Source organism: Thunnus thynnus, chromosome 12, assembly GCF_963924715.1.
Source record: "Thunnus thynnus chromosome 12, fThuThy2.1, whole genome shotgun sequence".
Taxonomy (NCBI): domain Eukaryota; kingdom Metazoa; phylum Chordata; class Actinopteri; order Scombriformes; family Scombridae; genus Thunnus; species Thunnus thynnus.
Window position 1 is genome coordinate 22,565,039 of NC_089528.1, and position 60,948 is coordinate 22,625,986.

A 60,948-nucleotide genomic window follows, 5' to 3' on the forward strand; every position below is an offset into this window, starting at 1 on the left:
TTGGTCAGGCTAGGCTTTTAACTGCAGTTAATGCACAGCACAATTTGTCTAAGCATATGCTGGAGTCGAAGTATAGTCACTGACTCAAGGGAGAAGTTAGGTTGCTTCAGTCATGGACAGTGAAGATTCTCCCTGAAAACAACTGCTAATAGCTTCTTTACTTTAGGGATTTTTCATGCTTGCTCCAACTACATTGCCAGAGGTGATAAAAAACCAGAACATTGAAGATTGTTTGGGGATTAAAAAGTTTGGTGTGTTTTCGGTATAACTAGAGGTCAAAAATAACATAATCTTTGAGTTGTTTAACCCTGAAATGAGAAACGAATCTCAAACATCTTTTTTCAAATCAATGCCTAATACAGCAAGATATATTCTAGCAACTCAGATTAGTGAAATGTGATAATGGGAATCAATGAGTGCAGCCCTGGAGAGCATTTTTTTGCTATCATGTAGAAAAACACAGCAAATAAATAATAGATGGTGTCATGTATAAAAGATTATTTGTGCATTATTCACTACTAATAATAGTTTATTCCAGAGGTCCAATGTTTGTCGAATGCAAATAACTAATGTAGCTGATAAATTTCTATTAATATTTTATGAGAGCTGAGCTGCGTCAATTATTCATGTTTATTGTAATGACATCTTGACATGAAGGCCTGGACAGAGTGTGTGGAGTTCTTCCAAGTTTCATGACGTTCAAATCCAAATCCTTATATAACTCATTCCTTTGTGCCGAAAACCTCGATTTTTGTGTAACAACAATTAAATTAAGCCCCCCCGTTGCACTGGATTTAGGGCTGCAACCAACTATTATTTTCATTATCAATTAATCCGCCCATTATTTTATCAATTCACCGTGTTGTCTATAAAATGCCAGAAGATGATTTTAAAAAATGTCAATCACTGTTTCCAAAAGCCAGTTTACTATCACAGAGGACTAAAGAAACCAGAAAATATTCACATTTACGAAGCTGGAACAAGAGAATTTTAGTACTTTTTCTTGAAAAATTACTCAAACACTCAAAATTAATTTTCTGTCTATCAACTAATTGATTAATCGGCTGATCGGCACAGCTCTAACATTCCTTTATTACAATAAACATGGGCACTGCAGTTTATTTTGAGTCAATCCTATATGCACTGTGCCATAAATAAAATACCTGGACATGTATACCAAGTATGAGTACAGCAGTGTACCGAAAGGATACTGAACTAGAAAACTGCCTAGTCTTAAAAAAAGAAAATGTAACTATATGTATGTGAACTGAAGGTTTACATCTTCAGTAGGAATGAGAATTGACATGGGGCTAAGTGTCACAAACAGGGTAGGTAGACGGACTAATGAATGGTTGGTTTTGGTCTTTTCATGGAAATTGTTGGCAACAACAAAAAGATATAATAATGCAAACCTTCTACATCTACTCCTAAACCCAAATGTCCAGGACAACATCCTCTGAGAATGAAAGACTAAAAATGCAAATACCGACAATAGCGGAGGCTGTGAAAAACAAATTAGATTCATGACACTCTTATTTTCACTTTTTAGTCCAGAATACTGGTTCAATCCTCCCCGTGCTACATGGAAAACTAAAGCACAGTTTAGCCACAGAGGACCAGCTGAAAAAACACTGGCAAACCAAGGACATCCTGACATGCTGCCTTAGTTGGAAGTTGATGAAATGGTTATACGATATAGTGAAACATCATCCACACATAAGCTAAAACACATTTCCATATTCCATTCCTGGAGACAAAACACATTTGAATGAAGGAGGGACACGTGGTGAATAAGATGTAGAGCAGGGAATGGAATAATCTATAAGCTCAGTGACCATACAACCTTTCGAAAATAATAAGGTGACTGGAGTTGTAGGTATGCAGGGAGGGAGATTGGCAAGATTTTATCACATGAGAGCAAAGGCATATTAATCATAGTCTGGGCACACATGAGCACAACGGTAAGGAAAGAACTCGGGAAAGGTTAATGTGTGGAAACGGGTGTAATAATGTGCTGCGCTGGAATACTAAAATGGTACGCTCAATATGCAGCACAGCAATCACTGCACTTTGTCACATGTCATTGTACATATGGCAATGCTACGCATATACTGTTGGCAAAAAATGGTGGAAAAATGTGCACCATCTGCCAAACAGCATGAATTTAACAATAAAAACAGAATTGTTTGTGTGTGGGAAGCTCAGCTGTTTAAGGCTGTCACTTTAAATCCGATTCAGCCTTTACTGCATGTCATTCCCTTTCTCTCATATTTCCTGCATCTCTGTATACACAAATAATCTCAAACATCATCTTAATCATAATCAACAACGTACACTTTAGGCAAATAATCCTTGACAAAACCTCTTGGGAAGCAGAGAGAACACAAAGTGATAATTATTTTCAGTTCTATTTCTGACTCATTTATGACCTTGATAATGACAATAAAGAGCCACTGTGGATGGAACAAAAGCAAAGCTGGCACAAAATAAATCCAGACTTGAGTGATTCAGCCTGGCTTCTTTTTGACAGTCCAGCGGGCTACAAGCTTTACATCTCTGTTTCAAATGCAAAATCAAAGAGACTGTGTACTCATCAGCAGGCTACAGAGCCGGCGATCTCTCTCATTGTCTCGAGGCATGGATGTCTTGGCAGCTGGCCCTGGTACTCATGGTGCCATTGCTTCCCACTAATGAATGCAGACAAGAATTCAAAGGCCATATTGAAAAGTAGCGACATAACTCAAGCGTTCACTTTCCAAGATATGCAATTTTGCTGACACAGACAGCACCAAAGAGACTGAAAACACTGATGGGAGCAGGAAGAGAGATCACATCGAAAAAGTATGTTTTCATCAGGGAAACCATATCAGTGTCTAATCTCATAAACTGCACCGACAAAAATAGAAAACACAGCCTCTCATTTTAATAGCATCTACTATGTCGTATTTATGTGATCAAGGGCATTTAACACAGACATTGAAATTTTGATTCTCTTTGATCAGTGGGCTTTCAGGTTACCAGTATTCATTTCATTAGAAAAAAGAAAATCCATCTACTTTTATGTTGCACATAGCTCTTAAGTGGAATCATACAGTAAATGGACTGGACCTTGACTGTCACAGCTCCCCAAACAACCACTTAAATCCTTCCAATCAAGCAGGTTTGCAGCATTTGAACTGACACACCCGCCGGATTGTAACCACTTAGCAGCTCTGAATCATCTGAATCAGGGGAGCTTGTACAGTCTGTCAGTTAGGGTTCAGAACCATTCCACATGAAAGAACCTATTCTTCAAATTCATTCAAGAAACACCCTATTATCTAAACAGCCCTGTTTTCTAAAACATTATTCTTACTCCCAGACACAGAACATTTGCAAACAAACACCTGAAAAGCAAATAATTTTAGACCTTTTGTGAGCTCACCATCAATGCAAATCTGTGCCTCACAACATCGGCATAGCAATTTCCCTTTTCTGCAGTGTAAAGGTGTTGTAATAAGCATGTCGCTGGTTCAGAACAACAATCCAAGCCTTCCAACACAGTATTGTGCAACATCAATCAGGACTGTGGGTACTAATGGAGCTTCAGTGGCCATCCGAGAAGGGCAGCCTACTGATAGATGAGGGAACACGGCACCAACAACCCCATGCACACGCACAAATACACAAATACACTCCCATCAGTCTGCATGCAAGTAATGATAATGTCTTATGAGACACATTTGAAGATCCACCCACAACATTGAGATTCGCAGATATGGACAACATAGGAGTAACAAAATGTGAGAAAGAATAAACAATATGCTTATTTTTTTTATTATACTGAAAACATTACAGCCAATGTTTGGGAGGGAGGCTATTTAATTAGACCTCTATTAATCACGGTAATTGGTCATTCTGCATCCCAGGAGTGTAACTGGCCAATAGCTGTTAACCTTCTGTCTCTATTGCTGATGTTGTCCCACTAACTATTAATATACTGGTGGGCATCATTTCCAAATGACTCCTGGGAAGAATTTTCATTGGTTCTCAATAAGGGGTTGATTATCTCCAACTGTTTATTCATGCAAGGTGGATTATTCCTCATGAGTATTTTGAATTGGTATCACATACAAACACACAGGTTTTGTTTTTCAAGCAAATATCTCATGGATTACACTTTTCCTGCCAAACAAAGCCACAACCAATATTAGAGAAAGAAATGTCACCGAATAATTAGGTTGGTCTGTGTTTTTACATCCTTGCTTTGTCAGATTACTGCACTATTGTGTAAACTATTTAGATGGAAAAACCACCAGCATGGCATTTGTCAGGTACTATGCCTGGTGAAATTGGTTTTCATATCATAGTGCAATGCAAGACTTTACATGATTTGCAACTAAATATAGTATGAATGTTGAATGAGAAGTAGATCATGGGTATTCTGTGTGTGCCAAATTTGTACATAAATCTGGTGCCCCCACACAGACTAGGAAATGTCAGATGGCCAAGTGTACCACAGGCTGGTACACTAGGCCATCTGTCAGGAAGCGACGAAGAGACTCAGACCCAAAAGGCCACTAAGGCCAAAAGGGTCAGCAGTAGAGAGGAAAAATGTGGCCAGAGACTTTGTCCTTGTGGTATTAATATGAACCCAATCTACTGCTTGGCCATGTTTGTGTGGTTTTAAGTTGAGCCCCAATGAGGTAAAAGTCACACTGTTCAGTTGACATCGCAATAAGGTATTGGCACTGAGTTACAGGTTCTCAGTACTCCAACAATTGTATTGTACCTGCTATTTCTGCAGGTTACTGGAATTAATGTGTTTGGTTAAGCAGAATAAACACCTTGGACAGGTCACTTATGAGTTGGACCGTGTTAAGGATATTTTTGACAAGTCCTCCAAAATGAAATGACAAAAAAATGTTGTTTGTGTTTGCCCTCCAGAACAACAGAACAATAGACTTTTTCTGATCTGACAACCTTATTGGCAGGAGGACATCATTTGTGGATGTATTCCAGAACTTCAGTTTTCTGATCATTAAGGTTTGGTTGGGTTTAGGCAAAGAAACAGCTTTGTAAGGGTTGGGGAAAGAACATGGTTTGGGTTAAAATGACTACTTGGACAAAGTTAGGGAAAGGTTGTGGTCATGGTTCAAAGAAACCAACATATTATGTCAGTGGAAGAAGGGTTTAGAGAACAGCCTTACAGTCTCACCACCCTGACCTCTTCCCTAAAAATGTCACACAGTTTCCTCCTTTTTTCCCAGCAGACAACAGACATACATCCTACAGCCACTAGAGGGTTTTGTCACTTGAATGTAAACATACTGCATGTGAATATCTCAACATCAAAACCATGGATTGCCCTGAAGAAATTGAAACTGGTTGCATACAGAGCTGCTAGTATGCCTGTAGAATCTTAATATTGTTCCATTTATGTCTTTTTATAATGTCTTGCGTTTCTTTTACTTCTTGTCTTAACCTTTTTTGTTTTACGTAAAGCACTATGAATTGCCTTGTTGTTGAAAGATGCTAAACTTGCCTCGCATTGTCTTGGAAGACGTTCTTGACATGTTAAACTTAACAATTACAAAACGTATTACTTTGAAAGATCAAAAACTGTGACACAACTGCCATAACAATTCAGATATTTTCAAATCACTGTCCTTATTTGTCATCAAGTGGCTGAACCGTTTGTGTCACTGATTCCTGTCTCCATCCACTTCATTATTCATTTCTTTTAATTGTGTCAATATTCATGCAAGATCATAGCAAGAGTAATCTTCTGATATAGCTGATGCATTATGAGTCAGATGTTTAGTACCCAGTGAGTAAAGGGTACTAAAACAGCTTAATCAAGTGCTCTTGCTAAGGGCCATAATTGGCCCTTAGCAAGGGCCAATTATGTTTATGTGCCAGGGTGCCCCCCCCTCTGAGTTCCTGTTATGTGGAGTATTTACACTGCAGTATCACTATGTGAATGATTAATTAAAACGCTGTCGCTTTTTGCCCAAAACAACACAGCCATCTAAACGACTCAGAGCTCTGCTTTTGATGCTATACTTTTATGCGTTGCTCTATGAGCTGTGATATATATTATTATACAGAGACACTTCACTTGTCACTGATGAAAGTAAATCTCAAAGTGTGCCTCTCAAGATTATTTACACAATTAGCAAATATTAACTAATTATTATTGAATTTATTGATGTAAACAAACAGCATCATCAAACATTAGAAACGTGTCCAGTGTCTGTGTATTACAAAGCCTTCCAATCAATTTGAGAGTGAAATTTAGTTTCCCATCTTGAATTTTAGTTTTGATAGGAGTCTGACATTTTGTTTACTGCAGATTGTGGCTATAAAAAAACAAGGATATACAAGGATTTACAGATTTGGCATCGAATGACATAGTCACTTCTTGCAAGCTTATGGCAGAGACCAGGGAGTGACAATAAACCTCTCCTCCACAAATTAGATGCTGACCCCAATACCAACTAATGGGAGGAATCTATGTGTGGACTGTCTCGTACCTATTGCGGAAACTGATTGCTTTTAGTTGAATACTTTCTTAATGCTCGACTAAATATAGTGTGTAGAGAAAGTATGAACTTGACTACCTCCATCCATCCATCCATCCATCCATCCATCCATTCATCCATCCATTTTCCACCGTTTATCTGGGGCCAGGTCACGATGGAATCAGACTAAGTCAGGAAACCCAGACATCCTTTTCCCTGGCAACGCCCTCCAGCTTCTCCTGGGGGATCCCAAGGCATTCCCATTCCAGGACAGATATGTAATCCGTCCAGCGTGTTCTGGTTCTGCCCCGGGGTCTCCTCCCTGTTGTACCTGGAACACCTCCAGAGGAAGGCATCCTAACCAGGTGCTCAAACCATCTAAGCTGGCCCCTTTTGATGCTAAGGAGCAGAGGCTCTACTCCGAGCTCCTCCTGGATGTCCGAGCTCCTTACCCTATCTCAAAGGCTGAGCCCAGACATTCTCTGGGGGAAACTCATTTCAGCCACTTGTAACCACAATCTCATTCTTTCAGTCACTAACCAAAGCTTATGACCATAGGTGAAGGTTGGAACATAGACTGACTGGTAAATTAAGAGCTTTGCCTTCTGGCTCAGCTCTTCCTTTATCACAATGATCTGGTACAACGCCCGCATTACTACTGATGCTGCACTGATCTACTTGTCAACCTCACACTCCATCTTACCCTTACTCGTGAATAAGACTCCAAGATACTTGAACTCCTTTACTTGGGGCAGCAACTCACTCCCAACCCAGCATGAGCAGTCCACATTTATCCAGCAAAACACCATGGCCTCAGATTTGGAAGCTGCTGACTCTCATCCCGGCCACTTCACATTTGGCTGCAAATTGTCCCAGTCCCTGCTGGAGGTCACAGTGTGTTGAAGCCAACAAAACCACATCATCTGCAAAAAGCAGAGAAGCAATTCTCAGGTCGCCAAACCGCACACTCTCCTCCCCTTGGCTGCGCCTTGAGATTCTGTTTGTCACCTATTCTGTTTGTGACTATTTCTCACATATAATAAAAAACATGTTGAGCTTCCCTTATTAAAGAGAATTTATCATATGAATGGGCTGTGTGAAGCCAACAGTCACATTTAAAGCCAACAGTACAATATCACCCTCAACTAGTGACCTGGTTTAAAGTGGTCAGATAGGAAACCTTCCCAAGAGAACATCAACAATCTCAGTCTCAACCCAGAAAACCACCTGATATGCAACAATAGCCTAAGACACATCCGTTATGTACCAGATAATTAATAATAGAAGAATAATAAAATGACAAAAATTATGTTTGGAAGCAGGCAATCTCTATGAAATTTTATAGTGTGAATAAATGGCGGGGGACAATTATCATGACCAGTGCATGGATAAGTTTGAGGTTTAAGAAGACTGTGACCACAAACATGCAATTATGAATGAGGAATGGTTAACCAAGCTACTACATAACCCATTGCCATTATTATTAGAAAATGGCCATAAAGTGTGTGAAGAAAATGTGCAACAATTAGCCATGCCGAGCTTCACATGAAGCCAGTTATTAAAAGGAAATTATTATGTGAATAGGCTGTGTGTGCAAGTCATGTTTACACCCCTACAAAAACATAATATTACCACCTACTAGAGACCCCGGTGGACAAAACCAGAGCAATAACTTAGGAGAAAATAACAAGCACAACTAGATTAAGTATTCTTCACTGCCACATACAACAGCAGTATAACCTCATAATACAGCAACACCCATGAGAAATACAAGCTTATACTACAAGAGGGTACTTCACAATTGACTGTAGGTATATGGTAGAAACATGAGAGCAGAAATTTGCAACCAGGAAACACTATTATGTCGTACAAAACCAAATAAGTGGGATGCAAGAAAGGCAGCTAATAGTGTTGCTTGCCTGACACCAGAAAAATCACACCCTCGTTCACTCATTCACTACTCCCTATTAGGGTTGGGCGATATGGACAACATCAAATATCACAATATTTTTGACTAAATACCTCAATATCGATATTGCAACAATATTATATATCGAGTGAGTGTGGCATCAAACCTTGACTTGTCCATTTCAACTAGCTAACAAGTTTCTCTCAATTTCTTTCTTCTTGAAGGACCAGTGGGTAGGCAGTTTGCAACCAACTCAGTATCCCTCCCCCTCCCCTTCAAAGCATATAGGAGAACGTATGGTGGCTGCGAAACTCATGGAAAACGTGAAAGGCGCTCTCTAGAGCCAGTGTTTGATTTGTCCGTTCTGGGCTACTAAAGAAACACGGTGGTACAACAGGGAGGGGTCAGCAGAAGAGGACTCGCTCCCTATGTAGATATGAAGGGCTCACTCTCAGGTAACAAAAACACAATTCTTATTTTCAGGTGATTATACAGTAGTTAAAACATACTTATGAATATTATATTCCATTTCTGCCAAGTCCACTCTACTAGATTCCATTAAATTCTACTCCACACCTTGAAATCATGTTGACCACCATGGTATGGAGCCCCAAAATTGACAAGCAAGTTTCTCATTTTATCTTTCAACTCCTTTGTTGAAAAATGAAACATAAAAAACTATTAATAGATAAATAGTGGAGTCAAATAAATAAAGTTTCAATTTTATTTTATCAACTGATATGCCTTTTTCAGGCAGGCATTTTGACATGACATAGCAGAAAAACCAAAGGTGTAATTTATATCAATAAAGGTTGTGTTCCATTTAGCTTTACTAGTATCAGAGCCCTGCCACTGTGTGCGGTGGCCTGTTATATCAATTACACCTGTGCTTTACCTGCAGATTTTGACACCTTTAGGGGTTCAAGTCCCACATATCGTTAGGTTTAAGTAACAATACCATTTGGGATATGTTTAGGGAGAGACTGTGGTTTAGAAATCACTGTCAACCTTTATAGTATCATGACCATGATCTTTCTCTAATTTTATTGCTTATGCATAAACATAATCATAAAAAACAATATCATGCTTTAGCTTCAGCAAGTTAATATTGTATGGCAAAAAGGGATATTGTGTGGAAAACAAATGAAATATGTTGTCAGTGAACTTTTTTGAATATACATTCAGTACTGTATCAACATTTGGCACCTTTGCAGATATGTTCATTAACAATTTTTACCAATTATGTTTGTGTACAAAAATTGTAATTGAGAGAGATGGCCTTATATTTTTTTCTAAACATGTTGCAAATTAGTAGTATAGACATAATTTAAGACTGGGTTTCCTGGTTGGCCTATATATGTTTTTACACTCCATTTTAATTATTTTACAGTGTTATTTACTGATGTAATCAGTAATATTTATGATTCAACTGATAATCTTTTCTTGTCAGCATTTGGGTCTCCATACCATCTAGGTCATCAGTTGGAAAAATGATTTTGCATAGATGTACTGTATATTAATTTAATTGCAGATTTATTGTATTGTACTGTGCTGTAGGTTCAATGAAATTCATGCCTCGCATGTGGATGTTAGTTGTGCATATTTGTAGCAGTTATAATGATTTTTAAGTGAATATTTCCAAACACCAATCTTTGGTACAATTTAGCTTTGCAGCTATGACAACCAATTAGTTTTATATCCAGTATGTTTTATAGGAAAGATTATTTTTTACAGTTCAAAGCTTTTAGAGGAAAAACAAGTTAAAATCAAAACAACTAAGTCTCTGAGCTCAGCCTCTGAGCTCTGACTTTACAGTTTTACATTGTTTCTGTGGTCATTTTCTGTGATACTTTTGGTTCATCTTCACTCAATGTACAATTAAATGTGTATAAGAAAACCAACCATTAACATAGCAAATACTAAGTGAGGGTAGTAGAAGTAGCAGTAGCCAAGGAAAGTTGGTCCTTTCTCCTTTCTGTTAACCTGAATAATAGCTTTCATTGCCCTCATAAATAGAGGGAGGCTTAGCTCATTATGGTCCATAATCCGATCTGTGAGCTCCCTGAATTGGCAGAGCAATGACATATCAATATTGTCCTTGATAGAGAGAGAAGGTGGAAATGTAACAAAGTGGAAAGAGAAAATGTTAACAAAACACTGCAAGGGAGAAAAAACTAAATTTCTGGCTGTAAGTGAGCACCAGCTTGGAATACATGGCACAAGGTTGTAGCAATGTTTCCTCTATACTCATTCAGATTAGTGGCTCCACAACTGCACCGAGATTGCCATCATTGCTATATAACTTTGATTAATGTTAACTTTAAATGTCATGAAGTAAAGCTCTGTTAGGTAATGAGCTTTTAGTGCATTTTACACTCAAAAACTGCTGAAAAAATTATTAATGACACTCTGGGTTATAATGTCCGTCTGCTCAACTTATAACATGAGCTGATTCAGGGTTAAACTTAGGCTCCTTCTGCTGAAATATACAATGCATTGAAAAATATAAAAAAAACAAATCATGCAAACCATGACACAGATATACTAGGAAATGACATGGGGATGTTCTGCCAAGCTGCAGGCTGTGTCAGAAACATTAACTTTTTATTGTCCTTTGACATATATGCTTATATATTCATCTTATTTACCCCTGACTGTCAGGAACTGTAGAGAACATTCATCAGAGGCAGTTACCAACAGTCCATACGTACCCTTAGCAGAATCTAATCTGTCTTGACGCTGATATTTGTGTGTATTTGGAAATTTTTAAATAAAACGTAATCTGCTTACAAAACATTTTTTTTCACATTATCATCATCAGCCTTCTTGTTATTTTGATCAAAAGATGCCAGATGCCATAGCTGTCAAATGCCCCCACCCACAACAACACACACAGTAGGACCCAGCACACACATATAGACATTCCTCTCTCCTGCCAACCAGCTGAATCTCATCCACTTCTGATTCAGGGTTTTAATAATGGATTATTTATACTTCTGAATATAACCACTCATTTTATGTATTCTTGGACCAATATAATTCAATTAAGTTCAAAGAGATATCCCAGGTCAAAAGGCTGCTATTTGTTTGACTGAGGTTCCCCTTTATTCAGCTGGAATTTTCCAGTAGTTTCCAACCTTATTTGTTTTTTCAGTATTTACTCGCTAATAGGTGATTTAATTGCTCTGAACCAACGATATCTTTCTGAAACACATTTCAGCACTGCCCAGTACCCACATCCTTGAACAATGACAAGCTTTCCGAGAGGACAGAATTAAAATTCGAAGGCAAGGTGGTTCATTTTAGTTTCAGGAAACGCTGTGTGAAAAACACTTGACTGATTTTAATCACATTCTTATTTATTTCAGCTTAGAGCTCGGCATGACTTTTTAAAAACCAGTGGTGATTTTCACTGAGTTTTCATAGTGCAACAGCACCATCTAGCAGGTCTCTTTAGGTAGTAGCTTTGCTCACTCAACCCATTAGATATTCACTCTAAAAGCTCGGCCTTCACAGCACTGCTGGAATAGCAAACATTTATTTGCAGAATAGGCTTTTACTAAGAGTACTTTATCTTCCTGTCTGTTACACACTCCATTGAGTCAGGATCAGAGATTGTACATAAAAATGGATTTAACAAGGTGTGATGTCACCCATTGGTTTGCATTGGAGCTGGTTTGAAACCCAGAGTTGGTGCTAACGGTCAGAGCCAGGACCTTCCAAATAAGGAGTGCAGGGTGTTGCCTTTCACGCTCTGGAAACACGCCCCACTACCTTGGACCAAAGCTAATGCCAACTTACTATACAGAGTATTACACACCTGTTATCAAACGGCGTTTGCCGAAATATTGCGACAATAGTCCAACTCAGTGCTACTCCCGGAGCTGGGGAGAGCAGCAGGTGACCCCACTGTCGATCACAGCTGTCAGTTAACACCCACACGGCAGACATCAAAGCTACTGTAAATCTTCAAATCTTATTAACGGAGCAATAACTTCCAAAATGACCACCAGTACACTTATTACTGCCGCTGGACTGCAGCTCTCTATGTGCTCTACCAACAGGATTGGTATTTTGTTTAAGTTGGGTATGTGGTCAAATTGAAGATGTTTGTATTTGCATTTGGGGAAATATTTTATTATTATTATTATTAATATTTTATTATATTTCAGACTGGCTGGAGTTGTGTGCGTTCTTTTAGAAAGAACAGCTCTGTCTCGACTCTGTCTTCCTTGCACAGCTGGCAGAACTGCTCCTCTTTGGGAAGCCATGATTTTTTGTATCGGCCTGTCTCGATGGCCAGACTGTGCTCATTGAGTCGATACTTTGTCAAGGTAGTTCTTTGTTTAGTGTCAGTCACTGTGGTCAGGTAATCTGCCAAACTGTACTGTCTTTTTAGGGCCAGATAGCACTGCTTTGTTTTGTGCTTGTGTTTGTGTGTTCCGGTTGGTTATGAAGTTTCTCTTGCGTTATAATTGATTGACCCTCACTGATTTCTTCTCAGACTGGTCCTGAGGCAAACAGGGTTAGAAAATGAACTAATCATCAGGATCAGCTGAGTGAGGGGACTCTTTTCTCTCTTTTTTGGCATTGCAGGGCTTTGTAGTGATGGGAGTGGGAGTCACTGTTTATTAGATGAAGCCATTATGTGACTGCTCTTTTCTGAATGTTGATATATGATGGGAATAGCTATAATAGTTAGCTATTGTGTTAATTACATGTGTTGCATGTCCATGACACTTTACGTTTTTTTCTGCCCCCAATGTTGACAGTAAGGCAGCACTGCTTCCAAGTCTAATGGTTATGGTTAGGGTGAGGGTTACGAGGCAACTTTAAGGGCAAAAAACACAGAAAAGCTGTCCATGACTCTTGATTTATTTTGTCTTACTGAAACCTGGCTGTGTCATGAAGAATATATTAGCTTAAATGAATCCACTCCCCCAAGTCATTTTAATACTCACATTCCTTGAGACACCAGCCAAGGAGGTGGAGTTGCAGCCATTTTCAACTCAAGCTTATTAATCAACCCTAGTCCTAAACTTAATTATAACTCAATCGAAAGCCTTGCTCTCAGTCTTTCACACCCAACCTGGAAAACTTTACAGCCAATTCTATTTGTTATAGTGTACCGTCCTCCTGGCCTGAGTTTTTATCAAGTTTAGTCCTTAGTATGTTTATCTCATTATTAGACTCAATTGGCTTCTCTCGAAATGTAAAATACTTTTAACCTACTTTTAAAAACACTCGCAACCTCGTTTTGGCATATGGCATTGAAATTGAACATTTAATAGTTTTTCCACAAAACCCAATTTTATCAGACCATTACTTAATAACTTTTGAATTCCTCTTACTGGACTACATGCCATTAGACAAAACTGTCTTCACTAGATGTCTGTCTGATAGTGCTGTAGCTAAATTTAAGGAAGTGATTCCATCAGCATTGAATTCAATGCTATGTCTCAATACAACAGAGGACTCTTATGCTAACGCTTTCCAAAATTGATCATCTGTTGTTAGTGCCGCAGGCTCACTGTGAATGACACTCAACTCCATCGCCCCTTTATAATAAATCTTATGATAAATTATAAGATAATAAGATGATAAAACAAAAGAGGTTAGCTCCATGGTATAACTCCCAAACTCCCAAACCTGCAAATTAACACAACATTGCAAAAATTTGAAAGGATATGGCGTTCCACCAAACTGGAAGAATCTCGCTTAGTCTGGCAAGATAGTCTTAAAACTTATAGGAAGGCCCTCTGTAATGCCAGAGCTGCCTATTACTCATCATTAATAGGAAAATAAAATAGGAAAATAAAAACAGCCGAAGGTTCCTTCAGCACTGACTGACAAAGAGTCATAACTCTATTGATCCGTGTATTCCTATTGCTCTTAGTAGTAATGACTTAATGAGCTTCTTTAATGATAAAATTCTTACTATTAGAGAAAAAAAAATCACCTCCTGCCTTCAAGTGGCTCCGATTTATCCTCAAACACAGGTACCCTAGAAACAGCTGTAAAACTTGATATATATTTAGACTGTTTCTCTCCAATCAACCTTCCTGAACTAACTTAAACGACTTCTTCATCTAACCATCAACCTGTCTCTTCAACCCCATCCCAACTAAGCTGCTTAAGGAAGTTTTACCCTTAGTTTGCACTTCTTTACTACATATGATCAATCTGTCTTTAGTGACCAATTATGAACCGCAGTCCATTAAAGTAGCTGTAATTAAAAAAGCCTATTCTTGATCCAAGTGTTTTAGCCAACTATAGACCTGTATCTAACCTTCCCTTTCTCTCTAAGATACTTGAGAAAGCAGTCGCCAATCAGCTGTGTCACTTTCTACATAACAATAGTTTATCTGAGGATTTTCAGTCAGGATTTAGAGTGCACCATAGCACAGAGACAGCACTAGTGAAAGTTACAAATGACCTCCTAATTGCATCGGACAAAGGACTTCTCTCTGCACTTGACTTGTTAGATCTTAGTGCTGCATTTGACACCATTGACCATCACATCCTATTACAGAGACTGGAACATTAAAACTGCATTAAAGCAACTGCATTAAGCTTGCATTAAGCCAGATGAATCCGGTCAGTTAATTAAACTTCAAGCATGCCTTTAGGTCATAAATATCTGGATGACCTGCAATTTTCTGCTACTAAACCCATATAAAACTGAAGTTATTGTGCTTAGCCCTAAAAACCTTATAGTGCCTTTACACCTTACATTAAAATGTATCTCATATCCATATTGTATCTAGATATGATTTGACCTGATTACATGTACACCCAGTACTTATATGTCTCCAGTGTCCACATTGAGATCTGATTGAGATCCAATTGCACTGTCCAGCTCAAACAACCAAACGTCACATCCTCCATCCTCCACACAACAAAAAAGATGGTAACTATCCATGAAGCTGCGCTGTTGTGTGGACTTTTGCCTGCTTTTCAAAGTGGGGGAAAAAGCCAACACTTGGATCTTGACTCCATCCACAAGCGTCTTAAATATCCATAGCTTTCATGCTGCTTTCTTGCTCGCAGCTTAGCTCACTAACTGGCTAATGGCTGCTACCTCGCTGGTTTGGAACAGTCACACACAATATTGTATTTCCACCCATGTAGTTGTGTATGTGAATTGACAATGAAATTGCATTCACACTTGTGTTCAATGTGGTTCCAATGTGTCCCTGACCACCTCAAGAGGTGGTTTGGCCAATCAGATCATGATCTGTCCGCAATGCATCTAGGGTGCATTTACTTTCATGTGGTCAAGCACTATCCGATCCAATTCCTCATAATCAGGCTGCCCAAACAAGACTCTAAAAACTTTCCAGCTGGTCCAGAATGCAGCTCTCTTTTGTGCTGACAAAAACTAGAAAACAAGATCATATTTCTCCCATTTTAGCTTCTCTGCACTGGCTCCCTGTAAAATGCAGAATAGATTTTAAAATCCTTCTCCTCACCTACAAAGCCCTTAATGGTCAGGCGCCATCATATCTTAAAGAGCTCATAGTACCCTATTACCGGACTAGAAAACAGCGTTCCCAGAATGCAGGCTTACCTGTGGTTTCTAGAATCTCCAAAAGTAGAACGGGAGGCAGAGCCTCCAGCTATCAGACTCCTCTCCTGTGGAACCATCTTCCAGTTACAGTTACAGTTACAGGAGGCAGAAGCCATTAAAGAGTAGGCTTAAAACTTTCCTTTTTCATAAAGCTTATAGTTAGGGCTGGCTCAGCCTTGCCTTGGACCAGCTCCTAGTTATGCAGCTATAGACCTAGACTGCCAAGGGATTTCCCATGATGCAATGAGCTCCTCTCTCCTCCTCCGTCTCTCCATCTGTACGCATTCATGTACCATTAATGCGTGTTACTAACTTGGCATCTTTCTTGTCTCACAGGTGACCTTCGACTGCGGACTGACTGCTGCCCAGCTTGACGCTGATCGCTAGTAGTCATTTTTGCCCACTGCTACCGCCATTATTATTTTCCGTACTGCTGTCGCCAAGTGATTGCTCAAGGGAGAATGTTGGGTCTGTGTAAATTAAATGGTCTAGACCTGCTCTATGTCAAAAGTTCCCTGAGATAACTTCTTCTGTGATTTGATGCTATGTAAATAAAATTGACTTGACATGACTGGTATTTCTGTTCTCAAACAAGTACTGGATAAGTGTGATCCACTCCCAGCATGTGTCACAGAGCACCCTGGCTTTGAAGCTCTGTGCCTCAACCCCTGGGTCCTTCAGCTGGAGGATATCCCAATGCTGCAATATTATGGTGCAGTTGCAGAATCTCAAGAAGAAGAAGAGGCCTAAGGATTTCTTGTTAATAGCAGTTTATTAGGAAGGAACAAGATCAAAATTTAATACAATGCAATGCTAACAAAGTGTAATAATGTACATTGTGGGGGAGAAATATTAAATGTGATATTAGATACATTTTGCCATGCTGTTGAAATCAGTTGAGACGGCTCACTCATCGCAATTTCACAAGCTGTTCCTTGACATTATATAATCACATTTTTTAATGACATTTCTAACTATCAAGTCAATGCCATTGTTAGACTTGTGGTGTCAGCATGAAGTCATATTTTTGCTGTAATTTACAGTTGTTAAATTATATCCTCGTTTTATCAAATCAGACATCTCTTATTGCATGTCAAATTGTATTGTAAGATAAGCATATCATTCCAAGCCCAGTAAATCATTTAAATAAAAAAAGACTGTAGTATTGGCACACAGCTTACCGGACCATTATGCGTTAGTGTTGGGGTTATCTGGGAAGAGGTGAGGGTGGTTATTCCATCCTATGTGGTAACCAAGATGAAGATTCAGGAGTCTATGTTAGCTTCACGTTCCCCCCTTTAAGAGCTCAGTAGCTTTTTTAAAAAAATATATAAATCTGACTCCGATTTTATAGTTAATTATTTTATGTAATTGGAAGCAAAATTAAAAATTAACTTTATATAGGGTTCTTATGTTTGTCCATTTACAGTGATTATGTATTTACAATGATTATTTATTCACAATGTTTTACAATGATTATTCAGATGCAAACCATGGCCAGAGACATGCCAGTGCTCCCTGAAGATCAGGCCCCTCAAAATCTGCACAAAGGGCCTCTGGCATTTGAACACACTCTCTCTCCTCCTGATAGGGACTTGGATTGACAGCCACTTCCTCCAGGAGCCATTATGACGTGTCCACATAGTCTAAGGCAAAAGAAGACACACAGAACAGAGAACTTGCTGTACAAGTTAAGGCAACAAATTGTTTGCATACTATTCTCAGATGTGATTCTGTGTCTTTCTATGTAAGGTTTAGTCTTACAAATACATTTTCCAATCCTTTTAATTGGATGTTTGATAAACATGAAAAAATGAATAACCTTTTTTTTTTCAGTCTCACTCCCCCATGGGGGCACCTGTCCTCCTGAGGTCTAGATACCATCAGACTTTTCCCCCCAGCAGATGGCAGTATGGCATAACTGGTATGGACAAGTAGGAGTGACTGTTGCATCAAGTCCTGTATAATTTTGCATTATTGGTTTTGAAAATTGGTTTTATAAATAAATGCGACCTTCTTCCTGTGTGCTTTTATTATTTTATCGATTTGTTACTACATTAAAAATGTTTTGCTCTTTAGAATGTGTTGTGTTTCACCAATAATTTTGTAATATTATTGTATCTTTCTATTTCCATGAAGCAATACTAAGAATATTAACAACTTCTGAAAGTGACAGGAATTTGCCTGACAAAGCTATGAATGGAAATAATACAAACCTTATCAGTCCATGTCATGTTGAAACCCTTTTAGTTTATAAGTAAACAAAAATGACTGAATTACCTCCTTGGCAGAGGTACTTAAAATTGGAACTTGCCACATGTGGGATTTTTCTTTACAAAGGTGATGGAGTACACACCCTTCCTGTACTTGGGCTATCAGACCTTTACCTTGGCCTCTCCATTTGTGGTCCAAGCTTCCCCGCGGTCTGCATTCTCATTGTAGTGCATGCATGCTAAAAGCAATCTAAATATAAAAAAGGGACGATTAGTAGGCCTACAATACATGCAGATATCCGAAGTAAGAAGTAAGAAGGTTAAACATTATGCCAAATTTTGAACTTTAATGGGTTAAAAAAAGATTTACGGTTTATATTAAGCTGGAAACATTCTCACTAAATGAGTACAGACCATGAAGTAACCAGCCTGGACAGCATTCCTTTAGAGAGAGAGGGAACACAATGTTCTTTGGGGTGAACCTAAGGAGCAGGCAGTGAAATCCCTCAATAAATGAAGTCTAGTAGTAGGGACTGACCTTTGAAACATCTTTCTGCAGACAATCTTTCCACATCAAGTCACAAATCTTTTCACAAGCTTTGGTACCTTTGACACATGATAAAACAAGTATCAGGATTTCAACATGACCTGGGTTCTTAAACCCCATGAAAACCTGGATAAGTCATGAAGTTATAGATTATAATCAAAGGTGAATAGGAGTAAGGAAAATAAAAGTGTAAGAGGGATATATTTGTCATGAAAATTAAGTTTTTTATCTGATTTGACATGTTCCTCCTGCAAGATTGTCAAGTGTCAAAACAGCTCTAGCTGACTCTTAAATAATCAACTTCAATGTTAAAAAGGTTCATTAGGCTACTTTGGCTTTTTTTTGTTGACAGAGGTACATCTCTCATAAGCTGTGATTTTTAATTTAAAAGAAGTCATACAGTTTTAGGAGCAGTATTGTCATTCACATGCTGTTGACAGAAATGTAAATGTCTCACTTGGCTTTGTTGTCACCATAACAGCATGCTACACGACACACACCCCTAACCATCCCACTGCTCATGGCCATACCTAACCAAGTGAGTGTGTCATATAGTAAAGTGGGTGTGTTGTGTAGATACTGTGAGTCTGCAGATTGACCCACTTGGTTTGAAGCCCAGAGTTGCTGCTTATGGTCAGAGCCATCTTTTCCATTTGGAGCCAGGTCCTTCCAAATAAGGAGCCTGGAAACACGCTCCGCTACATCTGACTCAAGCTAACTCTAACTTACTGGGAACACCAAGTGGTGCAGATTTGTGCTAACATTAGCTAACTGACACAAAAGGTATCATTATCAAGTAACATTAAACTTACAGCAATATTATGTCAATAGTCCGACTCAGTGCGAGTCCCAGAGCCAGGGAGCAATCTGTTAATCACAGCTGTCAATCAACACCCACACGGCACCCACATCGAAGCTACTTTTCATCTTTATATCTTATTATGGGAGCAATGATTTCCAATTGACCACCAGCATACTTATTAGAGTTTGAAATTGAGACCATGAGAGAAGCTGATGCTTTTTGAATGGGAATCTGTTGGAGCCAAGGATTTTTTGGATCCATTATCCTGTGACCGTGAGTGGTATTGCACTTTAAGGGACTTTGGCATTGGCTTCAGTTGTAAGCTTTTTTTTTGTTTGCATGCCCCACATGTTGGGACATTTTCATCTCTAAAATAACTATTTTTCTGAGAAAATGCTTGAATAAAAGGTTGAAAGATTAATGATAGAAGTTATGGTTATTATTTATTGGTAAGTTAACCAATGGATTAATTGACTAATCAGAAAATAACTGATAGAATACTCAAAAAAATAATTGTTAGATTAGCAATCAAAAAAGTAATCAATAGATTGACTACCAACCAATTACATTTCCTGTTTCTAAATTTAGATAAAACTGAGGTGCTGGTTGTTGGCCCTGCTAGACACTGACACCAGTTTGATAACAGCAACACTGTCACGTTTGTACACTGGTAAATGACTCAGAAGAAGGACTACACAGGGAGCCAGGGATGTGTGCATAATAATATTCTTTATTTAATTTTATTTAATTATCTTAACAGTCAGATGAGGAAGAGATCCAGAAAATCCATAGACTACTAAGGTCAGAACCAGAGTGTCAGTCCGCCTGGCAAACAAATGAGGAAGAGGCATAAGGCAAAGATTACAGAAAAAGTCCACAGGTCGTACACAAGAGCTCACTGGGAAACTAAGAACAAATACATTAGGAACACTGAGATAACATGAGGGAAACAACAAGGAATGGCTAGAAGTCTTACTTGCAAAATGTACAACAAAGACAATCTGGAAACTGAACAAGAGAAACACTGCGTTTTAAATACACAGGGACTGATTACTAACTAAACACAGGTGAGTGAAACAAGGCACAGGTGAAACACAAGGCAATCAACAAAGGTGAGAAAACACAGGAAGTAAAGGTAACAAAACACAAGAAGAAGACATTTCAAAATAAAACAGGAACTAAACTAAAAGTCTGAACACAAACATAGAAATTATCAGTATTATCCTTCTCTCTCTCCTGTGTGTTCTTGTCTTTTCTCCCGTGTATGTGAATAGTGTGATGTGAGTCTCCCCTGTGTGCATGTGTTCTCCTGCCAGGTCTCCATGTTAATGGAGTTTGCATGGCTCAGGTCCTCTTCTGTTCTGGTGGCACCTGGAAGCTGCTTGGCATCCTCTTCATCACATTCATCATATATATTATAAATCCATTATAATTTTGTTATCCAGTTCAATACTGTATTCTGTAATTTGTGTTCTGTTCTATACACACAACATCTATTGCACATCTGTCTGTCCTGGGAGAGGGACCCCTCCTCCGTTGCTCTTCCGAAAGTTTCTTCCCTTTTTGTCCTCATTAAAGGTTTTAGGGAGATTTTCCTTATTCGTATTGAGGATCTAAGGACAGAGGATGTTGTATTGCTGTACAGATTGTAAAGCCCCCTGAGGCAAATTTGTTATTAGGCTATATAAATAAAATTAACTTGACTTGACTATTCTGTTAAAAGACTGCCAAACCAGGAGGAATGAGTCATGGGATATGATTGGCATTTGGCAAATACAACAAAATCTCTATCACAGTTTTATGCTCAATAATATACTGTACCTTTAAGATTTATTGCCTGAGCCAAATTCCCACTCAAGCATTTGATGCTACCATCCAATGAAGTGAGATATTTGTCTGTTTTTAGTCCTCACACACCTGGGCATTTCTTCATTAATGTACATTTCCATATAAAGATAAAATGCAGAAGTCTTTGACTTGTGCTTAAGCTGCTTTTACACAAAACCAGCAATGTCTACTTAGTGCCCTTTACTCCATGACATCAGTAGTTCTCTCCCTCACATCGCTGTAATGAAGCCATTTATATTAGTGACAAATGTGATCATTCTTCTCTCTTTCTTCTTGTCTCTTTTATCAACTCCACTTGGAGCTGGTGCTCAGTGTGTGTGACCATCTCTCCAAACAATGATATCCAACTCACTCAATATCAGTCATTAAAATTTAGCGAAGAGTGCAAAGCATATCAGATTCCTCATTCAGGCTGTGGATGAATTTTTCAAAGTCCTATTACCTCTTCAGGCACCACTGCTGATGTCTCAAGGCTGCACACTGTGACAGTGCCGTTGCCTGTCTCTGCTGTTACTGTAGCTGAGGCGTGACAAAAGCTGAATCAACAATAACAACATGAGTCTCAGGGAGGCTTTACTGATTCATTTACTACTGCTTGTTGAAAAAAAATAAGTTGCTATTTGTTATCTTGACGAAGAAAAGCTTAAATTTGATGGGAACTTTTTATCTTGCAGGTAATGTGTACATTGAAAGTTGGGCCACAATTGTTCAATTTCAGCCTGTAATACACTGTCAGAGGTTGTATCTGGTTGCACCAAAATAGTAAAATAAGTAAGCAAGGAAAGATCCATCTACTTTACTCAGTATCGTCTTTCTTTGAGCTGTAATGAAACATATAACTGTTGTAATGATAAGGAGTCAAATGTGGAGGAATCCTCTCTGCTCCATCTGGCAATATCTCCAGTCCAAACTTCCCAGGCCTGTATCCCTACAACATTGACTGTTCCTGGCTAATTGTGGTGGCAGAGGGCTCATCTGTCCTCCTCACTTTTTACCACTTTGAGCTGGAGTACCATGCCAACTGTGCTTACGATTTCATCAAGATCCACAATGGCATATCTGAGGATGAGGGGAACCTCCTTGGCACGTTTTGTGGTGACATCTTATGGGGTTCAGTGTTGGCTACAGAAAAAGTAACTCATCATATTTTACACAATATACAAGAGATCAGGTGCAACGGAGTGGATTCTTTCTGGCCAGGTGTTAACACAATAATAACTAATTTTCAATAAAGATTTTTATGAAAAGGAAGTGGCTATTGGTCCGTGTCAATAATCTGTTTATTGTTGGTGCATGCCCGGTGTGCCTCCAACATAGGAGATGACCCCTCCCAGCTCCTTCTCTCCTCCAGAGCATCCATGCCAGGTCTGCCAGACTATGTGTAACAGTGACAGTAATCACCAATCACCGAACTGAACTGAACCCATCAAACAAAGCTCAACATGCACACACATATGTTGGACTGCACCAGCCACTTTCTTTGGGATTGATTTTGCACTATTTTGGACTATATTTTTGGACCATATTCTTTATTCTGTGTCCTGCGATCACTGTGTATATTTCCTAAATTACTGTATTTATTATCATCCCTACATGGCCCTTGTAAATTGGAAACACCACAAACATGTTCAGCACAGTATGCAGGACTGTTATTGCACTCAAACATATTCAGCAGTACCAACACAAGACATGACTATATATGGCTGACCAGTGTACATCTGTTTTTAGTGATTGTATATGTGTTTCTTTTCAGTGACTTTTAGTGGTGTCTCATCTGTCATATATGTTGCACTGTGGAAAACGATATTTTGCTGCCATGTATGCCGAGTGTGTACTACGGAAGTGACCATAAAGAACTTAAAATTGAACACTTCTGCAATGCAAAACACCATCTCTGACAGAAACTTGGTAGAGCAGAGCTCATCACCCATCTCACACTATCCCTACTACGAATAATGTGAACGTCCTTGAGTGGTCTAGCCAAAGCCCAGACTTGAATCCAATTGAAACTCTGCAGCATAACTTTTAGGCAGCTGCTCACAGACTTTCCCCATTTGACCTTGTCAAGCATAAACCATTTGGTAAAACAGCTGAAAACAGCTAGCCTGTCTCTGTCCGAAGGTAACAAAATCCACCTACCAGCACCTGTAATATGGAGGACCACAGGTGTTATGAAAATTGTTATCAAGCTTACTAATTAACATGTTATATCTTGTTTAATTCATACAAAAACCTAATTGTTTAAAAAATAAACTATTTCTTGGCTGGGTGCAGTGACTCCAGGCAGTCAAACAGTGTGATTTCACAAACACAATACAACATGTTAATTAGTGATCTTTAGAGATGCCAGTAATACCTTTGGTCAGAGCCAGGCTGGCTGTTTCCTGTTTTTATTCTTCTTTATGCTAAACTAAGCAAGCTGGCTGTAGGATCCAGCTTCATATTTAATGGACACATGTGGAAATAGTATCAATCTTCTCATCTAAGTCTTGGCAAGAAAAGCAAATATTTCCCAAAATTTCTAACTTCCTTTAAACTGTTCAGGAGGTATGTTGTTTTGTCAGAGACTTAAATTGCATAAACTCTTACTTTTTTAAGACTCACTTGTATCAAATAGTGGATGGAGCATCTGATTTTTTTTTTTTGCTCAGTGATATAACTTTGCAAACAATGCAGCCAAGCTACAAAGTGAGCAATTAGCGCTTGCTCCAGCACACAATCTCAGCATGAATGCCAACCTGGTTAATGAGTGAGCAGGAGCATACAGCACAGCAGCATTGTCTTCAGCAGCATTTTGTTTTCTGTCCGTGATGTCTCATGTGCTGCTCCAGATGTAGCTTCATTAAATCATTATGTTGGAGGGAGGAAACAATGGCCTGCTCTGTGTTTAATCACTCAGGGAGCTCCATCTCTTTCCCTCTCTTGGTCCCTTCTGTTATTTCTACAGAGAGCTTGTTGTTTACCTTACTGCAGTAGGAAAGGCACTGTTTGTGTTTTAACGTTTCGCCTATGAGTTATTGATCCGGAAGTTCAAATCTGTCAATATATTTCCAACTTTACAGAAGTGTGTAGCATAACAAACTGTAGTTTTCCTGTCAATGACACATTCACAACTTATGGGGAAGGCAAAATGTTGCCACACTGGTGACTTCAGGGAAGCAGAAGGATTTTCCATTTCTGTTGTTTCTCCATCATCTCTGACTCCAGCAGTGGCCATGGTGTCTCGTAAAGTAATGCAGCTGCAGATTATTTGTAAGCTACACTGTGTCGTCTTTGAAATGTTGTTTTTTGTTTTGTTTTTTTTCTCTGGACAATCACCGATCCTGCTTTTGATTTCAAAAGTCAAAATTGAACACCCATTTCGATCGATTTTCGATTTAGAATCAAAATTGTGACATCCCTAGTAATTTGTAACTTCTGTTTTGAAAAGTAAAAAAAATAAGTTGCTTAACATCTACATCAATGGTTATATACCATTAAGATTATTCTCTGTTCACTGGATTCAGCAGATGGGAACCATCTGCAGAATTGTCATCCAATCAGGATACTCCCCACCTGCAAGAGTGAGTCATTGTTTGAAATCTCTACCCTGCACCTCCCCTCCTTGTGCCCAGGAGGGTAGAGCTAATTAGCTACAACTAGTGACTTCCTACCCTGTTGGAACAGGAGAGGCTATTGGTGGCCTCTGACCTGGCACATTAGCCAATCAGCCACCGGCTGGCACTCACCTCATCCAGGTCCATCTCGTCTGGATTCTTTCACCGGCGCGTTGACTGGGACACCGGCACCACCACGATGTAGTACCACCTGCCAAGAAAAATAAAGCCTGTGTTAAGACTGAGTAACTGAAGCACATACACGCTGAGATCAAAGTGGGCCAAGCACATTAATAACACACTGAAAACATTTAGAAAGACATATTTCACTGTGAGGCTTGCTGGGCTGAATTCAAAACTTGAATGCTATACAAGCGGGTCCAACCAAGGTCGAACACCAGTAGATTGGCACTGCATTCTCCAATTAATGGCTAATCACTAAGAACATCTGCCATGTAGATTGGAACAAACACTGTTCCAGTGAGAGGAGCCCTCAGCTAATAGAGATCCCCATAGGAATCCTTAGGTTAATAAGACCAGCTATGTTACTACTTGTGTGTGTGTGTGCTTTTACTGCTATCGTAATAAAAACCAAAGTAGAGGGAACAGAAAGACATAAGAAAGACATTTAGTTTGGGGTCAAACTAAGGAGTTAGGTAATAAATGGAGGAACACACTTGTGAGTACACAATGTACAAACATCTGTGTCTGTGTTTATTTATGTACTGGCTCTTTCTTGCTGTCTCTTTTGTTTTCTCCCCCAGTCTGTCTTCTCTCAGCTCAGTTTTTCACCCACTACAACTGTGATTCAACAGTCAGTCAAGCCTCAAAGTGGGAGAAGACATGTATAACAAGACCCCCCCCCCCAACCAACACCACCACCACACACACACACACACACACACACACACACACACACACACACACACACACACACACACATACACACCTCCACCTCCACTTTCCAATCCCCAATCACCAGCACTCTTTGCCTGTCAATCTGTGCCAGAGCTTGGCCAGCCCTGACAGCCCTGTAATCTTTTTACCAATCAACCGTGTGCACTCCCCCTACTCAGATGTGTCTGTATGTATGTGTGTGTGTGAGCTGTGTGTGTGTTTGTGTGTATCTCAAGGAAAGGCTTTACTCGTCAGGGTCAGGCACAATTCTGCAATTCTGAGTCAAAAGATAAAACAGCTTGACCAGATGTTAAAAGCCGCAATTATCATCAGCTACTGTGTCAGTTGACCAAAAGTTGCAGTTTTAAGTTTTAAAATCAGTTTAGTATTAATCAGATACAAGCATGCCAATTGTGCTGCTGTTGCTATTGGAAATGTTGAGTTTTCAGAGCTGCAGATGAATTAGCAGATGAATTGACTGCTGTTTAGGGGCCACTGCCACAAACAAGCCCTAAAATGCATACATTTGAAGTATAAATTCCTCTGTTCAACTCTCGTCTTCATTTACTTACAGTATTGCTTTAAATATTTTTGTTTTTTGTAGTTTTCATTCATTTGATCTTTCCATAAAGAGAGACTGTAAACGTACTCATTATTCCTGTAAACGGTGAAATCCTATTACCAGTGCCGCTATGCTAGCTCTGTGACACCAAAGCTCATTGATGCAGAACACAACTGCTGGTGTTAACCAGCAACTGGCTCTACAGTTCTTCTACTGCAGAGGAGTTCACTGATGGGTGGCCTGGTTGACAAGGGGCAGGAGCGATGACACTGGTGACACTCATGAGGGAAAGTGAAGGGGGGTGGGTGGGGACTGAGGAAGTACAATGGGTAAGGGTAGTGATGGCAAGCAATTTTATTTGAACACTAGAATATTTGCATTTTCTGAAGAAAATGCATGTGAGAGCTGCAAGCTGTTAGCTGTTGCTCCAGCAGCAAGTCTTTTAAAAATCTTGTGGCACCACCTACAGATGAAATTGTATCAAATGCTACAGACTTGTTCAGTATCCCCATCTGTACAAACTGAATTTGGTTACCATGGAATATTACATTTAAGAAATATGGCAGTTCATAAGTAGTATGGTGGTGTTTCACTAATGGCCACAAGGTGGGGCTATTGGTGCCATGCGTCAATATGTCATGCAAATTCTCATGGAGAACTTGTGTACCAAGTTTCATTTGATTAAAGACAACAGAATTGTAGAAATGTCATATTATAATTTTATATTAGCACCCTCTGTGAGTAGAATCTTATCAAATGTTACACACTTACGCAGTTTGGCTGTATGTACAACATTCCCAATGCAATCCAATTTAGCATTGAAGAGTTATGGCTCGTTAAAAGGGCATCAGGCCACGCCTTCAAAAGATTGATAACCAATTACAGACACACAACGTGATACCCAAATATGAGCTTTTAAATTTTGTTCCAGGTCATCCAAATATGGTATGTAGCAACTTTGGTGAAGATTAGATGAAATATGTGCCAAAAGAAGCAAAAAATATGTTTACCAAAAAATCCAAAATGGCGGAAATTTTTTCCAGGCGCAAATGGGCATGGCCTTCATCGGTCAAATCAGTTTCATCCACAGGAACACACTGCAAAAATTGTTTTGCCATGCCTAACAGTTCGTGAGTTGTTAGCCAAAACGTAAAACACACAATAACTGACCACATGGTGGTGCTATTTGGTACCATGTTTTAATATAATATATGAAAATTTTGCCCAGGTTTAGAGAAATCTATTTCTGAGTTTCCTGTTGTCTCTTGAATACAATGGAGGTGAATGGAATTTTGTTGGTTTTGCACATTAAAACGGCAATATGACTTTTCAATCTGTGAAGCTTATGTTAGCTGAAGCAGTTATATATAATATTACTAAACCATAAATCCAGGGAGGACCTCAACAAGAAGTAACTGCATCAATTTGTCTGATTTTCTGAATAAGCTTAGGATTTCACTTAGTGAATACCATGTAGACCACAAATATGTGTGTAGAATTTAATTTAGAAATGGACATCCCAATCACAATGTTGGTGAGAAAAATCACAATTAGATATTTTTCTCAAACTATTCAGTCATACAGGCAGATATCTCTAAACTTGAGCAAATAACAGAAAATCAAACAATGGGAGAAAGCCTCACACACTGCTGATTCATTGTACACTGGAGAAACGGTGTTCATCATCCTCCACTGACTGTTGACATATGAATAGACAAAACACCCAACTTCTCCGCCCTCCTCCCTGTGGATGGGTCTTTATCACCAGTTTACTCAAGCATGAGCTAGGCCTCTTATGGTCCCAGTTGCGACACATGGTGCATCAAAAACTGCTGCCTCATGCCCTCCTGACGTAGTGGGGCACTAAACAGCTGCTACTTAACTCCATGGATAACAGTTTGAGACATGCCTAATTGCTTAATTTGTTTACCGTCAACTCCACTCAGAATGTCAACAGAACAGCAAACACATCAAGGTTAGCAAGAGTTCCAATCTCATCTTTGGTGTAATGGCTTTCTATCGCAACTGTTTTTGCTTTCTGCTTAAATCCATGGGAGAATTATAAATGATCCCCCATTTATATTTCAAATGCCAACGCAAGCTGAAAACACATCATTGCTGAGCATCGTTTGTGGAAACAGAGTCGTATAATTTGCAGGCAGGTGAATGCAAATTACTTGTTTGCACAAGCTTGCATGCTGAAATGCACACACAACACAAAAACGCATGAGTGGTCAAACAAAATGAACCTGGAAAAGTAGTGCTGAATGAAGGCAAACTTGTGCAGAAAATGTATAGAACCACAGACAGTGGCTAATGCCTTCAAACTCAATCATGTCATTTTCTGTCAACTTTTATGGATGCGTATATGAAAAACATGAGCCTAGAGGTTGCTGTGAGTACATAGTGATGGAGCAGGCTTTGTGGTACAGAGTTGCCCACTCAGGTTCAGGCCACTTTCCCAACAGAAATGTGGTTGGAACTCTCTGGTTTAAATTTAGCAGGGAAATGAGGGCGCTGTGTGGGATCCTGCTTGAAAAGAAAAGAGGCACTTAAACCACCAACGCACAGGCAAGCTCTCCTAGCTCTCCTCCAAGTGTTACAGCTAACCCTGAGAGAGGGTGAAGAGGAGAGAAAGGGCCAGAGACAGAGAGAGAAAGAGAGACAAAGAGAAGGGGAGAGGTGATAGCGATTTTGACAGAATCTGCAATCCAATCAGTCGGTTTAGATATGTGATTGAAGTCTATGGTGAGGTTGCGGTATGTTGTGAGAGAGCCCTGAATTTTTCTTTTCTTCCTGGCAGGCTTACTCTGCATCTAATGCAGGTGAAAGGTTGGATATGGAACTGATTTCACAACACATTAGAAAAATTCTTAAGAGAAACACTATGGGCTGTGCCAAGATAGAAGAAAATAGTTTTTTTCCTTTCATTCATCACCAACTACAGGTGTGTGTTTGAGGGATTTGCATGAGTCTAGAATAAGTCATGAACTTTTTTCAACCAGCTGGAACACCTACTACAAGGTTGATATAAACAATGTGCATGTTTCTTCATGTTATCTGTGTTGTTTTTTCCACTTGTTGTTGGGGGTACATGAATGGAAAGATGCGTGAGTAAAGGAGGGATTGTTCTAAAACCAGTTAGGCAAATGTGGACCAGGAAGCGTCAGCGGACTGTGTGGTCTATAACGACGTCTGGTCTTTGCAGGTTGGCTACTTAGCACTGCTCATAGAAAACAATCTGTTGAGATGATTCAATCAAGGGTAACCAACCTGCACACAAGGCTCTGGTAATTACTCAACCGGCTTCTCAGGCAGGTGCAAAAAGAGGCCACAAGAGGAAGGGAGGGTAGTTGGAGGGGAGGTGAAGAGGAAAACAAAGGAGGAGAGGGGAAACTCAGGTTTCTGCCAGAAAGGGGCCAGCAAGTTTGAGAGGTGTCCTGGACACCAAACTGGAACATGAGAGCTATCCTGAGCGCCAAATAGCAGTTTTTTTTGTGTTTATTGTGTGAACCTGGCACAAATGAGGCATGGTGGGGAGTATTGTTTGCACAAGTAGGGTCAAGTTCAGTTCAGTTTTCATAATGCAAAACAAAGTCCCGCAGAACGCGTCGACATGAAGAAAACACTTCCAGGAAGACAAGCAGCCATCATGTTTTCCTTTTCTTCCAGACCAAACGATGCTGTCCTGGCTGTCAAGCACTCTAGTACACAGTCAGATAACAATGAACTGTCAGCAGCAGCTGCCAGAAACTACTGCTGTAAAACAAAGGTGTTGGACTGTGTTTGGGAGTTGAGGGCAGACTATTTGGCCAGGTGTAGAGACGTTGCCAGGTGACATCAGCCAAGGCCTCTCTTATACACTCTTATTCTGAGCTCTGTCTGACCAAAATGAATTTAATGTTAATTTCATACGTAGAAACGGCTGCAGAGTCCCATGTAAGATGGGCCAGTTGGGTGGCTTGACAACCACACAAAAATGACTCATTATGTATTTATCACAGAATGCCCTATTACAGAGTTCAGATCCACAAGCTTCTACTTAGTGCCACTTGGGATGTATAGTAGCACATCTGTCATGTCACTTATATTAGTTTATTGACCTTTCAGCATTATTAGAGGTTCATGATGACATTTGTCATTAAAAACAATTATTTTGCTGTTATAATGAAACATCAATATATGTAGACCAAAAAAATTCAAATAGACTAAAAATTTTACATAGACTAAAATTTAAAATGTGCAATTATATTATCTCATATATCAAAAATCTGCAATCTAAAGTCCGTCATTTAGGAGTCTGCACATATAGGGGATTGGTGATCTCTTGTCACTCCAAGATGACAATGTTTCCTCCACTGTAATGATAAGTCTGAAGACAGTGGGATATTTGCTAAAACAAATGAACTGCCTGGGAACTGAACCAGCAACCTGCTGGCCTCCCTAAATGCTGCTGCAAAGCATTTATCAGCAAACGCTGCTAAGAGACACATGCAAGGCTGTTCGGATTGTTTTAAGTGTTCCTGCAGCCACGGAGTACTTGTTAAAATTAGATGTTTTTGTTGGAGGCTATCAAATGTGCAAGTGAATGCGTGTTTGCGCAAATGTTACACCCAGCAAACAATCAGAAGGAGGCTCTTAAATTGGTCTCTCCCCTCCCAGAGAGCAGGAAAAAGTGAGAGTGGGGTTTTTTTGTTTTAAGATATTCATGAATCTCTGAATCCCTCTCAAGGATTACAATCTCTCATCCATCTCATGGTGTCGCACAGCTTTGGGCGATTTGAAGCCGCCTGCATTCATGTGCAAAGCTTGGCTTCAGGAAAATAACTCTAATTTATAAACATGGTAACAAGGTAGCACATGCATATTACTGCTAAAAATCCAAGAGAGGTGCATTGATTGCACTAAGCCCGATCCTGATGTAACACATAGAATATTTAATAGCTAATACTATGGAATTAGAATGGATATTGTTACAAGAGCTAATCCAAAGCTAAGCAGGGTACCAATTTAGACAAAAAGAAAATTCCATGTGTGTCACCTGGCATGGGGGAAATTAAGTGTGAATTCAGAGAATAGAGGAGCAATGGAGAATGAATGTAATGGGAAATGAACATAAGAGACAGCTACAGACAGTGAAAGAGAGACAGAGGAAAAACTGGACACGAGTATGGTCTCATCCAGTACCTGTGCCTCTGGCAAAGCCACATCCATGATGTTAGGTTGGCCTCGAGGTTCACTGTTTTCGAGCTGGGAGAAGATGACTTGGTATCCTCGGATTTGGCCGTGCTGTTTCCCCTGCAGGGGTGGCTTCCAGGTGACCCGAATGGCTGTCAAGTTTATGGATTTAACCTCCAACTTCCTGTGATGTGCTCCCGGCACTGGTATCCAGAAGAGGGAGGGAGGGAGGGAAGGCAAACAAGAGCAATGAGTTAGGAAAAAAGAGAAGATAGAATGGAGAGGGGGAGTTCTGCTCCATTTCTATTCCACAGAACAGAAGAAAGAAAACTGGAGGACATTTAAAAAGTGAAAGAGGAGGAAAGTGGTGCAGATAGTGAGCCCAGGGTGATGAGCCTTAACCTGCCATAGATGAAAAGTTTTAAAGTTATAGAGAAAAAGCTGGAAGGAGGAAAAAAGAGAAGGTGAACCCCTCTCCTACCACTACCATCTCATTAACTCATAGTTGATCAACAGGACACAGAGAAATGTGCAGTAGTAGTAGTAGTAGTAGTAATTGAAGAAAATAGTGACAGTCAACCCTAGACAACAGAGATGTGAAGAGTCTGAGAACACTCTGCTTCAGGGGAGTTGTCAACCTACCATCCTCTTTGGTTCTCATCCTCACTGGGGCACTCTCAGGGCCTGGGCCCACGTCAGTGTGTGCCCTCACCCACACCTGATACTCAGTCCACTTCTCCAGGCCCTCCAGCACATAGCTGGTGGCGTCTGCACCGATGCCCGTCACCTCATGCCGCTCCGTGTCCTCTCCAGCCAGGGCCTGGTAGCTGACTGTGTAGCGCACAATGGCGCCGTGGCGACTAGCGTCGGGCGGTGCCACCCAACTCACCTTGAGGCTGGTGGAGCTGAGGCTGACCAGATGTACCTCCTGAGGGGGGACAGACAGGGCTACAGGGGAAGGGAAGCTCAACCACATAAATGCGGGCAACGATCAAGAAAACAACACAACACAAGCAGACATAAGGCAAAACCATGGAAGCTTTTGTACAGTGGTTGATATTTTTTAGGTTTCTGTCTACAGTATGCAACAAAATCTAGCTCCATATTTTTTTGTATTTTTTCAGAGGAAATAAAAACTGTAAAGTGGCAGTAGCTTTTTTGATGAAAAAATAGTCCATTGAAATACAGTACTGGATTACAGCTTTTACATACTTGACATCAATGTCCAGCCAGGCTATTCCATGTTTTGGCTTTGTCCTCTTCCTTGTACTAAACCTTGGTCTCAAAGTCTATTCTTGAGTTACTTTCTGAGCTGGTGAGATACATATATAATTTGCACAAATACTGTAGGTGACAAATTTAATGATATTTTATTGCAGGCTTGAATATACTGAATATATATACTGAATACAAAAAGCTTCCATACAAAACAGGATGCTACCTCCGGACTGAGAGATTGGCTGCAAAAACACATTACCAGACTACTGTTGAAGCTGTGTTTGGTGCTGCATTTATGCGAGAGACCATGAAGCAGGGTGGGGTGAACAGAATATAAAATTTGCCAAAATTTCACAAGGCAATGTTTTCAAAGCATCTGATGTAAAGACAACACCTCACTGGCCCTTTGAATTGAAATGTACACTGACTTCAAGTAAAACACAATATGTACCATCATCTTTTTTTTTATTTATTTTTTGTGCAAGATAAGTGATTAACATGAAGACATATATGACACAGTACAAGACAAGAGGGAGAACCAGAACCAAACAAACAAACCAAACCAAAAAACAGATTTGCTCTTGAGATTCACGTACAAGTAATTCAGGAAAATTTGTGGCATTTATCAATTTTCTCTTACTTAGAAATTTTCTCTTAGACACAAACAAAATTTACGAGTGGTCCAGACCTGTCATACATGAATAGATCATCTCTGCTTTTCTTCACATGGGAGAAATACATGTTTGACTTACAATAATAATGTCCTAATCTGAATTCATTTGGAATTAAAATATGATACCAAAATTAACAAAAAATAAATATTAACTAAGACAAACTTAATACAAAATTAATATTCAGTTTATCATATTATCATCACCATGGCTGCCAATTTACTGAAAGATTCTTAACATATTATGATTTGCATAGGTATATTTTGGCGCAACTCCAACAGCTGCCTCTGTGTCCTTCTGCAGGTCTCTGTCCAGTATCATCTTCTATTGCACCAGAAAGAGTAACATCACCTGCAGACTATAATATTCTCTCCTCTAATATCTCTGTCACTGTCACATCCCTTGACTGCCTCCTGTCATGGGCCGCTTTGCTTTTGAGAGACCTTTTTTTAGCATCTAACTTCATATCAAAGCACCCCCTCTTTATTTCTGTCACAGTGCAGAGCTGCTCTAATGACACGTCGTTGGCAGCTGGATTCATATTTTCTAGTTTTGGGTCTCCGATTACTGACACTCTTAAATGTATGTTTTTTCCTACTGATTTCTGAAAGCAGGGCTTGAAGCTGTGCAGTTGACTTTTTGGGAACTTTCCTGTGAATGAAACTTGCTCACAAATGGAGTGGAACACTGAACCTTATATGGCAATTTTAATACTTTAAGATATTCTTATTGTAATACGCATGTGTATAGATGTGTGTGTCATATCTGCCAACACTCCTGATTTTTGACGGAGTCTCCCAATTTTTAACCCTTTCTCCCACTGTACTCCCGATTGGTAATTTCTCCCAAAAATCTCACGATTTTTTTTTTTTTTTTTGGATTTGATTTATTGATTGGGACAGTGTGCAGTTTTAAACATAAACGATGCACTGCACCGGAGTTAGCTTGAAGCTAATTTGCATCTGTAGTCCCCCACAATCAAAACATACAACAGCACAACAACAAACAGTACAAAGCAAAAAAAAACAAAAAAACACACAGAACACACCATGCAAAATACAAAGCTACACACAACAGCACATCACGTACACCCACAATGTCAATAAAAAATTAATGATGTTAACTAGGCTCAGTGGTCACACAGCTGATTGGTCTTCAGTAGATTTTTTAATTTGGCCTTGAATGTATTGATAGAACTACAGTTCTTCATATCATCAGGTAGGGCCTTTCACTGAGTTGTGGCTTTCACAGAGAAAGCTGACTGCCCAAATGCAGTGCGACAAAATATTCTGGAGGATCTCATAGCGATACAAACCAAATAGGTGTTTCTCAGCTTCTGCATGGGATATGTGTCGTGGCAACTTAATCAATGTGCTGTGGTTGTGTAAAAAGTACCGGCGGTGGATGGGACACTGTGGGCAAAGCAGTTGAAAATGTTGCTTTTCTACATGTTTATGCTTATTGAACATGTGGTTTGATTAAGTACTTACTGGCTTTTTACTCGTGATGGTTTTGTTGCACTTACAGTAACGAACACAGTTGTCGTTAACTCGAGTAAAACATTAAAGAAAAAAACCTCTCGTATTTTGAAGCGTAAATTTTGGCAGGTTTGGTGTGTGTTTGTGTGAGTGGGTAGGTGTTGTGTGTGTAAGGACATAGAGGGGAGGGAGAACAAAGAGAAAAAAAAAGCACAGCTACAATGCTCTTGGACGGCATCTCTGGTTGGGCCCCAAGGACAAAGAGGCACCAGGGTGGGTCCGGAACGGTTCAGATCTGGTCACCTGGGTCAGGGCAGAATTTTATTTATTTTATTTTTCCCCTTCTTTTTCTCATTTCTCTTTGTTTCAGTTTGTTTGCTTGTGTTTTCCTTTTATTCTTTTTATTCTTCCTTGCTTTCTTTGTTCTCTCCTCCTTTATGCTGCTCCAGGCCTGTAGGAGTTTGCTGGCCTGTTGCAGGTCAGATCACCTTTAGAACAACCCACAGGAGAGTTCTGTTCAATTGGGTCTCTACACATAACATGAGCCCCCTGCGTGAGGTGGTACAAGCTTGGTACCACCACAGTAAAAATTCAGCAGTCAGCTGGCATAGAGTGCCATTTTAAGTGCTGGCATTGTAAAAGCACATAATGATATGAGGCAATATAACACAGCACAGCTCACAAATGTGGTAACAAGACACATTAAATGTACCTTTGACGCTGAACACTGGTTGTTGATTCAACTCTGCTGGACCACTAGTTGTAAATTGGAGGAAAACTTCTTTCTTTTTGGAACAAGTTGCTCTCAAATGTGGCTGTATTGTCTACTTTCTATGCACGTAGGAAGGAGAGACAACAGTTTTGGCTTTAGGGTTGAAGATTCTCAGTCTCAAATCAATACAACAAATACTATTGAGTCCTATAGCTCAAGACATGGAAAGACTTGTGTGACTCTTTCTGATTAAATGTCATATGTCCGTCTAATTCTGAACCTTCCAGATCCATGTGACCTTCAACCCAGTGGGCTCATATGCTGTGGATGAGAGTTGTTGCCAGGTAATGTGTGCCCTCCATAAGGGCTTGAAAGCAGATAGAGCAGAGAAAGGTGAAACCTTATTGCCCCTACTGGTGGCGCTGTGGCACTTCATTAGAGTGCTGCATCAGAGATTTCATCATACAAAAGCTGCAAGTCTCAGTCTAAAAAGTAAAATATTATCAGCAGCAGCTCGTGTGCATTTATGATCAATTATCCTTAATATTCCTTATAAACATAAACATATCCTTAGAAAACCAGTAATATACAGTGGGGTCCAATAATGTGAGACCACATTGAAAATCTCAAATATTTTCACGTAAAACTGGAAATAATCAGAATTTTTGAAAACAAGAGGTAATTACATGTAAAATGATGGAGAAATATTTAAGATTCTGAACTATTTCTGGGCAAATTTGTGGCTTTGACAACTTAACTCCTTTGTACAAAAGGTTAGATTTCCTTGACTTGTATCCCTTCCATTGAAGCGTTCAGATGACAGTCAGGTGGATTTGATCTACTCACCAGATGCTCATTCAAGTAACTCAACTTGCAGCCAGTGTACACCTGTTAACTGTGGTTTTAAAATATAAATATAAATAAATATGGTTTCTATTCAAACATATCCAATTATTTTCATTTATTGAAGTGTCACAATTAAGGAAGGCTGTGTTAAGTTGAGTTAAATTGACTTTTTTGTGTTGTTTTTACATAAGTTTACAATTGGGCTTCCAAAAATATACTTCGGCCACCAAATTTAGGGACTTGGGGGCCCATGGGGCCAGTACTTAAAAATATTAGCGTCTATCCCTGTTAACACTCATTGAAAAAGAGCCTGCAAACAGCAACCCTAATTTTTTTTTATCTTTCAGTATCCACAAAAAAACACAGGCCAAAGTATAGGGGCAACAAATATGTACAAGAATTTTTGGAGGCCATTTGAAAGTTGTTTATTCTGTTTCATAACATTTAATTATCTGAATCTGTGGATGACTCAAATCAGGCCAGCATAACAATTGGCATGAACAGAATAAGCTCTCACCTTTGACTGTGACCTGGGCTGTGGCTTCCATAACGCCCAGGGAGGAGATGGCCATGCAAGTGTAGTTGGCCGATTTACGGATGTTGGTGACCTCCAGCACGTTGCGTCCCATTGGCATCTCATCCTCCTTGGTCAGATCCTCTGAGCCCATCATCCACTTGATGTAAGGCATCGGCGAGCCCACCGCAACACATGTCAGGTTGACACTGCCACCTAGCATCACCTCTTGGTCGGTGGGTAGAATGCCGAATCTGGGTGGGACTCTTCGCACTACCAGGATGAAGAGGAGCAGGAGAAAGAAGTGAATAGTTCAGATATGTAAAGAGAATATGATAGTTTTGTTGGGTTTTTTTAGATCTGATGAATGGTCTTGCCCCATACAACACCAGAAGTTTAAAGCTAATGCAGAAAAGCTACCAGAATGGAGGGCTGATCACTTTTGCCCAAATTTGCAGGCGAGCACACAATAACAGAAGTTTAACCGACTTCACTGCATTTAACACCTGAGCTGAGAGCATCAGAGCTCGGAACAGAAATACAGTCACTCTGCATCGCTGCTGTCCTCTGCTTCTATCATTTCACACCGATTTGTTTTGAAAGAGTAATAGCCAATGGGGAAACTCCAACACAGTCAGCCAACCAATGGTGAAACTTCATTACTCACTCTTTCACTCAGGCACTCAAGCACTCAGGGACATCCGCAGTTATAGGGCGGGCCCCACTGTTGCAGTCCAGCCAAAAATCAATTCAAACAGTAAGGTTTTAAAAGATTTACATCAAGCATAACATTTGCTCTCTGAGGTTCACGGTCATAGGGCTGATTTTTACATGCAAAGACTGGACAGGCCAAGTAGTGTTACCAGCCTGGGAACAGGACGAGGACGACATTCTCAATCAAAGCATGCACAGGAGCTGAGGAAAGATATGGGAAAGGATCACAAAATTGAATACGCTGGGGGAAGAAGATAAAGGAGGCACTTGGTCCAATTTTCTCATATGAACGACTGAACATCTGATTTTCAGTATGACTAATGCACACCAGACCTTCCTTTGAGTATTTTGAGAAAGTGTGGGTATTCTACTTATGTTGGTGGCCACCTGTGTCTTCTCACACAACTGTAACAGTCTCCAAATGCAGCTATTTTTCACAACATATGCTTAAGAAAAAGAGAAACCAGCAAGAAGCGGGCCTAATGTAAGACCATTAAGCTCAAATTATCTGTTATTCTTTCATGATTCCAAAGACTAAACAGTGCTAAGAGCAGTCAGTCAATGGGGCCTGTGTATATTGAACACTTAATGTTGTGAATAATTCATGGCGTGCGATTAAGTTTGGAGAGGTGCTGTGGAACAAAATGACTAGAGGGCAATTTTAATAATAATTGTTATCGATTCCTGCAAAGCCTCTCTCCTGTTGAGAGCGGCTTGGAGAGACGGGCTCCGGGACTCTATCAAAACCACAAAATAAGCCCTGTCGCCACTCTGCCTGCCTGCTTGCTGGATATCTATAAATTTAACTGCCTTGAAAAAGTGCCCAAGGATAGCAGAACCTGTTCAGTCAATCAATATTTGAGCAAACTGGCACAGAGTCAGCAGGCTCCCAGGCTTCCTGGCAGCAGCACTGGGCTACCATGATGGCTGATCATCCCCCCTGTCAGCACACTGCCAGCTCATTCTTAAATATTCTATAGGTCAGCCTTTTAAGTGACGGTGATGGTACAAGTAAAGAAACCATTTCCAAAACATTAGTTCTAGTCTTTGACAATGACAATGTCATCATTCATTCACTTTAAAACAGAGGCTCAGACTGTAAAACTGTGTTTGGATTAAGGGCCAGAAGTCATAAAATCCATTACTTGCATATATTTCTTAATGATTAGTTGTTATACAATAATGTCAGTAAGAGCAGATCAGATCCTTTTTTCAAAAGTGTTTAACTTTCTCAAAAAATCATGTAACTTTCTATGAGCTTTTTTTTCCTGCAGGGCCTCCTGCTGCAATATTTCATGTAGAAGGAGGGTTATCTGTCTTCTCATTAGGCTAACGTATGCCTATCACATCCTTCAGTCTCTAGGGTGCCCATGGCGGTAAAACAGACATAATCCCCTGAGAACAGCTTTGTCAGTTCTGATACCCATGTCCCTCAGCAGGGGGGCAGGGGTGTTGTTGCCTGAATACCTGACAAATCCGGTTGCCACCTGAATACCGAAGTAATCTATCACACATCTCTGATGAGCCTCCAGAGGCGGATGGAAAGTGTGAAAGCAGCTTTAGTTTCTGGTGGATGTGGTTGACAGTGACAATATGGGTGCGGTTGGGAGGAATGCATGGCTACATAACAAAACAGAGATATAATAATGACTTAAGCAAACTGCACGGGGGCAGAGGTGTTTTGGCAAGGCTAAACGAAACATGAGTGGTATTGGAGGTCATGCAAGAACTATTCAGAGATTCATGCAAACAAGGAGACAACATTACACATTTACACTATGGTAGATTAGGGAGATTAAGAGTGAAAATGACCAACCTTCCTCTCGCTCTGTTTTGCAGATGAAGTGATTTGATGGAGTTGAGTGATGGAATTAAGAGATACAAAGTGGAGAGGAAGACAACACAGTGAAACAGAACAGTGTTGACAGACCAGTCTGATGTGTGTAGAGGTGTGTGTGGTTATACTGAGCAGCCTGGTGTCATCAGGTGATTTAATGAAGGTAAACTCAGTGAATGGCCGTGTGTAACAGCACTGCTTTCTGGCACGTTACTTCTCAGAGGCTGTTGATTTATCAACATATCAGTCCTGCTGCCTTCAGATGCTGCAGGGATTTAATGAACTGAAGGAGAAGCTTTTCATACAGTATAAAGCAGCTGTGGACACCAGATACTGTAAGAGTCACTCACATTCATTTACAGATCACTGCAGACTGATGTACTGACTTTCCTACTGAAACTACATTAGCTAAACGTTATTTTCGGTGCCAATTTTGGTTGGAGAGTGTTTAACCCTTTAAAATCCACCGGATCGCTTTTGTCCTGTTTGAAAATTAAGTTTTAGCTTTTTTGTTTCATGATGACAGCATTGCATTTTGTCATGGACTACATTCATGACATATGATCATGTTTTATTTGTTTTATTTGTGAAGCTACGGATTTTAGCATAAGTGCACTGAGCGTTGGGCCCATATCAATTGTCAAATGAATAAAATCCCAGGTGTGCCTCTTGTAGTGCCGACTTTTCCTCTTGGCTATTTCTTGGATATTTATTTATTTATTTATTACATTATTTCATGAAACCCTATAAGTACACTTCTTGATATCTATTACTTAGCCTATAAGTTATAAATAGCCTGATATTGCTTTATGCAACTCATAAGTGCGTATGTTGGGGAAAAATTAGGCCTGTCCAGATGAACATTGCCAGGGCCAAATTTTGTTCCCAGTCTGACCCTGCCTGAGTCCATTACCAGTTGTTTTTTATGGGGGCAATTTTTTGCGCGATTTTAACTAACTTACTCTAGTGTGATACAAGTAGTGTCAGTGAACAACATTTGGAATGAAACAGACAAGAAGTTTGAATGGTTTGGATGGTCATCTGTGGTTTTCAAATGCTTGGGACAACAGAAATGATTAATTCAAGAATTGAGAGAAACAATTGACTTTACCTCGTACGTAGAGATTGGCAGGAGCAGAGTAACGGGTCCCAACACTGTTCATGGCAACACATTCATATTTCCCCTGGTCTGACTCCTCGCTGTTGTCAATTTGCAGGGCTCCTGTGTAGTGGATTAACAAATTTAGCTGTCTTGACAGTTGTGGAATAAGAGATGTAACTTGGCATGAAACCACAGCAAAAGTCTGTACAGTGACTCGCTAGAGAGCCTGTAGACAACTAGTCTAACCCAATTCATGCGTATTTAAGTGTCTCAGACATGGACGCAGTTTTGTCAAGAAAATGCTTACGGCAACACAAGCATTTAGCTGATTTGGCAGGTTTAAGAAAACTGCTAACAGAATATTTGCCTAGTCATGTTAAGGAGAAAAAGACCGTGACTGAGGGTCAATTAACATTTCACAACCATTACAGACTGATTAAGCCTTCTGCTTATGGAAATAATTGACAAACAAAAGTGTTTGTGTCTTGGGTTGGGTTATCTTTCTCAGCCAGATGTTAGCATCAGGCTAAGCTATGCTGCATAAATACTACTAAAAATGTAGCAGAATGAATGTAATAGTTAAACAAGTGATCAAACTGCCTCTTAATACCAACAACTGTGCAATCTGTGTTTTACACAGTTTTACCAAAGACATTATTTATAGTTGTGGGCCTTGAGAGGAATGGTACTCGTATCAATTTATGAGTTTTGACCTGAAAGTAAACAATGTTTCAGAAATCCTAATTGTTGAAATAAAACTGAAATGCAACCATATTTAACCTACATGTAAATTGGTGACTTAAATGTTCTGGGCATGCTCCTGCAAAGCAACTGGCACTGCAAGTATCTTTTCTCCACACATTTAGCAGTGAGGTCATTATCATGTTCTTTCATTACCGACTATTTGACCATGTCTCACAGAAGCCCTCCAGGGAGACACTCCTCTGCCAAACGGCTTAGATTAGTATTCACACTCCCAAGTAGCTGTAGTCATCAGACAGAAGGATACCAAGTTGTTTCTAACAAAGCATGAAAGCCCAGGAGACCTGTCTTGGTGTGGTCATTTGACACTCATGTCCATAACCATCATGTAATCATAGTTACTGAATTCCAAATGGCTGACAGATGAGGCGGGTTGTAGTTTGACAAATTGAAAAGAGATCAACAGCAACAAACTTACCTGAATCCCCTAATTGAAAAAAATACATGTTTAAAATTCCAAACTACTTTTTTCAGCAGTACATTGTATGTCACAAGTGACTGATAACAGTTAATATGTCTCCAAAACAGCATGGTACTAGCATGAAAGGAAGCCAGCCACCATGCAGTTTGAAAATTACAAAAATATTAGGATACATTTTCACATCATGCAGTATGAGACTCAAATCAAGGTGAGACCAAAAAAAAGAAACAAAACTGGGCAGAACAGTGACATGTGATAATACCATCTCTTACAATGTTACAGTTTCATTTAGCAGACGCTTTTATCCAAAGCAATGTACATCTGAGAGTTAATACAACACAAGCAATGATCTAGTCAGAAACTTGAGAAAAAACTCAAAAAAACTTGAGTAAGCGCCATACAGCAAAGTCCAAGTCTGATAGGACATAGGTGCCAACAAACAGTGCACAGAGGCAATGCATTGAATGTATAGAAAAAGTTTTTTTTTTCAGTCCATCAGTTGTGGAGGTGTTCGCAAAGATCACCGCATGTCAACACATCCCTCCAAGGTGTTTGCTCTGCACTTTGAGCTCATCACTGTCTGATTCAGCACTGACATGTACCTGCATACTAATGTCGGTGTCACCAATCTGTCAATCTGCCCATTCTCCCATGGGAGAAAACAGTGTTCTACATTCCTTATACAGGAAAGTGGAAAGTTACTGCTATGGCAATTGTCAGAGATTGATTCCAACTACTTGAACACTAGTGGATCCTCTACAAGGTCATTTCTTTGTTTTCTAGTATGGAAATAACATGAAGGGCACAGAGGCTGCCATAAGGCTGCCTTAACTCCTAAGACTTGAACATATAAATAAATATGGGCTGTATTCGGAGCCATGGACGAACAGACAGTGAGACAGCTGGTAGTTCCAACAAGCTCCAAATGTATTTAGCTTGCAAAACAGTGTTGAAAGATTAGTTAGTAATCCACTTAAAAAAGTGGGAGAAAAACATGGCTTCTGACAGGCCACAGTTAAAAAATGAAAGAACTAATACAGAGTAGAAGCCACTTAAATGCAATATTACAAAGTTCAGTGTACTTAAAGCTAGAGTGCGGGACTTTTGTCTCCCCCTTCTGGCAGTGAGAGTAAAGGGGGGCACTTGGCTGTGATTCCCTGATACAGGCATGTAGCACGATCTCATGCACACCCTGAATGACAGGCATTCAGAGAGGGCCAGTAAAAACGGATAAGTTTTGACAGACCACCAGCCCAAAAATGTATTTTTTGACGGTCCACCAGCCCACTGGTATTAGTCCACTGGCCATAACCTACTGTTGTGGCTGTAAAATGGTGGATAACTTGTTTTGAGTGTCACAGAACCCCAATGAAATGACTTGTTTCACTATAAGAATTTGATCCGTTCTGTCCGAATGGAAATGGAAAGTCTAGAAGAGTCACACAATCAACAGCCAAATGGCCAGCACAGGAATGTGGCCCTTGACATGAGATTTAAAAACTCTATATACTGTGAAATACCGAGAGATTTATCAGGTGGTGATAGGCTTTATCAGCATTGTGTGGACTCGTTTGGCAAGGGCTTGAATGTAACAGATGTTCATTTATATGTAAAAGCTCTGCACTGCAGGTGTAATCAATGCAATGAAGCAAGTATAAACTTTGGACTGTGCATGTTGTCCGCAAATGACAAAAAACAGCACAGTAACCCTTCTGTCAGGCAACTTTTTTAAACACACTCTCCTTGCTTCAAGGCAGGCTTTTTGTGTTTTCACATCATCTTCTTGTTTAACGCCTGGTATTCAATGGCATCTTGTACACTGCAACTCGCCTCTGCTATATTTCCATTATCAGTATATCCTTGAAGACATTAAATCAGATCAAATCAAATTGTACCTGCACTAAGCTGTTTAAGGCGTCTGTTAATGCTGGTGCTGATGTCCACAGGAAGCCCGTCCTTGAACCAGGAGATCACTGGGTCTGGGTTTCCGCTGGCAGCACACAGCATGGTGGCAGTTCTGGTCCGTTCAACCACCTTCAGCTGGGGACCCATATCTATGGTGGGGAAGCCATGGGGGATCTGGTTCTCTGAAAATTTGAAAAGGCATTTTTTTTTAGTATAGCCACAGACACAGAGCAAGAAATAAGAACAAACAAACAAGAAGAGGAAAAAAACGTGTTTACAAAACAATTTTGACAGAATAGGCTCTCAATCGCTGGTAGCGGCACTGAGTGTGTCAAAGCTGTTGAGCTGGCAAGAACAGAGAAGTGGATGAAAGAGAGCAAATACATTTCAGGTGCTACAGGCCAAACAGTAATCAGAACACACACAAACAAAATAAATGAGTGTAAGAGCTAGAGCTGCCGCGGTCACAGCATTACAGCATATGATCACCGCTTCACCGCTGAGTGAGTGGCTCAAGTGATGGGACAATAGCTATTCTCTCAGGCTTGACATAAAGAACGAAGTGCTGAATGATGTACTAAGACATTTAGAGATATAAGACATAAAGATAGATATTTAGATCATAGAGGCTATAAAGAATAGACTATTACATGAAAAAATGCATTTGAAAAGTTTACCGTATTGGTCTGAATATAAGACAGGTTTATTTTCCTGGAAATACATCTGAAAAAGTTGGTTCGACTTATATTTCACAGCCTAGACAATTACATGTTCACAGCATCAGATATCATTTTGGATAGATAAAGTACCGACTCCTACACAGAGTGTTGCATTACGGGTTGCTTGTAGCCTTAATATTGCTAGGCATGTCTTAAAGTCTGTTTAAAGTGAGTGTGTTTGTCAGTCAGCTCTAAAAGTGTTCTGTTAGTCTAATTTAACCTACTGGAGTTTCTGAAGGTTTGTGTAACGTGTTTTTTGCCATGGAGAAAATAAATTCATTACAAGTGAAAATGAGTCCAAAGCATCTTCCAACGTCTCTACTGCAGAAATGGAATATGTCAAGCTGTCAAATACCACTGTCAAAGATGATAAGGAGCTCAAAAAGACAAAGACGTAGTCTTATAAATGCTAACTGCCAGAGAAAATAATTTTTGACCGCTTCCAAGAGCCTGGTAGGAGAATGTGTAAGTATGTAACTATACTATGATGTAAGTTATATTCATAAGGTAATGTTATTTTTCCAAAAACAGTTGTAGGAAAAGGGGAGGCTGTCTTATAATCGGACCAATACGGTACTAGCACTATGCTGTACCACATTAAGAACAAGCACCCAGCTGCCGTGTCCAAGGTATACCAACATCACCCAGTTGGTATGCTGAATGATTGAGATCAATATGCTGCTAATCAGTGTGGTAGAGAAGGATTGAAAGAGCTAGGTCGGTACCTCGAGCTCGAGTATGTTATGCCATCGAGAGTTACTTTGACTAAACACATTGAAAACACTTTGAGGAGAAAACGGATGAGCTAAGAGAGAGAGAATTTTAGTTCCATGCACTAATGGCAGTGTAACCAAGCAGTTGTTGTTTTAATGTTGAGAATGTTGAAATAGGATGGCTGTATTCCTGCTATTGTCTTTGAGACATATGTTTTCAATATTTAAATACAGGGTTTTTTTTCTTCTTCTATTTAGGTTTCAATTCCAATAGAAATAAGCATAATCCAAGAGTATTTTGGTATGCTGTTTCAGCAACAATATGCACAATCTCACTATAAGTTACTGGTTTGTTTTTTGAAGGCCCTGTCCCTGGCTCTGTTCGCTTGGTCTGGACCAACTGAACTCAACAGACACAAACATGGAGATAGAGAAGGAAGTGAAGAAGATGACCCTCTTGGGTTATGCTTATTTCTATTTACCTCTATTGTCAATGCTGAGAGAGAGAGGAGCTGATTTTTAGTTCCATGCACTAATGGCATTGTAGCCTAGCAGTTATTGTAATGTTGAGAATGTTGAATTAAAATGGTTGCATTCCCGCTATTGACAGTCTTTGAGACATGTTTCCATGAAACATGTCTCAAAGACATGTTTAAAAGTCAAGCTAACCAGGGAGACAAACTAGCTCTGACCACTGATTGCTGGACAGCTCTCACAAACAAAAGCTACATCACAACTCTTCTTAAAAATTAACTGGTTAGTTACCAGTTAATGGGTGTCGGTCTGTCAAAAGCAAAATTAATCGAAACTGACATCCCTAGAAGAGATCCAATCAGTACTAATCAAATTCAAATTCAAATAAGCCTTATTGGTATGATGGATCAACTAATGTCTTTGTGTGGTAGGGAGCGGGAGATCATATATACACAACTGAATAGTACTGGGAAGTCAACTAGCATGCACACTTACTGCATGTCTCATAAACTGTAGAACTGTAGAAATGTCAGCATTTAGGAGAAAGAGACGAACAGACATATGGATAAATTTCACATTTGACGTCGAGGAAAACAAGACCCTTTGTAAACCACGTGGAGAGACAATCACCAGTAAAACACAACAAACTTAAAGCGACGGTTGCAGACAAGTCATCCCAAAATTCATGCAAAGGAAAGCATACTTGAATGTTTTTTTTTTCAAGCTAATACTGGTGTGTTTTTCCTAAACTTGAAATATAATACAAGCTAAAAGAACCCACCACTCTCCCGTACAGATTAGAGAAGTAAATGACCCAGAGTTGCTCATCTTAAATTGTAAATTAAAAGATCAACTGACACACCTAATGTAATAAGAATGAGGAGTCATTCTCCTCACACTGAAACAAATATGTAACAAACAGAAGAATGCAGGTTTGAAGATATGTAGTATCCTTAATTTTAGACATATGATGGGAGAAAGAAGCAGATATATAGTAACATAAACTACACTTAAGGTTAGGTACAAGGAGTGAGGTCTGCACACTGTTGAGCTCTCAATAAATTATTTTATTCTCTTTTTTGAGGCAACGTTTCGATAATTAAGGTCTTCCTCAATTATGAAAGACAAAAAGTCATTTCTTGTAGAGGCAATAATCATTCAAATCATTTTCAGCTGCTGGTCATCAAGCAGTAGGAAAAACAAACACCACAAGATGGCGAAGTACTCCCGACATCTGCAATTAAATATTTTTTGTCTTGCACCTGAATAGTTTTCCTGGATGTGCACTAACTTGGTCCTTCTTCTGAATCTGAAGTATACTTAATGTTAGACATATGAAGGGGGAAAGGAGCAGAAATGTAGTATACTTAATGTTAGATGACGGGAGAAAGAAACAGTATAGAGACAACTTAGAGCTGTGTGTGCATATATGCATGAGTGAGGGGGTGTGGAGGGGCAGGAGGGTTATAGGGTGAGAGAGAGAAAAATCATTACTTGATTTTTTTTTTTACCCTTATTCAACCAAGTTTAATGTGATATTAACTTCTATTGTCGATGCTGAGAGAAAGAGGAGAGAGAGAATTTTAGTTCCATGCACTAATGGCAGTGTAACCAAGCAGTTGTTGTTTTAATGTTGAGAATGTTGAAATAGGATGGCTGTATTCCTGCTATTGTCTTTGAGACATATGTTTTCGATATTTAAATACAGGGTTTTTTTTTCTTGATTTAGGTTTCAGTTCAGATAGAAATAAGCATAACCCAAGAGTATTTTGGTATGCTGTTTCAGCAACAATGTGCACAATCTCACTATAAGTTACTGGTTTGTTTTTTGAACGCCCTGTCCCTGGCTCTGTTCGCTTGGTCTGGACCAACTGAACTCTGCGCTGACAGACACAAACATGGAGATAGAGAAGGAAGTGAAGAAGATGACCCTCTTGGGTTATGCTTATTTCTATTTACCTCTATTGTCAATGCGAGAGAGAGAGAGAGGAGCTGATTTTTAGTTCCACACACTAAATGGTTGCATTCCCGCTATTGACAGTCTTTGAGACATGTTTCCATTATTTGGAGACAGGGTTTTTTTTTTTCTTAATTTAGGTTTCAATCACTGCATGTGCTAGCTGCAGAAAAGAGCACAACCCAAATCTATCTCACGTGTCTTGAGTTACTTGATATTTGCTTTCATTATTAACAGAGGACTGTTGAATTTTCTATATTCAGGTACTACGTGCAATAATGTTATAAAGTTTTTCTTTTTAATATTTGAGAGTTGCACTTCTGCTTGAAAGAATGAAGAATGTCATATGCAAGTTGTTATAAACAATGCATATCTAATTATTGGTCTTTTGGTTTTTGGTCTTTTGTGAAAAAGCAAGGCCATATTGTTCCTTTTATGAGACTTGGTTTTATATGTATTTATATGTATTTGACCCTTTTACGCTCATACTGTGTGTCCCTGCCACAGCACAATAAAAGCTGGTCGTCTGTGGGCTCTTGCACATCACACTTCAGCATCTGCTACTGTCAGGCGGTGCAGTTTGGTCTGTAAATACTAGAACATCACAGCAACTGGTGTCCTGAAATCAACATTGAATCAACACCTGCTTGTGAACCCTTCTGGTTTTCTTTTTCCCTCTCTTCAATATCCATTTTCCTAAGCTGCCGACACAGCTGGAGCACACAGCATATGCTTGGCACCACTGTTTACAGAACATTATTGTTCATAAGTGTGGATGCTCACATCATTATCGTTATAATTATTGTTATGGTTATAGTTCTTGGTGTGGACAGCCCTTAGGAGACTCATTGAGAGAGGGAGAGGTAAAGTAAATACAGCATTATAGCCAATAAATGGCAAATATTTATTACTATACAACTGGGTTCCAGGTCAACCTATAGGCTATCTTATTTAAAAATGCATTCCTTGTTTTTTTCCACCTTGTGGAGTTTACATTAAGATATATCTGCTCTACCATGACACTGCCAATACCGGGAATCCTTGAAGCTTACGTCTGTTCATGTATGAATTATTAAGGCAAACATTCATGTTTGCTTTTGGATATATTGGAATAAAAGCATCAAAACCAGCAGCAGAAAACAGAGGAGGGGTTAAAGAAAAGAGTGAGAGTGAGCAAAAAAAGAGAAGGACTTATCTTACCGTTAAGCACTGTGAGCTTGGCACTGGTCTTGATCTCGCCAACACTGTTATTGGCTGTGCACTCGAAAGTGGCTTCATCTCTGTTTAAACGCAGTGGCTGGATCCGCAGTACAGAGCCCGAGCCATCATCAAACTCAACCGTCTAGGAGAGCCGGAACAAAGCAAAGGGCAGCTTTCTCAACTTTCTCAAAGGTTATTTCATATTCTACTGCAAAATCAGACTTCTCAGAAATAGAAGATGAGTCTGTTCATCAGTCTTAACAAAAAATGACATGATGTACCCCAAGTTTCCTCTTAAATAGAAAGAGGCATCGGCCATGATGTTTAGAAGTCATGACTGTATGAAGTTATATCCAAAAGCACTGTGTGGGACAAGGAACCTATTAAGGAACACCAACCAAGTAGTGATGCGGATTGTGGGTCAACCCACGAGTCACAAAGGTGCATCTGTGGGTCAGGCAGGTTCGGGTAAGCTTTCTAGAAAATATCACGGGTGGGTCAAAATGTGACAAAGCAGCTTTCCAAGAAAGTTATGAATAACTTACAGAAACATTGCGTGCAGTAGGCCAGGCTGTGTATTACTAGTCTCTTCCCCTCTCTCTGTCACTCTCTCTCTCTCAAACACACACACACATACGTACGCAGTGCTGTGCATTTCAGCAACAGGCGCATCCAATGAGTGTGTGTGTGTGTGTGTGTGGGTGTGTGTGTGTGTGTGTGTCTGTGTGTGAGAGGGAGAGAGAGAAAGAGAGACAAAGTTGGCAGTTTGCGGATCAGGTTCAGGTGGTTGATTAACGCATTTTTTTGCACGTTGGGCGGTGCAAATTGGCTCTCATAAACAGGTCAGGTGTGTGCGGGTATTAAAAAACTCTGACCCGTGCATCACTACAACCAAGAGTATAAACCAATAGTGCCCCCAGCCACCACAGCTACATTACAGTTACAGAAGAAACAGAGGTTGGAAACAGTGTGAGATCCCACCTAAGGCACTTCTTTCTGTTCATATGGGCTCACAAGAGGGAGGGGAAATACATCAAGTAATACATCAAGGGGATGTATGGCCAAAGATGGTGGAGCTGAAGAACAGAAGGGGAAGGATGAGGGTGTGGAAAGACTGAAAGAGATGAAGCGGACTATATAAATCAAGATGGAAGGAGATGAAAGATAAGGGAAGCCTGTCTGGTCTCATTTGGAGAAAAGAGTTGTTGTGATGCTCAATAACAGGGCAATTGATAATGTGTGCTTTGTGTGAATGCTGTGAGTGCGCACGCATGTGTGGATCCATCTGTATTAATGAGAGACAGTTACAGAGGCAGTTTAAAGCCCACACGTATTATGTTTTGTCATGTGTGTTGTGTTTGTGCCTGCGTGTATTTATGTGTGTGTGTATGTGTGAGTGTTCAGAGATCTGAAACTCACGCATGAGTGCTCACCTCAAAGCGCTGGGAGGTGAATATCTTGCCTTTCTTCGTCCAGGTGATTCTGGGTTTGGGCTCCCCGGCGGCCTGGCACACAAACGACGCAGCTCCGCCTGAGATGCCCGTCTGGTCCTCTGGGGATTTGACAAAACTTGGCAAGCCTGAGGAGGATGGAGGAAAGAGGGCAGAGGGAGAAGGAGAGTGATAAAAAGAAGGAGAAGAAGTCAGGGACAGAGAAAGAGAATGAGAGGAAAGGGAGAAGGAGAGCAGAAGGGAGGCGAGGGGGAGAGGTAAAGGTGATGTCAGTGCCTTATGCCAGTCACATTGCCATGTAAAACCTGGTTATCTAAGGATATCACTTTCCCCACACAAGGGCAACACAAAGAAACTCACACAGTCGTTGTTGCTGCACACACCTGCAGCTAAGTCATGGGAGAAACATCCAGTCTTTGTGTGGCTGCCTGTCACTGTATCATGTTGAATTTCTCACCTTTGCTTTGACACAGCATTTGAAAGAGGGACACATTTTGTCACCCTATTGAACATGAGGGATGCTTCTTTCTTCTCTCTTATTTCCAAAGAGGTGTTGATCATTTCTTCACGGAGCTAGGCTCTGAGGAAACGGAAAGCGTTCCGGCTGTCTTTGAGACACCACTTGGAAAAATCCAGACTCGACCCTTTTTTCTCTACCTGTGTCCCATTTTCCTTGCTGTCAGACAGTTGTCATATGAAAACCATGGCAGGGAAAACACATAAGCCTACCTATGCAAATCCTTCTCTCAGCCCATATGCTCTTTTCTCTTTTGTGTAGAAAATGCTGCCATAACTGTCAACCCAGTTTTGGTTACAAGTTGCCAGAATTTCAAGGTTGATGATACCTTATAATTACCATTACTCACAATAACGAGATTAATGCAATGCTCTAATTGTTGTAACTGTCATGTAAACACCTTCATTGGATTATCTTAGTCATAATCAAATGAGACGACTAATCGATTAGTTGAAGATTATGTACAATTTCAGTCGACCAAGATTTTCTTTGGTTTACTACAGCCCTATATTTTAGTTACTTGCTCTGGTCTGTATAGCACTTTGGTCAATGTGGGTTGTTTTGAAATGTGCTTTATAAATAAATTTGACTTGACTTGACGGAGCCCCAAAAGTATAACAGGCAGCTGATTGCTCTGTGTCTGGAGGATTAAACAGCTTCTCTTTGTTATCCTGATATGTGCAGCAATATTTGTGTGGTCTGAGGTCATTAGAGAGATGAAAGGTATGGGTGTTCTTGGACTCCAAGTTCCTTTAGTGTTGCTACAGGCGTTGTGAAAGGTGATCAGGAACAGCTGTCACTGTACACTAAACAGTTAATGACTGTCAAGGACAACACAAAAAAAATGGATTTGAGGAATAAACTGATGAATATGGTATTTTTAAGACAAGATCAGAGGTGAGCTTTTAGTGGTTAAGATAACATTTTATTCATATATGGTTTTTCACTGACATCCTCAAAGCAACATTGTGGTATTTTTTCCTAGCAGCTATACACTTTTCTCTTTTTTCCTTGTTGGATGCCTCAGAGCAAGGATTGTAATAAATGCAGGGAGAGTCGTGTAAATGGTACTTGTGTGGCTAACAATTAGTGTATTCCCAAGCCTACCAGAGTGCCCAATGAGAGCTAATATGTAGTGTAGAGTATCAGGGAGCTATATGCACGTGGCAGAGAAAAAAAACATTAATTATTATTAATAATGGATTAGCAAGTTATCATTTTCATGAGGCAACACTTAGTGGAAATTTGTCTGATGGCATCAGCACTGCTTGTTTTAATGGAACACTTCCATTAAGGCCTTTTCAGCCCATTAGCAGGCAACTTGTTGCAATTAATTCCATATAAAGCTGCCTCCCCTGCAAGTTATTTACCCCGATAAAGTCAACTGCTCTTCAGGCTGTTTGTTTAAACCAATAAACATCATGTTTGCTATCTGCACTTCTGTTTTACCACTGAACTCCAAGGAACATTGTGTTTTTTTTCCTAAATGACACATGTACACACATAGCATGTAGTATAATTTATATGGCAGAATTGTAGGTCTGGTTGATATAAAGCAGGGTTTCCAATACACACCCCTCTGGTCGATGCAAAGGGTGAATGTGAGACAGTAAGGATGTTTTCAGTTCAGGCTATTTCACTGAAATGTCTTTCAGTGGCTATATTGGCAACATCTTCTGTGGTACAAGTACAAGTATTTTCCCCTCACACTGACAAGATCCTGGATCCAAATCCAACTAGCATACTTAAATCTCCATGTTTGCATAGTAGTTTGCTGGATGGTCCAGTTTTCTTGCATCATCCACTCCAACTCATTAAGAGTCAGTTCACACTGAATTCACTTATGATAACACAATAACCAAAGAAACTCTTTTCTGAAAATGATACTGTAGTGGCCAAAGACTGATGGAACTTTATGAGCTTTATCAGGACTTGATGTGAAATCCCAAGAGCAATATGAGTCGTCCTCACTGAGATTCTTAAGACAAAATGTCTAAACTTATAGAAGAGAAGAGGAAAAAGAAAAATATCAAACTTTCAATACCCCAGTGGACCATGAAGACAGGCTTTCTATCAGGCCTTCCAGCCTTCAGTGAATTATTCAACACAGCGGAGAAGAACAAGAACAATGTTCAATGTGAAGTGCAATTAGCATTCACTCCTCTCTTATCAGTGTGAGCAACATTAATATAATGGCTTTCATTTTCTCAAGCCGATTATGAACCAAGGAGGCATCTCTCTCTTCTCTTCTTTCAGTCAGTATATGACATTTGAAAAAGACCCACATGTGTTTTGGTGACCAAAGCCTGGAGTGTGCATTTAAAACAACTGTTTAAAAAACATGCAAGGAGGGATGGCCATGTGACCCGGACATTATTTGCTGCTTTTGGTTACTGTAAGGACGTTGTTGAAAAAATAAACAAAGGAAATGAGTTTACCTGTAGTTGTTTCCCATGTAAACAAGGTCTTTTTAGTTATTTTATTACTACTTACTATGACTTTTTTAATGCACAAAAATGAGATATATTTCAGTGTACTCAAATTAATATCATACGTCACCATGGTGCCTTTCCATTCTTATAATCCTTTGGTATGATTATAGCATCTTTCATTTTGCTTTATTGGCTTACCTATTTTTGTTTCAACTTATTGTGTGTATTTCCTATTTAAGAAGCAATTGGCACAAAGTTTATGTTCAGGTTCAAGTACAACTCAGGAACCGTCATTCAGGGGTGACTCACAGTGGTGTCCATTACTCAGCCTGGAGTTTGGATATTGTCTCAGGTGTCTACTGTGATCTAATTGCTAAATTAGAATCCAGTTATGCTTGGTGACTTAATTTGGGGTACTTTCATCCTGTTGTTTGGGGACAAGATAGGGGAGGGTAAGTGCTTTTTTTTAGCACTGCTTTAAGAAATTAGAACATTTGAAGCTTAGGAGAGACTGGGTAGGCAGAGTTTACTTCTTTTCCCATTCAGAATAAAAAAGTACAGCCATTCTCATAAATAAGAACCTTGATCCTGATTACAGGCTTGATCCTTAAACAACACATAATTATTCTTAATGTTTATGCCCCAACTATGACTCACCCCATTTCATATCACAAATGATTTTAATGTTCAATCATTAATGTAAAGGCTTGAGCTTCTTAACTGGTGTTTTAATTGAATAATAAACGCCGCTTTGCAAACATATCAAATCCATGGTCATATACTGCCCTTAACAATCTATGCACAGACACAGATAGATACATGTATGGTGACAGATAAATCCTAAAGTGAGAGACTACACATTCCATTCACATCCTCACAACTTACACTCTAGACTCGACTATTTTTTCATTCCCAATTTTTACATACAGTACTGGCCTGCCGTATAGATCCTATCGTCCTATCAGACCATGCCTCAGTGCATGTGCATATTAACCCAGCATTCAACATTCCTTGAACTCCAACTTGGAAATTCAACACATCACTTTTGAATAGTGACCCCTTTTGCACCTTTGTCTGCAACAATCTCTCTATAATAAAAATTCTTCAGTGTCTCCTGCAATGATCTGGGATGCAGCTAAAGCCACTTTACGTGAACACCTTATCTCCTATACTTCTCATCAGAAAAAAAGTCCTAGAGGGTAACAGGAAAAATCTTGAAAAAGAATTGACAAAGTTAAAACAAATACATAAAAAACACCCACAGTTGCAAATTCAAAAGCGTTTGTGACTTTTAAGACCAAACTCAATATGGATCACACTCATCACATTCAGAAGCTACTACTTTTCACTTAAAAAGTGGAAAATTTATAGTAAAAAGTACTATAAATTTGGTGATGAGTCCAGTTGCCTGCTTGTCCATCAAGTGAAAAAATCAGGACGATCGCTCAATGAACATGACAAGAACACCATGTGATCCATGTGATCCACTGACTATCAATGGTACGTTTAGAGATTTTTGAATAGCCCTTTACATTTCAGAGAAGACTGACTCCAACATTGCCTCTGACTTAAATAATATCTCTTTATCTACTTTTGCGGAGGAGGATTGCTCCACCTTAAATGCTGTATTCACACCAGAGGAAGTCTGGGCAAGTATCCAGGCCATACTGAATGGGAAATGTCCGGGCCCATGTCCCAAAAACCCAGCCTTTATAGTTTCTCTGCATGCCAAAAAGGCCTTTGAATGAATGAAATGGCCTTTTTTGTTCTCTGTATCAGAAAAATGTGTTTTATGCTCTAGTTTTATTAATATGATTAAAGTTCTTTACTCTGATCCAATAGCCACTGCCAATACAAACATGCGCAGAGGTTGCAGACAAGGGTGCCCTCTGTCGCCTTTATTGTTCACATTAATCATAGAGCCTTTGGCCGAGGCCATCAGAACTAATCCCAACATAAATCATTGATCACAGTGGGTGAAGAAAACCATGTCATTTCCCTGTTTGTAGATGATGTTCTTCAGTATCTAAGGAATCCTGAAAAATCCACTCCAGCAGTTCCGAACTTTATAGCCTCATTTAGTGCTCTGTTGGTTTATAAAATCTGTTGCCCTTCAATATGCCAATAAAATCTCCTTTTCATGTGTCGGAGAGGGGTGTCAGATATTTAGGTATTTCTATCACTCCTGATTGAAATAATTTATTTGAGACTAATTGCTCCCCTCTAATTAAAAAGATTAAATATGATTTTAAGAAGTGGACCTCCATACTAACGTCCTTCCACGGGAGAATCAACGCTATAAAAATGAACATTAAATTATTTATTTAAAAAACTATTTGACCCAAGCATTTTTTAAGTCACTGAACTCTTATAGCTCTCATTATATTTGGAATAACAAACATAAGAGAGGTAGGTTCTCTAAACTTATGAAGCCAAAGGAACTGGGAGGCTAATCCCTGTTTGATCTACAACTCTACTATTGGTCAGTTCAACTTAAAATGATGAAAAATTGGTTATGAATAGGAAGGATTCTTTATGGGTTGGCCTTCAATATCTAGCATGTTCCATGTTCTGGAGACTCTGGAAACCTTTACATTCTTTCCTACAGAGACTTCAACTTGTTTGTCCTTGAAAGGCGATGGCTGATTGCTCCATCTGTATGTGCTATTTATTTGTTTCCCGTCATATCAATGATTTAATTTTATATATTATTGTTTTTTTAATTGTATTCCTGTTTTCCTTTAAATTTAACTTTTACAGATTGCAGCATCTGAAGGGTGTGTATGTGCTTTTTAAATTAAAAAACAAACAAACATTCAAGCATAAATGCTTCATTGTGTACTTTTTGATGGTGGGGATGTGGGTGTTTCCGGTACAACACAATTGGGAGTCTGAGGTTTTATATGTCAACCTGGGGACACTTGCATGCCAAGCAAAATATAAAGAAGGAAAAGCGCATTTTGAATACATCTTGAATATGTTAGAGTATATAGCGTGACACCTTTGTAATGGAAATCCAAACCACTCTGTAAAAATGCTGTGGGAATACAAAAGGAGATTCGGAAGAACTGAGGGCTTTGTTACTACTGCTGGGTAAAGTCCAATGGTCACCTTGGCTTGGACCCTAAAATTAATTAGACCAGTGTGGGGAAAATGTTAAGTGTGTTAAGTGATCCCAGGAGGGGTTGGGTTGGATTGCTTCTTCAGAGATCCCATTTTAGGGTTAGCTCATCATCCATCACCATACACCCCCTTGTGACCCCACTAACCTCATTAATTTGCCTCCCCAGATTAGTCCTCCCTTGGAGACCACAAAGAGCTCCTATCATTGTTCTCATCTTCTCACCCACACTGCCTTGAGGACTTAAGTAATTCAACTCTCCACACAGCAAAACTTGAAGAGGAAATCAAATTATATTACTGTAGGGACATGATACAACAAAGAGATTCTGGCTTTACAGGCACCAAAAGGCTCTTTGTTGCTTCACTTATGATTTAGCGTGACCATTTACCCATGAAACAGTTTCCACTTGAGATCCATGCTGCTTCATGTCCACAGGCTATTTGGGTCGAGCCTTTAAATGCATCTTAGAAGACACTTAAAATGGTAAACAATACATGGGTGTGTAGAAATATTATTGTTATTTGATTATTTCTTTTTTGATTCCAAACCTCAATAGAGTTGAATCAATGAGCTGGATGTGAAAATACATATCTGAGCGTAATGTCTGCACATAATGTCTCCCAAATTCAATCCACAGCCAATTAAAATATTGCTCTTTGAAATCTCTGGTAATACTGGTCTATTTGAGCTCAAAGTAACCTAAGATTGATTGAGAATGTGAAGTAATCTGCAATAAGTGAGGGTATGGTAAGGGATTGAATGTGTCTATCAAGTCAAAAAAAAACCAAAACCATCACTATGAATACAGAATAAAAATGCTTTTTTCCATCTGCCCTGTTCTGGAAGGACATTGGTGGATCTTGTCATCGTTTGGCATTGCCAAATCTGGGACACAGCAGAGGGTTTGGGTGACTGCCTCAAGCTCTGCTATTGAGCTCCCTAATTAAACTATTAATCTCACATCATTAACCTCCAAGGACCCCCATTCTGACATTGCTGCACTGGCTTATGAAAACAATTTCCCCTCAATTCTGATTCTCTCCACCCTCTAAATTAGGTTCCTCCAACACTTTATTTTGCAGATGTTTTTCACATACTGTATATTGTTTTTCTCCCACTTCTTTCTTGTAGCACATTTCCTATTGTTTAGCTCTTGCTCCATCTCCAGCTCAGTGTGCCTGTCGGTATGATACGTCTGGACCACAGATACTGTGCTAATTGCATTACTCAAGTGGCTCTCCAGGGTAGATATGGTTACTTTTATTTAAAAAAGAATCAATTTCTATCCCTGACAGATTTGAACTGGGTGACCATACGGACACAAAATACAATACAATTTCCAGCCACCCAGCTCCTCGTCTGGTCACCCCTCTACAAAAAAACTTTGGCACATCCATCACATCACTCCATTGTAGGAGATTTATGAATTGCCAAATCAATCTACAGAGCTTGTCTTATAGGTTCAAATAGAACATGGCAGGTTATGTGGATTTACAGGCTTTTTTCTTGAAATACTGTAAGGAATACTGTATTGCAAGCTATTTGGAGATATTTCTGTCTAAAGCCAAGAGCATATGTATATTTTGGCATGGTGGCCCCACTGGAAATTTCTTAGTGGTCTAGCCATTTGACTACACCAGATAAACTCACTGTAGGGGTCAAGCATTCAGACCTGTACAGTTTTTCCTTTAATTTGTCACCCGTCTGTATCTTTGTGTGTTAATTAAAATGCTTGCCTCTGTGTTTTTATCTGTAAATGCTGAATTGCTGAAATTAAAGACCAGGGCAATCCTGCTCCCATGCAGAAAGAGAGGTATTGAAGTATTGAAGTAAAGATATTGTTGAACACTGTCCATATTAACATAATTCATCATCAAGTAAACACAATAAAGCACAATTATTTTTTGTCAGATACCCTATGTCTAGCTGTGTGTGTATCTTTAAATACCTCAGTATTGTTTGGAAAAATGGTAAGTGGATACTGTATGGGCAACATGCCCTGAAGGCATAAACTACAGTAGATACATCCATGACAAAATATGCTTCACAAAATTTTAATACTTTAGCCTGGATAAAGCATATTTAAAAGTATAAATACTGGCATATTTGCTTAACATTTACCTTTGCATGCAGATATCTGCACAATATAGATTAAAAACAGCACAACAGCGACACAACTTAACAATCAAGGCCTGTTGAAACTCAGACAGGCTGAGCACATTTAAGTTATATCTTGGCAACTTCAATGGCCCTGACATTACCTTTTTTTGCTTGATGGTCCATAGAAAAGCACATGAAATTCTGTATATTTTGTTCATCCCCATACGTGATGCACAGAGAAGTAAAGATACTAGGGTTGGTCTGATGAACGATGTCATTGTCCATCAGTCGTCTGCCTCAGTAAATCTTGCAGGCGGCTTGCGATATACTTGCAATAATGTGCAACAATGTAGTGGGTTAAATTCAACTTTAGATAATGTCAGTCCTTTTAAATGGGGATAGTCTACAAAAGGGCTGTATATTTGATTAGTAGATAAGGAAAAATACTGAATTTATTCTCAAAGAACTTGCTTTTTGACCTCCCACTGTGTGTAATTTTCACCATATGTGCAGATAATGAGGAGCTAAAATGCTCTTACTGTCAAAATACTGATCAAGCTTAATATATTATCACACTGTAGGGAAAGCATAGAAGGACTTGAAGGGTGAATGAGGTTACTTACTGTCTGCCAGGGAGGAGATCACCATGCAGTTGAGTAGAAGCAGGAACAGCAACGCTCCTCTGGGCAAGAGGGGCATTGCCAGGTGAGTATTAGGCACCATGTTCTAAGTTGTCACTGCTCCCTTCTCAGTCCCCTGATAGACGCGTCCCACTCTGACAGGATCAAAGACTAACACCTGGAAGAGCAAACACATGCAGAGCAGGAGTAGAGAAACATTAGTATTCAAACTCAACATATATTTGCATACATTTGACCAAGCATAATAACACAGTAAAGAAGAAATATCAAAAACAGAGCAGAACCAAATGAGACAGAAATTTTGTACACTTGTAAGAAAACAAGAGCGCTGGAGATCTTTGGTCACGATCAAGAAGGCACCCAATACCCAAAACAAAATCCTGCTCGGGGCAGAGGAAAATACAAGTGAAGTGAATGTAACACGCAACTATATCATTGGTGTTAGCTGCATGCACTGAGGCGCACAGTAGACTCCATCCACAGGTCGGTTGGGATTGAAGGGAATCTGGGTTTTGGGTGAGAGGGATGAGGGTTGTGTTGTGACTGATTCGTGTATGTAGTATAGGCCTATTGACGTTATTTTTTTATGCGTGGACCCCAGGAGGAATAGTTGCTGCTGGGGTAGCAGTGGGGATCCGTAATAAAGAGCATCGTAATAAAGAGCAAATATTTTATATGCCGGGGCGCTCAGGAGCACGTACTCACGCGTTCAGATGAAGTGAAAAACCAGTTTTAAGGAGAGCAACTGCACCCTATGGATGGGAAATCATTTTTTAATATAATGGGACACAAAAAATGGGAGCAAACCATTACATTGCAATTAGAAAAATGAGCTCAGTTTATTGCCAACTCTGCGCAGGTTTGTAAATCAAAATCACTCATGAAATAAGTGATTGAGACGAATAATCCGCCTCTTCTTTCTTTCCCCATTCATCTTAATATCTGAAGGGGCATGATTAATAAAACTGACGACCGAGTATTTCTATGCGACTCTTTAAAAGCAAATTATGATCCCTCCTCATTTGGCACTGGATTCAAAGTTGTTAGCTATATATTGAGAGTTAAAAATAAAAACAGCAACAAACTAAATGCGTGGCTGTCTGTCTGCCATTAGCCCGTTTTTCCAATAGACCTCCGATATTTTACCGTTAATTTTACACCTTTAAAAGCATTTTCTAAGCAATTTGAACTTCTACACATGCTTAACAAACAGATAAATGAATGCCGTTGCCTATAGGCTACATTTCAGCAAGTTCGGCAATGTTGAAAACTGCGTCTGAAGTTCAATGGTGGACATTTAAAAAAGATAACGTTACTTACTAAATCTTTTCTTTGTAACCGCCGTTGGCATCCCCTTCTCTGAACCACTGACTTTGCGCTTAGTCCTGTCTTTATAGCAAGCCCGAGAGTCCCCTTCAGTCATTCACAGCCAAAACGGAAGAGGCCCAAAGAATAAAAGGAGGGGGGGGGGGGAGATAGCGGTCCCCTGCCAGTCAAGTACCCCTCATTGCAATGCTCAATGTGGGCTGAGCCGTTATTTTTATTTAATTATTTATTTAGCCTATTGTAGTGATGGGCGGACCGATTCTTTTCACAGTATCGGTTCCTTTGGGTTGATACATGTAAATGTATCGAACATTTCGAGTTTTGATACTTTTCTTTAGTTTCTCCGTGACACTCGGTTATGGTACAGGCACACTGACAGCTAAGTGAGTGCTGCCTGCCCCACAAAACTTCTCTTCAGTGCATTACCAGTCATCATATAGGCTATAAGTGTGCATTAATTAAAATAAAATATTAATTTAAATGCATTGA

The 60,948-nt window shown here is 39.6% G+C and overlaps 2 protein-coding genes across 3 annotated transcripts; both read right to left on the reverse strand.

Moving 5' to 3' along the window:
• Positions 1–25,121: 25,121 nt before the first annotated feature.
• On the reverse strand, positions 25,122–32,601 carry LOC137193516 (receptor-type tyrosine-protein phosphatase F-like). Its single transcript, XM_067604728.1, has 3 exons — positions 32,268–32,601; positions 31,635–31,828; positions 25,122–25,199 (listed from the first exon to the last, which is right to left on the reverse strand). Exons 1-3 carry the CDS (start codon positions 32,599–32,601, stop codon positions 25,122–25,124), a joined length of 606 nt encoding a protein of 201 aa, XP_067460829.1.
• Positions 32,602–33,329: 728 nt separating this feature from the next.
• Positions 33,330–60,606, reverse strand: LOC137194452 (receptor-type tyrosine-protein phosphatase F-like). 2 transcript variants are annotated; one of them, XR_010930969.1, is made up of 9 exons: positions 60,454–60,606; positions 59,116–59,290; positions 50,302–50,447; positions 48,869–49,010; positions 43,796–43,987; positions 40,727–40,837; positions 37,068–37,337; positions 35,091–35,295; positions 33,330–34,999 (listed from the first exon to the last, which is right to left on the reverse strand). XR_010930969.1 is itself a non-coding variant. In XM_067606359.1 (8 exons), the coding sequence occupies exons 2-8, from the start codon at positions 59,213–59,215 to the stop codon at positions 35,282–35,284; spliced, it is 975 nt and encodes a 324-aa protein (XP_067462460.1). In that variant the 5' UTR covers positions 59,216–59,290; positions 60,454–60,606; the 3' UTR covers positions 33,330–35,281. The 2 variants fall into 2 exon arrangements, 1 of the variants encoding a protein (XP_067462460.1); XM_067606359.1 differs by having other exon boundaries at positions 33,330–35,295.
• Between the last annotated feature and the right edge of the window lie 342 nt (positions 60,607–60,948).

Bases quoted from the DNA above. Each gene is read 5' to 3' on its own strand.
- LOC137194452 (XM_067606359.1), bottom strand. From the start codon at position 59,215: ATGGTGCCTAATACTCACCTGGCAATGCCCCTCTTGCCCAGAGGAGCG. The intron at 49,011-50,301 runs GTGAGCACTCAT...CGGCTCTCCTAG, and splicing joins TCACCTCCCAGCGCTTTGAG to ACGGTTGAGTTTGATGATGG. The intron at 43,988-48,868 runs GTAAGATAAGTC...TCAAATTTTCAG, and splicing joins CAAGCTCACAGTGCTTAACG to AGAACCAGATCCCCCATGGC.
- LOC137193516 (XM_067604728.1), bottom strand. From the start codon at position 32,601: ATGTGGTTGAGCTTCCCTTCCCCTGTAGCCCTGTCTGTCCCCCCTCAG. The intron at 31,829-32,267 runs GTAGGTTGACAA...TCTGGATACCAG, and splicing joins GATGAGAACCAAAGAGGATG to TGCCGGGAGCACATCACAGG. The intron at 25,200-31,634 runs GTACTGGATGAG...TTTTCTTGGCAG, and splicing joins TGGCTTTGCCAGAGGCACAG to GTGGTACTACATCGTGGTGG.